Source organism: Schistocerca piceifrons, chromosome 9, assembly GCF_021461385.2.
Source record: "Schistocerca piceifrons isolate TAMUIC-IGC-003096 chromosome 9, iqSchPice1.1, whole genome shotgun sequence".
In the NCBI taxonomy this organism is placed as follows: domain Eukaryota; kingdom Metazoa; phylum Arthropoda; class Insecta; order Orthoptera; family Acrididae; genus Schistocerca; species Schistocerca piceifrons.
In genome coordinates this window covers 192,982,216-193,054,304 of record NC_060146.1, presented here as the reverse complement: position 1 = coordinate 193,054,304, position 72,089 = coordinate 192,982,216, and positions in this window count along the sequence as shown.

Sequence of the window (72,089 nt, the reverse complement as noted above, 5' to 3'; positions counted from 1 at the left end):
TTTCTTGCCGGTTGCTTCAACTTAGAAGGCTCTGTTTTGTTGCTTGTAGTGCCATCGAATATCACAGCACCCGCCGTAAGTTTCCAAACGATAAATGTTAACGTTTATGAGAGAAGGGCGACAAATGTGACGATCAGTCATTACGTCATTACGAAAAAAAAGACGAAAAGGGAGATTATCTTCCGTTTTTAATACATATTATCACTTTTCACACTTTCTCAAGCTCTGTGGCGGCGAGACCTCACTTCATGCAATACCTCGAGGTCCTCGTTCAACTGCAAGGCACTAACTCTGGCTAATAATTGAATATTCGAAAACCCAAACATTCATTTTACTATTTCTTTCTTGCCGATTGCATCAACTTAGAAGGCTCTGTTATGTTGCTTGTAGTGCCATCGAATTCTTCAGCACACAGCGTAAGTTTCCAAACGATAATTATAAACGTTTCTGAGAGAAGGGCGACAATTGTGATGATCAGTCATTACGTCATTACGAAACAAAAGACGAAACAGGAGATTTTCCTCCGTTTTTACTACACATTAACACTTTTCACACTTTCCCAAGCTCTGTGGAGGCGAGACCTCAATTCATGCAAAACCTCAACGTCCTCGGTCAACTGCAAGGCACTAACTCCGGCTAATGATTTAATATTCGATAACTAAAACATTAATTTTACTACTTCTTTCTTGCCGATTGCGTCAACTTAGAAGGCCTTGTTTTGTTGCTTGTAGGGCCATCGAATACCTCAGCACCCGCCATAAGTTTCCCAACGATAAATGTAAACGTATCTGAGAGAAGGGCGGCAATTGTGACGATCAGTCATTACGTCATTACGAAACAAAAGACGAAACGGGACATTTTCTTCCGTTTTTACTACATATTAACACTTTTAACACTTTCTCAAGCTCTGTGGCGGCGAGACCCCAGTTAATGAAAAACCTCAAGGTCCTCGGTCAACTGCAAGGCACTAAATCCGGCTAATAATTGAATTATCGAAAACGAAAACATTAATTTTACTACTTCTTTCTTGCCGATTGCTTCAACTTAGAAGGCTCTGTTTTGTTGCTTGTAGTGCCATCGAATACCTCAGCACCCGCCGTAAGTTTCCAAACGATAAATGTAAACGTTTCTGAGAAAAGGGTGACTATTGTGACGATCAGTCATTACGTCATTACGAAACAAAAGACGAAACGGGAGATTTTCTTACGTTTTTACTACATATTACCACTTTTCACACTTTCTCAAGCTCTGTGGCGGCAAGACCTCAGTTCATGCAAAAACTCAAGGTCCTCGGTCAACTGCAAGGCACTATATCCGGCTAATAATTGAATTATCGAAAACCAATACATAAATTTTACTACATCTTTCTTGCCGATTGCTTCAACTTAGAAGGCTCTGTTATGTTGCTTGTAGTGCCATCGAATACCTCAGCACCCGCCGAAAGTTTCCAAACGATAAATATAAACGTTTCTGAGAGAAGGGCGACAATTGTGACGATCCTTCATTACGTTATTACGAAGCGAAAGACGAAACGGGAGATTTTCTTCCGTTTTTACTACATATTAACACTTTTCACACATTCTCAAGCTATGTGGCGGCGAGGCCTCAGTTCATACAAAAACTCAAGGTCCTCGGTCAACTGCAAGCCACTAACTCCGGCTAATAATTGAATTTTACAAAACCAAAACATTAATTTTACTACTTCTTTCTTGGCAATTGCTTCAACTTAGAAGGCTCCGTTTTGTTGCTTGTAGTGCCATCGAATACGTCAGCACCCGCCGTAAGTTTCCAAACGATAAATGTTAACGTTTCTGAGAGAAGGGCGACAATTGTGACGATCAGTCATTACGTCATTACGAAACAAAAAACGAAACGGGAGATTTTCTTCCGTTTTTACTACATATTAACACTTTTCACACTTTCTCAAGCTCTGTGGCGGCGAGACCTCAGTTCATGCAAAACCTCAAGGTCCTCTGTCAACTGCAAGGCACTAACTCCGGTTAATAATTGAATTTTCGAAAACCAAAACATTAATTTTACTACTCCTTTCTTGCCGATTGCTTCAACTTAGACGGCTCTATTTCGTTGCTTGTAGTGCCATCAAATATGTCGGCACCCGCCGTAAGTTTCCAAACGATAAATGTAAACGTTTCTGAGAGATGGGCGACAATTCTAACGATCAGTCGTTACGTCATTACGAAACAAAAGACGAAACGGGAGATTTTCTTACGTTTTTACTACATATTACCACTTTTCACACGTTCTCAAGCTCTGTGGCGGCGAGACCTCAGTTCATGCAAAAACTCAAGGTCCTCGGTCAACTGCAAGGCACTAAATCCGGCTAATAATTGAATTATCGAAAACCAAAACATAAATTTTACTACATCTTTCTTGCCGATTGCTTCAACTTAGAAGGCTCTGTTTTATTGCTTGTAGTGCCGTCGAATACCTCAGCACCCGCCGAAAGTTTCCAAACGATAAATATAAACGTTTCTGAGAGAAGGGCGACAATTGTGACGATCCTTCATTACGTTATTACGAAACGAATGACGAAACGGGAGATTTTCTTCCGTTTTTACTACATATTAACACTTTTCACACATTCTCAAGCTATGTGGCGGCGAGGACTCAGTTCATACAAAAACTCAAGGTCCTCGGTCAACTGCAAGGCACTAACTCCGGCTAATAATTGAATTTTAGAAAACCAAAACATTAATTTTACTACTTCTTTCTTGGCAATTGCTTCAACTTAGAAGGCTCCGTTTTGTTGCTTGTAGTGCCATCGAATACGTCAGCACCCGCCGTGAGTTTCCAAACGATAAATGTTAACGTTTCTGAGAGAAGGGCGACAATTGTGACGATCAGTCATTACGTCATTACGAAACAAAAAACGAAACGGGAGATTTTCTTCCGTTTTTACTACATATTAACACTTTTCACACTTTCTCAAGCTCTGTGGCGGCGAGACCTCAGTTCATGCAAAACCTCGAGGTCCTCGGTCAACTGCAAGGCACTAACTCCGGCTAATAATTGAATTTTAGAAAACCAAAACATTAATTTTACTACTTCTTTCTTGCCGATTGCTTCAACTTAGAAGGCTCTGTTTTGTTGCTTGTAGTTCCATCGAATACCCCAGCACCCGCCGTAAGTTTCCAAACGATAAAAGTAAACGTTTCTGAGAGGAGGGCTACAATTGTGACGATCAGTCATTACGTCATTACGATACAAAAGACGAAACGGGAGATTTTCCTCCGTTTTTACTATATATTAACACTTTTCGCTCTTTCTCATGCCATGTGGCTACCAGACCTCAGTTCATGATAAACCTCAAGGTCCTCGGTCAACTGCAAGGCACTAACTCCGGTTAATAATTGAATTTTCGAAAACCAAAACAATAATTTTACTACTCCTTTCTTGCCGATTGCTTCAACTTAGAAGGCTCTGTTTTGTTGCTTGTAGTTCCATCGAATACCCCAGCACCCGCCGTAAGTTTCCAAACGATAAAAGTAAACGTTTCTGAGAGGAGGGCTACAATTGTGACGATCAGTCATTACGTCATTACGATACAAAAGACGAAACGGGAGATTTTCCTCCGTTTTTACTATATATTAACACTTTTCGCTCGTTCTCATGCCATGTGGCTACCAGACCTCAGTTCATGATAAACCTCAAGGTCCTCGGTCAACTGCAAGGCACTAACTCCGGTTAATAATTGAATTTTCGAAAACCAAAACAATAATTTTACTACTCCTTTCTTGCCGATTGCTTCAACTTAGAAGGCTCTATTTCGTTGCTTGTAGTGCCATCGAATATGTCAGCACCCGCCGTAAGTTTCCAAACGATAAATGTATACGTTTCTGAGAGAAGGGCGACAATTCTAACGATCAGTCGTTACGTCATTACGAAACAAAAGACGAAACGGGAGATTTTCTTCCGTTTTTACTACGTATTAACACTTTTCACACTTTCTCAACCTCTGTGGCGGCGAGAACTCAGTTCATGCAAAACCTCAAGGTCCTCGGTCAACTGCAAGGCACAAACCCACGGCTAATAACTGAATTTTCAAAACCGAAACATTAATTTTACTACTTCTTTTTTGCCGGTTGCTTCAACCTAGAAGGCTCTGTTTTGTTGCTTGTAGTGCCATCGAATACCTCAGCACACGGCGTAAGTTTCCAAACGATAAATAAAAACGTTTCTGAAAGAAGGGCGACAATTGTGACGATCAGTCATTACGTCATTACGAAACAAAAGACGAAACGGGAGATTTTCTTCCGTTTTTACTACATATTATCACTTTTCACAGTTTCTCAAGCTCTGTAGCGGCGAGACCTCAGTTCATGCAACACCTCAAGGTCCTCGGTCAACTGCAAGGCACTAACACCGGCTAATAATTGAATTTTCAAAACCGAAAGATTAATTTTACTACTTCTTTTTTGCCGATTGCTTCAACGTAGAAGGCTCTGTTTTGTTGCATGTACTGCCATCGAATACCTCAGCACACGGCGTAAGTTTCCAAACGATAAATGTAAACGTTTCTGAGAGAAGGGCAACTATTGTGACGATCAGCCATTACCTCATTGCGAAACAAAAGACGAAACGGGAGATTTTCTTCCGTTTTTACTACATATTAACACTTTTCACACTATCTCAAGCTCTGTGGCGGCGAGACCTCAGTTCATGCAAAACCTCAAGGTCCTCGGTCAACTGCAAGGCACTAAATCCGGCTAATAATTGAATATTCGAAAACCAAAACATTACTTTTACTACTACTTTCTTGCCGGTTGCTTCAACTTAGAAGGCTCTGTTTTGTTGCTTGTAGTGCCATCGAATATCACAGCACCCGCCGTAAGTTTCCAAACGATAAATGTTAACGTTTATGAGAGAAGGGCGACAAATGTGACGATCAGTCATTACGTCATTACGAAAAAAAAGACGAAAAGGGAGATTATCTTCCGTTTTTAATACATATTATCACTTTTCACACTTTCTCAAGCTCTGTGGCGGCGAGACCTCACTTCATGCAATACCTCGAGGTCCTCGTTCAACTGCAAGGCACTAACTCTGGCTAATAATTGAATATTCGAAAACCCAAACATTCATTTTACTATTTCTTTCTTGCCGATTGCATCAACTTAGAAAGCTCTGTTATGTTGCTTGTAGTGCCATCGAATTCTTCAGCACACGGCGTAAGTTTCCAAACGATAATTATAAACGTTTCTGAGAGAAGGGCGACAATTGTGATGATCAGTCATTACGTCATTACGAAACAAAAGACGAAACAGGAGATTTTCCTCCGTTTTTACTACACATTAACACTTTTCACACTTTCCCAAGCTCTGTGGAGGCGAGACCTCAATTCATGCAAAACCTCAACGTCCTCGGTCAACTGCAAGGCACTAACTCCGGCTAATGATTTAATATTCGATAACTAAAACATTAATTTTACTACTTCTTTCTTGCGATTGCTTCAACTTATAAGGCTCTGTTTTGTTGCTTGTAGTGCCATCGAATACCTCAGCGCACGGCGTAAGTTTCCAAACGATAAATGTAAACGTTTCTGAGAGAAGGGCGACAATTGTGACGATCAGTCGTTACGTCATTACGAAACATAAGACGAAACGGGAGATTTTCTTCCGTTTTTAGTATATATTAACACTTTTCGCTCTTTCTCATGCTATGTGGCTACCAGACCTCAGTTCATGCAAAACCTCAAGGACCTCGGTCAACTGCAAGGCACCAACTCTGGCTAATAATTGAATATTCGAAAACCAAAACATTACCTTTACTACTTCTTTCTTGCCGATTGCTTCAACTTAGAAGGCTCTGTTTTGTTGCTTGTAGTGCCATCGAATATCACAGCACCCGTCGTAAGTTTCCAAAAGATAAATGTTAATGTTTTTGAGAGAAGGGCGACAAATGTGACGATCAGTCATTACGTCATTTCGAAACAAAAGACGAAACGGGAGATTTTCTTCCGTTTTTACTACAAATTAACACTTTTCACACTTTCTCAAGCTCTGTGGCGGCGAGTCCTCAGGTCATGCAAAATCTCAACGTTCTCGGTCAACTGGAAGGCACCAACTCTGGCTAATAATTGAATATTCGAAAACCAAAACATTACTTTTACAACTTCTTTCTTGCCGATTGCTTCAACTTAGAAGGCTCTGTTTTGTTGCTTGTAGTGCCATCGAATACCTCAGCACACGGCGTAAGTTTCCAAACGATAAATGTAAACGTTTCTGAGAGAAGGGCGACAATTATGACGATCTGTCATTACGTCATTACGAAACAAGAGAAGAAACGGGAGATTTTCTTCTGTTTTTACTATATATTAACACTTTTCGCTCTTTCTCATGCTATGTGGCTACCAGACCTCACTTAATGCGAAACCTCGAGGTCCTCGGGCAACTCCAAGGCAACAACTCTGGCTAATAATTGAATATTCGAATACCAAAACATTACTTTTACTACTTCTTTCTTGCCGACTGCTTCAACTTAGAAGGCTCCGTTTTGTTGCTTGTAGTGTCATTGAATACGTCAGCACCCGCCGTAAGTTTCCAAACGATAAATGTAAACGTTTCTAAGAGAAGGGCGACTATTGTGACGATCAGTCATTACGTCATTACGAAACAACAGAAGAAACGGGAGATTTTCTTCCGTTTTTACTACATATTAACACTTTTCACACTTTCTCAAGCTCTGTGGCGACGAGACCTCAGTTCATGCAAAACCTCAAGGTCCTCGGTCAACTGCAAGGCACTAAATCCGGCTAATAATTGAATTATCGAAAACCAAAACATTATTTTTACTACTTCTTTCTTGCCGATTGCTTCAACTTAGAAGGCTCTGTTTTGTTGCTTGTAGTGCCATCAAATACCTCAGCACCCGCCGTAAGTTTCCAAACGATAAATGTAAACGTTTCTGAGAGAAGGGTGACTATTGTGACGATCAGTCACTACGTCATTACGAAACAAAAGACGAAACGGAAGATTTTCTTACGTTTTTACTACATATTAACACTTATCACACATTCTCAAGTTATGTGGCCGCGAGACCTCAGTTCATACAAAAACTCAAGGTCCTCGGTCAACTGCAAGGCACTAACTCCGGTTAATAATTGAATTTTCGAAAACCAAAACATTAATTTTACTACTCCTTTCTTGCCGATTGCTTCAACTTAGACGGCTCTATTTCGTTGCTTGTAGTGCCATCGAAAATGTCGGCACCCGCCGTAAGTTTCCAAACGATAAATGTAAACGTTTCTGAGAGAAGGGCGACAATTCTAACGATCAGTCGTTACGTCATTACGAAACAAAAGACGAAACGGGAGATTTTCTTCCGTTTTTACTACATATTAACACTTTTCACACATTCTCAAGCTCTGTGGCGGCGACACCTCAGTTCATTCAAAACCACGAGGTCCTCGGTCAACTGCAAGGCACTAAATCCGGCTAATGATTTAATATTCGAAAACTAAAACATTAATTTTACTACTTCTTTCTTGCCGATTGCGTCAACTTAGAAGGCCATGTTTGGTTGCTTGTAGGACCATCGAATACCTCAGCACCCGCCATAAGTTTCCTAACGATAAATGTAAACGTATCTGAGAGAAGGGCGACAATTGTGACGATCAGTCATTACGTCATTACGAAACAAAAGACGAAACGGGACATTTTCTTCCGTTTTTACTACATATTAACACTTTTAACACTTTCTCAAGCTCTGTGGCGGCGAGACCCCAGTTAATGAAAAACCTCAAGGTCCTCGGTCAACTGCAAGGCACTAAATCCGGCTAATAATTGAATTATCGAAAACGAAAACATTAATTTTACTACTTCTTTCTTGCCGATTGCTTCAACTTAGAAGGCTCTGTTTTGTTGCTTGTAGTGCCATCGAATACCTCAGCACCCGCCGTAAGTTTCCAAACGATAAATGTAAACGTTTCTGAGAAAAGGGTGACTATTGTGACGATCAGTCATTACGTCATTACGAAACAAAAGACGAAACGGGAGATTTTCTTACGTTTTTACTACATATTACCACTTTTCACACTTTCTCAAGCTCTGTGGCGGCGAGACCTCAGTTCATGCAAAAACTCAAGGTCCTCGGTCAACTGCAAGGCACTAAATCCGGCAAATAATTGAATTATCGAAAACCAATACATAAATTTTACTACATCTTTCTTGCCGATTGCTTCAACTTAGAAGGCTCTGTTATGTTGCTTGTAGTGCCATCGAATACCTCAGCACCCGCCGAAAGTTTCCAAACGATAAATATAAACGTTTCTGAGAGAAGGGCGAGAATTGTGACGATCCTTCATTACGTTATTACGAAGCGAAAGACGAAACGGGAGATTTTCTTCCGTTTTTACTACATATTAACACTTTTCACACATTCTCAAGCTATGTGGCGGCGAGGCCTCAGTTCATACAAAAACTCAAGGTCCTCGGTCAACTGCAAGCCACTAACTCCGGCTAATAATTGAATTTTACAAAACCAAAACATTAATTTTACTACTTCTTTCTTGGCAATTGCTTCAACTTAGAAGGCTCCGTTTTGTTGCTTGTAGTGCCATCGAATACGTCAGCACCCGCCGTAAGTTTCCAAACGATAAATGTTAACGTTTCTGAGAGAAGGGCGACAATTGTGACGATCAGTCATTACGTCATTACGAAACAAAAAACGAAACGGGAGATTTTCTTCCGTTTTTGCTACATATTAACACTTTTCACACTTTCTCAAGCTCTGTGGCGGCGAGACCTCAGTTCATGCAAAACCTCAAGGTCCTCTGTCAACTGCAAGGCACTAACTCCGGTTAATAATTGAATTTTCGAAAACCAAAACATTAATTTTACTACTCCTTTCTTGCCGATTGCTTCAACTTAGACGGCTCTATTTCGTTGCTTGTAGTGCCATCAAATATGTCGGCACCCGCCGTAAGTTTCCAAACGATAAATGTAAACGTTTCTGAGAGATGGGCGACAATTGTGACGATCCTTCATTACGTTATTACGAAACGAATGACGAAACGGGAGATTTTCTTCCGTTTTTACTACATATTAACACTTTTCACACATTCTCAAGCTATGTGGCGGCGAGGACTCAGTTCATACAAAAACTCAAGGTCCTCGGTCAACTGCAAGGCACTAACTCCGGCTAATAATTGAATTTTCGAAAACCAAAACATTAATTTTACTACTTCTTTCTTGGCAATTGCTTCAACTTAGAAGGCTCCGTTTTGTTGCTTGTAGTGCCATCGAATACGTCAGCACCCGCCGTGAGTTTCCAAACGATAAATGTTAACGTTTCTGAGAGAAGGGCGACAATTGTGAGGCTCAGTCATTACGTCATTACGAAACAAAAGACGAAACGGGAGATTTTCTTCCGTTTTTACTACATATTAACACTTTTCACACTTTCTCAAGCTCTGTGGCGGCGAGACCTCAGTTCATGGAAAACCTCAAGGTCCTCGGTCAACTGCAAGGCACTAACTCCGGCTAATAATTGAATTTTAGAAAACCAAAACATTAATTTTACTACTTCTTTCTTGCCGATTGCTTCAACTTAGAAGGCTCTGTTTTGTTGCTTGTAGTTCCATCGAATACCCCAGCACCCGCCGTAAGTTTCCAAACGATAAAAGTAAACGTTTCTGATGAGGAGGGCTACAATTGTGACGATCAGTCATTACGTCATTACGATACAAAAGACGAAACGGGAGATTTTCCTCCGTTTTTACTATATATTAACACTTTTCGCGCTTTCTCATGCCATGTGGCTACCAGACCTCAGTTCATGATAAACCTCAAGGTCCTCGGTCAACTGCAAGGCACTAACTCCGGTTAATAATTGAATTTTCGAAAACCAAAACAATAATTTTACTACTCCTTTCTTGCCGATTGCTTCAACTTAGAAGGCTCTGTTTTGTTGCTTGTAGTTCCATCGAATACCCCAGCACCCGCCGTAAGTTTCCAAACGATAAAAGTAAACGTTTCTGAGAGGAGGGCTACAATTGTGACGATCAGTCATTACGTCATTACGATACAAAAGACGAAACGGGAGATTTTCCTCCGTTTTTACTATATATTAACACTTTTCGCTCGTTCTCATGCCATGTGGCTACCAGACCTCAGTTCATGATAAACCTCAAGGTCCTCGGTCAACTGCAAGGCACAAACTCCGGTTAATAATTGAATTTTCGAAAACCAAAACAATAATTTTACTACTCCTTTCTTGCCGATTGCTTCAACTTAGAAGGCTCTATTTCGTTGCTTGTAGTGCCATCGAATATGTCAGCACCCGCCGTAAGTTTCCAAACGGTAAATGTATACGTTTCTGAGAGAAGGGCGACAATTGTGACGATCCTTCATTACGTTATTACGAAACGAATGACGAAACGGGAGATTTTCTTCCGTTTTTACTACATATTAACACTTTTCACACATTCTCAAGCTATGTGGCGGCGAGGACTCAGTTCATACAAAAACTCAAGGTCCTCGGTCAACTGCAAGGCACTAACTCCGGCTAATAATTGAATTTTAGAAAACCAAAACATTAATTTTACTACTTCTTTCTTGGCAATTGCTTCAACTTAGAAGGCTCCGTTTTGTTGCTTGTAGTGCCATCGAATACGTCAGCACCCGCCGTGAGTTTCCAAACGATAAATGTTAACGTTTCTGAGAGAAGGGCGACAATTGTGACGATCAGTCATTACGTCATTACGAAACAAAAAACGAAACGGGAGATTTTCTTCCGTTTTTACTACATATTAACACTTTTCACACTTTCTCAAGCTCTGTGGCGGCGAGACCTCAGTTCATGCAAAACCTCGAGGTCCTCGGTCAACTGCAAGGCACTAACTCCGGCTAATAATTGAATTTTCGAAAACCAAAACATTAATTTTTCTACTTCTTTCTTGCCGATTGCTTCAACTTAGAAGGCTCCGTTTTGTTGCTTTTAGTGCCATCGAATACCTCAGCACCCGCCGTAAGTTTCCAAACGACAAATGTAAACGTATCTGAGAGAAGGGCGACAATTGTGAGGCTCAGTCATTACGTCATTACGAAACAAAAGACGAAACGGGAGATTTTCTTCCGTTTTTACTACATATTAACACTTTTCACACTTTCTCAAGCTCTGTGGCGGCGAGACCTCAGTTCATGGAAAACCTCAAGGTCCTCGGTCAACTGCAAGGCACTAACTCCGGCTAATAATTGAATTTTAGAAAACCAAAACATTAATTTTACTACTTCTTTCTTGCCGATTGCTTCAACTTAGAAGGCTCTGTTTTGTTGCTTGTAGTTCCATCGAATACCCCAGCACCCGCCGTAAGTTTCCAAACGATAAAAGTAAACGTTTCTGATGAGGAGGGCTACAATTGTGACGATCAGTCATTACGTCATTACGATACAAAAGACGAAACGGGAGATTTTCCTCCGTTTTTACTATATATTAACACTTTTCGCTCTTTCTCATGCCATGTGGCTACCAGACCTCAGTTCATGATAAACCTCAAGGTCCTCGGTCAACTGCAAGGCACTAACTCCGGTTAATAATTGAATTTTCGAAAACCAAAACAATAATTTTACTACTCCTTTCTTGCCGATTGCTTCAACTTAGAAGGCTCTGTTTTGTTGCTTGTAGTTCCATCGAATACCCCAGCACCCGCCGTAAGTTTCCAAACGATAAAAGTAAACGTTTCTGAGAGGAGGGCTACAATTGTGACGATCAGTCATTACGTCATTACGATACAAAAGACGAAACGGGAGATTTTCCTCCGTTTTTACTATATATTAACACTTTTCGCTCGTTCTCATGCCATGTGGCTACCAGACCTCAGTTCATGATAAACCTCAAGGTCCTCGGTCAACTGCAAGGCACTAACTCCGGTTAATAATTGAATTTTCGAAAACCAAAACAATAATTTTACTACTCCTTTCTTGCCGATTGCTTCAACTTAGAAGGCTCTATTTCGTTGCTTGTAGTGCCATCGAATATGTCAGCACCCGCCGTAAGTTTCCAAACGATAAATGTATACGTTTCTGAGAGAAGGGCGACAATTCTAACGATCAGTCGTTACGTCATTACGAAACAAAAGACGAAACGGGAGATTTTCTTCCGTTTTTACTACGTATTAACACTTTTCACACTTTCTCAACCTCTGTGGCGGCGAGAACTCAGTTCATGCAAAACCTCAAGGTCCTCGGTTAACTGCAAGGCACAAACCCACGGCTAATAACTGAATTTTCAAAACCGAAACATTAATTTTACTACTTCTTTTTTGCCGGTTGCTTCAACCTAGAAGGCTCTGTTTTGTTGCTTGTAGTGCCATCGAATACCTCAGCACACGGCGTAAGTTTCCAAACGATAAATAAAAACGTTTCTGAAAGAAGGGCGACAATTGTGACGATCAGTCATTACGTCATTACGAAACAAAAGCCGAAATGGGAGATTTTCTTCCGTTTTTACTACATATTATCACTTTTCACAGTTTCTCAAGCTCTGTGGCGGCGAGACCTCAGTTCATGCAAAACCTCAAGGTCCTCTGTCAACTGCAAGGCACTAACACCGGCTAATAATTGAATTTTCAAAACCGAAACATTAATTTTACTACTTCTTTTTGGACGATTGCTTCAACGTAGAAGGCTCTGTTTTGTTGCTTGTACTGCCATCAAATACCTCAGCACACGGCGTAAGTTTCCAAACGATAAATGTAAACGTTTCTGAGAGAAGGGCGACAATTGTGACGATCAGCCATTACCTCATTGCGAAACAAAAGACGAAACGGGAGATTTTCTTCCGTTTTTACTACATATTAACACTTCTCACACTTTCTCAAGCTCTGTGGCGGCGAGACCTCAGTTCATGCAAAACCTCAAGGTCCTCGGTCAACTTCAAGGCACTAACTCCGGCTAATAATTGAATTTTCGAAAGGCAAAACATTAATTTTACTACTTCTTTCTTGCCGATTGCTTCAACTTAGAAGGCTCTGTTTTGTTGCTTGTAGTGCCATCGAATACCTCAGCACACGGCGTAAGTTTCCAAACGATAAATGCAAACGTTTCTGAGAGAAGGGCGACAAGTGTGACGATCAGTCGTTACGTCATTACGAAACAAAAGACGAAACGGGAGATTTTCTTCCGATTTTACTATATATTAACACTTTTAGCTCTTTCTCATGCTATGTGACTACCAGACCTCAGTTCATGCTAAACCTCAAGGTCCTCGGTCAATTGCAAGGCACCAACTCAGGCTAATAAATGAATTTTCGAAAACCAAAACATTAATTTTACTACTTCTTTCTTGCCGATTGCTTCAACTTAGAAGGCTCTGTTTTGTTGCTTGTATTGCCATCGAATACCTGAGCACACGGCGTAAGTTTCCAAACGATAAATGTAAACGTTTCTGCGAGAAGGGCCACAATTGTGACGATCAGTCATTACGTCATTACGAAACAAAAGACGAAACGGGCGATTTTCTTCCGCTTTTAATACATATTAACACTTTTCACACTTTCTCAAGCTCTGTGGCGGCGAGACCTCAGTTCATGCAAAACCTCAAGGTTCACGGTCAACTGCAAGGCACTAACTCCGGCTAATAATTGAATTTTCGAAAACCAATACCTTAATTTTACTACTTCTTTCTTGCCGATTGCTTCAACTTAGAACGCTCTGTTTAGTTGCTTGTAGTGCCATCGAATACCTCAGCACACGGCGTCAGTTTCCAAACGATAAATGTAAACGTTTCTGAGAGAAGGGCGACAATTGTGACGATCAGTCATTACGGCATTACGAAACAAAAGACGAAACGGGAGATTTTCTTCCGTTTTTACTACATATTAACACTTTTCACTCTTTCTCATGCTATGTGTCTACCACACCTCACTTCATGCAAAACCTCAAGGTCCTCGGTCAACTGCAAGCCACGAACTCCGCCTAATAATTGAATTTTCGAAAACCAAAACATTAATTTTACTACTTCTTTTTTGCCGATTGCTTCAACTTAAAGGCTCTGTTTTATTGCTTGCAATGCCATCGAATACCTCAGCACACGGTGTAGGTTTCCAAACGATAAATGTAATCGTTTCTGAGAGAAGGGCGACAATTGTGACGATCAGTTATTACGTCATTACGAAACAAAAGACGAAACGGGAGTTTTTCTTCCGTTTTTACTATATATTAACACTTTTCGCTCTTTCTCATGCTATGTGGCTACCAGACCTCAGTTCATGCAAAACCTCAAGGACCTCGGTCAACTGCAAGGCACCAACTCTGGCTAATAATTGAATATTCGAAAACCCAAACATTACTTTTACTACTTCTTTCTTGCCGATTGCTTCAACTTAGAAGGCTCTGTTTTCTTGCTTGTAGTGCCATCGAATGCCTCAGCACACGGCGTAAGTTTCCAAACCATAAATGTAAACTTTTCTGAGAGAAGGGCGACAATTGTGACGATCAGTCATTACGTCATTACGAAACAAAAGACGAAACGGGAGATTTTCTCCCGTTCTTTCTATATATTAACACTTTTCGCTCTTTCTCATGCTATGTGGCTACCAGACCACTGTTCATGCAAAACCTCAAGGTCCTCGGTCAACTGCAAGGCACCAACTCAGGATAATAATTGAATATTCGAAAACAAAAACAATACTTTTACTACTTCTTTCTTGCCGATTGCTTCAACTTAGAAGGCTCTGTTTTATTGCTTGTAGTGCCATCGAACACCTCAGCACACGGCGTAAGTTTCCAAACGATAAATGTAAACGTTTCTGAGAGAAGGGCGACAATTGTGACGATCAGTCATTACGTCATTACGAAACAAAAGACGAAACGGGAGATTTTCTTCCGTGTTTACTATATATTAACACTTTTCACACTTTCTCATTCTCTGTGGCGGTGAGACCTCACTTCATGCAAAACCTCAAGGTCCTCGGTCAAATGCAAGGCACTACCTCTGGTTAATAATTGAATTTTCGAAAACCAAATTATTAATTTTACTACTACTTTCTTGCCGATTGCTGCAACTTAGAAGGCTCTGTTTTGTTGCTTGTAGTGCCATCGAATACCTCAGCACACGGCGTATGTTTCCAAACGAAAAAAGTAAACGTTCCTGAGAGAAGGGCTACATTTGTGACGATCAGTCATTACGTCATTACGAAACAAAAGACGAAACGGGAGAATTTCTTCCGTTTTTTCTACATATTAATACTTTTCACACTTTCTCAACCTCTGTGGCGGCGACACCTCAGTTCATGCAAATCCTCAAGGTCCTTGGTCAACTTCAAGGCACTAACACCGGCTAATAATTGAATTTTCAAAACCGAAAGATTAATTTTACTACTTCTTTTTTGCCGATTGCTTCAACGTAGAAGGCTCTGTTTTGTTGCATGTACTGCCATCGAATTCCTCAGCACACGGCGTAAGTTTCCAAACGATAAATGTAAACGTTTCTGAGAGAAGGGCGACAATTGTGACGATCAGCCATTACCTCATTGTGAAACAAAAGACGAAACGGGAGATTTTCTTCCGTTTTTACTACATATTAACACTTTTCACACTATCTCAAGCTCTGTGGCGGCGAGACCTCAGTTCATGCAAAACCTCAAGGTCCTCGGTCAACTTTAAGGCACTAACTCCGGCTAATAATTGAATTTTCGAAAACCAAAACATTAATTTTACTACATCTTTCTTGCCGATTGCTTCAACTTAGAAGGCTCTGTTTTCTTGCTTGTAGTGCCATCGAATACCTCAGCACACGGCGTAAGTTTCCAAACGATAAATGTTAACGTTTCTGAGCGAAGGGTGACAATTGTGACTTTCAGTCATTACGTCATTACGAAACAAAAGACGAAACGGGAGATTTTCTTCCGTTTTTACTACATATTAACACTTTTCACACTTTCTCAACCTCTGTGGCGGCGACACCTCAGTTCATGCAAAACCTCAAGGTCCTCGGTCAACTGCATGGCACTAACACTGGCTAATAATTGAATTTTCAAAACCGAAACATTAATTTTACTACTTCTTTTTTGCCGATTGCTTCAACGTAGAAGGCTCTGTTTTGTTGCTTGTACTGCCATCAAATACCTCAGCACACGGCGTAAGTTTCCAAACGATAAATGTAAACGGTTCTGAGAGAAGGGCGACAATTGTGACGATCAGCCATTACCTCATTGCGAAACAAAAGACGAAACGGGAAATTTTCTTCCGTTTTTATTACATATTACCACTTTTCTCACTTTCTCAAGCTCTGTGGCGGCGAGACCTCATTTCATGCAAAACCTCAAGGTCCTCGGTCAACTTCAAGGCACTAACTATGGTTAATAATTGAATTTTCGAAAGGAAAAGCATTAATTTTACTACTTCTTTCTTGCCGATTGCTTCAACTTAGAAGGCTCTGTTTTCTTGCTTGTAGTGCCATCGAATACCTCAGCACACGGCGTAAGTTTCCAAACGATAAATGTTAACGTTTCTGAGCGAAGGGTGACAATTGTGGCGATCAGTCATTACGTCATTACGAAACAAAAGACGAAACGGGAGATTTTCTTCCGTTTTTACTATATATTAACACTTTTCGCTCTTTCTCATGCTATGTGACTACCAGACCTCAGTTCATGCTAAACCTCAAGGTCCTCGGTCAATTGCAAGGCACCAACTCAGGCTAATAATTGAATTTTCGAAAACCAAAACATTACATTTACTACTTCTTTCTTGCCGATTGCTTCAACTTAGAAGGCTCTGTTTTGATGCTTGTAGTGCCATCGAATACCTCAGCACTCGGCGTAAGTTTCCAAACGATAAATGTAAACGTTTCTGAGAGAAGGGCGACAATTGTGACGATTAGTCATTACGTCATTACGAAACAAAAGACGAAACGGGAGATTTTCATCCTTTTTTACAACATATTAACAGTTTTCACACTTTCTCTAGCTCTGTGGCGGCGAGACCTCAGTTTATGCAAAACCTCAAGGTTCTCGGTCAACTGCAAGGCACTAACTCCGGCTAATAATTGAATTTTCGAAAACCAATACCTTAATTTTACTACTTTTTTCTTGCCGATTGCTTCAACTTAAAGGCTCTGTTTTATTGCTTGCAGTGCCACCGAATACCTCAGCACACGGTGTAGGTTTCCAAACGATAAATGTAATCGTTTCTGAGAGAAGGGCGACAATTGTGACGATCAGTCATTACGTCATTAGGAAACAAAAGACGAAACGGGAGTTTTTCTTCCGTTTTTACTATATATTAACTCTTTTCGCTCTTTCTCATGCTATGTGGCTACCAGACCTCAGTTCATGCAAAACCTCAAGGTCCTCGGTCAACTGCAAGGCACCAACTCTGGCTAATAATTGAATATTCGAAAACCAAAAAATTACTTTTACTACTTCTTTCTTGCCGATTGCTTAACTTAGAAGGCTCTGTTTTCTTGCTTGTAGTGCCATCGAATACCTCAGCACACGGCGTAAGTTTCCAAACCATAAATGTAAACGTTTCTGAGAGAAGGGCGACAATTGTGACGATCAGTCATTACGTCATTACGAAACAAAAGACGAAACTGGAGATTTTCTTCCGTTCTTTCTATATATTAACACTTTTCGCTCTTTCTCATGCTATGTGGCTACCAGACCACTGTTCATGCAAAACCTCAAGGTCCTCGGTCAACTGCAAGGCACGAACTCCGGTTAATAATTGCATTTTCGAATACCAAAACGTTAATTTTGCTACTTCTTTCTTGGCGATTGCTTCAACTTAGAAGGCTCTGTTTTGTTGCTTGTAGTGCCATCGAATGCCTCAGCACCCGCCGTAAGTTTCCAAACGATAAATGTAAACGTTTCTGAGAGAAGGGCGACAATTGTGACGATCAGTCATTACGTCATTACGAACAAAAGACGAAACGGGAGATTTTCTTCCGTTTTCACTGCATATTAACACTTTTCGCTCTTTCTCATGCTATGTCGCTACCAGACCTCAGTTCATGCAAAACCTCAAGGTCCTCAGTCAACTGCAAGGCACCAAATCTGGTTAATAATTGAATTTTCGATAACCAAACCATTACTTTTACTACTTCTTTCTTGCCGATTGCTTCAACTTAGAAGGCTCTGTCTTGTTGCTTGTAGTGCCATCGAATACCTCAGCACACGGCGTAAGTTTCCAAACGATAAATGTAAACGTTTCAGAGAGAAGGGCGAAAATTGTATCGATCAGTCACTACGTCATTACGAAACAAAAGACGAAACGGGAGATTTTCTTCCGTTTTTACTATATATTAACACATTTCACACTTTCTCAAGCTCTGTGGCTTCGAGACCTCAGTTCATGCAAAACCTCAAGGTCCTCGGTTACTGCAAGGCACTAACTCTGGCTAATAATTGAATATTCGAAAACCAAAACGTTAATTTTACTACTTCTTTCTTTCCGATTACTTCAACTTAGAAGGCTCTGTTTTGTTGCTTGTAGTGCCATCGAACACCTCAGCACACGTCGTAAGATTCCAAACGATAAATGTATACGTTTCTGAGAGAAGGGCGACAATTGCGACGATCAGTCATTACGTCATTACGAAACAAGAGACGAAACGGGAGATTTTCTTCCGTTTTTACTATATATCAACACTTTTCATACTTTCTCAAGCTCTGTGGCAGCGCGACCTCAGTTCATGCAAAACCTCAAGGTCCTCGGTCAACTGCAAGGCACTAACTCTGGCTAATAATTGAATATTCGAAAACCAAAACGTTAATTTTACTACTTCTTTCTTTCCGATTGCTTCAACTTAGAAGGCTAAGCTTTGTTGCTTGTAGTGCCATTGAATATCTCGGCACACGGCGTAAGTTTCCAAACGATAATTGTAAACGTTTCTGAGAGAAGGGCGACAATTGTGACGATCACTCATTACGTCATTACGAAACAATAGACGAAACGTGAGATTTTCTTCCGTTTTTACTAAATATTAACACTTTTCGCTCTTTCTCATGCTATGTGGCTACCAGACCTCAGTTCATGCAAAACCTCAAGCTCCTCGGTCAACTGCAAGGCACCAACTCTGGCTGATAATTGAATATTCGAAAACAAAAAACATTACTTTTACTACTCATTTCTTGCCGATTGCTTCAACTTAGAAGGCTCTGTTTTGTTGCTTGTAGTGCCATCGAATACCTCAGCACACGGCGTAAGTTTCCAAACCATAAATGTAAACGTTTCTGAGAGAAGGGCGACAATTGTGACGATCAGTCAATACGTCATTACGAAGCAGAAGACGAAACGGGAGATTTTCTTCCGTTTTTACTATATATTAACATTTTTCGCTCTTTCTCATGCTATGTGGCTACCAGACCTCAGCTCATGCAAATCCTCAAGTTCCTCGGTCAACTGCAAGGCACCAACTCAGGCTAATAATTGAATATTCGAAAACCAAAACATTACTTTTACTACTTCTTTCTTGCCGATTGCTTCAACTTAGAGGCTCTATTTTGTTGCATGTAGTGCCATCGAATACCTCAGCACACGCGCGTAAGTTTCCAAACGATAAATGTAAACGTTTCTGAGAGAAGGGCGACAATTGTGACGATCAGTCATTACGTCATTACGAAACAAAAGACGAAACGGGAGGTTTTCTTTCGTTTTTACCACATATTAACACTTTTCACACTTTCTCAAGCACTGTGCTGGCGAGGCCTCAGTTCATGCAAAACCTCAAGGTCCTCGGTCAACTGCAAGGCACAAACTGTGGCTAATAATTTAATACACGAAAAACAATACATTACTATTACTACTTTTTTCATGCCGAATGCTTCAACTTAGAGTGCTCTGTTTTGTTGCTTGTAGTGCCATCGAATACCTCAGCACACGGCGTAAGTTTCCAAACGATAAATGTAAACGTTTCTGAGAGAAGGGCGACAATTGTGACGATCAGCCATTACGTCATTACGAAACAAAAGACGAAACGGGAGATTTTCTTCCGTTTTTTGCTACGTATTAACACTTTTCACACTTTCTCAACCACTGTGGCGGCGAGACCTCAGCTCATGCAAAACCTCAAGGTCCTCGGTCGACTGCAAGGCACTAACACCGGCTAATAATTGAATTTTCAAAACCGAAACATTAATTTTACTACTTCTTTTTTGCCGATTGCTTCAACGTAGAAGGCTCTGTTTTGTTGCCTGTACTGCCATCGAATACCTCAGCACACGGCGTAAGTTTCCAAACGATAAATGTAAACGTTTCTGGGAGAAGGGCGACAATTGTGACGATCAGCCATTACCTCATTGCGAAACAAAAGACGAAACGGGAGATTTTATTCCGTTTTTACTACATATTTACACTTTTCACACTTTCTCAAGCTCTGTGGCGGCGAGACCTCAGTTCATGCAAAACCTCAAGGTCCTCGGTCAACTTCAAGGCACTAACTCCGGCTAATAATTGAATTTTCGAAAACCAAAACATTAATTTTACTACTTCTTTCTTGCCGATTGCTTCAACTTAGAAAACTCTGTTTTGTTGCTTGTAGTGCCATCGAATACCTCAGCACACGGCGTAAGTTTACAAACGATAAATGTTAACATTTCTGAACGAAGGGCGACAATTGTGACGATCAGTCATTACGTCATTACGAAACAAAAAGACAAAACGGGAATTTTTCTTCCGTTTTTACTATATATTAACACTTTTCGCTCTTTCTCATGCTATGTGGCTACCAGACGTCAGTTCATGCAAAACCTCAAGGTCCTCGGTCAACTGCAAGGCACCAACTCTGGCTAATAATTGAATTTTCGAAAACCAAAACATTACTTTTACTACTTCTTTATTGCCGATTGCTTCAACTTAGAAGGCTCTGTTTTGTTGCTTGTAGTGCCATCGAATACCTCAGCACACGGCGTAAGTTTCCAAACGATAAATGTAAACGTTTCTGAGAGAAGGGCGACAAGTGTGACGATCAGTCATTACGTCATTACGAAACAAAAGACGAAACGGGAGATTTTCTTCCGTTTTTTACTATATATTAACACTTTTCATACTTTCTCAAGCTCTGTGGCTTCGAGACCTCAGTTCATGCAAAACCTCAAGGTCCACGGTCAACTGCAAGGCACTAACTCTGGCTAATAATTGAATATTCGAAAACCAAAACGTTAATTTTACTACTTCTTTCTTTCCGATTGCTTCAACTTAGAAGGCTCTGTTTTGTTGCTTGTAGTGCCATCGAATATCTCGGCACACGGCGTAAGCTTCCAAACGATAATTGTAAACGTTTCTGAGAGAAGGGCGACAATTGTGACGATCAGTCATTACGTCTTTACGAAACAAAAGACGAAACGGGAGATTTTCCTTAGTTTTTAATAAATATTAACACTTTTCGCTCTTTCTCATGCTATGTGGCTACCAGACCTCAGTTCATGCAAAACCTCAAGGTCCTCGGTCAACTGCAAGGCACCAACTCAGGCCAATAATTGAATATTCTAAAACCAAAACATTACTTTTACTACCTCTTTCTTGCCGATTGCTTCAACTTAGAACGCTCTGTTTTTGTTGCTTTTAGTTCCATCGAATACCTCAGCCCCCACCGTATGTTTCCAAACGATAAATGTAAACGTTTCTGAGAGAAGGGCGACAATTGTGAAGATCAGTCATTACGTCATTACGAAACAAAAGACGAAACGGCAGATTTTCTTTCGTTTTTACCACATATTAACACTTTTCACACTTTCTCAAGCACTGTGCTGGCGAGACCTCAGTTCATGCAAAACCTCATGGTCCTCGGTCAACTGCAAGGCACTAACTCCGGCTAATAATTGAATTTTCGAAAACCAAAACATTTATTTTACTACTTCTTTCTTGCCGATTGCTTCAACTTAGATGGCTCTGTTTTGTTGCTTGTAGTGCCATCGAATACCTCAGCACACGGCGTAAGTTTCCAAACGATAAATGTAAGCGTTTCTGAGAAAAGGGCGACAATTGTGACGATCAGTCATTACGTCATCACGAAACAAAAGACGAAACGGGAGATTTTCTTCCGTTTTCGCTGTATATTAACACTTTTTCGCTCTTTCTCATGCTATGTGGCAACCAGACCCGAGTCAATCAAAACTTCAAGGTCGTCAGTCAACTGCAAGGCACCAACTCAGGCTAATAATTGAATATTCGAAAACCAAAACATTACTTTTACTACTTCTTTCTTGCCGGTTGCTTCAACTTAGATGGCTCTGTTTTGTTGCTTGTAGTGCCATCGAACACCTCAGCACACGGCGTAAGTTTCCAAACAATAAATGTAATCGCTTCTGAGAGAAGGGCGACAATTTTGATGATCAGTAATTACGTCATTACGAAACATAAGACGAAACGGGAGATTTTATTCCGTTTTTACTATATATTAACACTTTTCGCTCTTTCTCATGCTATGTGGCGGCGAGACCTCAGTTCATGCAAAACCTCAAGGTCTTCGGTCAACTGCAAGGCACTAACTCCGGCTAATAATTGAATTTTCGGAAACCAAAACATTAATTTTACTACTTCTTTCTTGCCGATTCCTTCAACTTAGAAGGCTCTGTTTTGTTTCTTGTAGTGCCATCGAATACCTTAGCACACGGCGTAAGTTTACAAACGATAAATGTAATCGCTTCTGAGAGAAGGGCGACAATTTTGATGATCAGTAATTACGTCATTACGAAACAAAAGACGAAACGGGAGATTTTCTTCCGTTTTTACTATATATTAGCACTTTTGGCTCATTCTCATGCTATATTGCTACCAGACCTCAGTTCAAGCAAAACCTCAAGGTCCTCGGTCATCTGCAAGGCACCAACTCTGGCTAATAATTGAATATTCGAACACCAAAACATTCCTTTTACTGCTTCTTCCTTGCCGATCGCTTCAACTTAGATGGCTCTGTTTTGTTGCTTGTAGTGCCATCGAATACCTCAGCACCCGCCGTAAGTTTCCAAACGATAAATGTAAAAGTTTCTGAGAGAAGGGCGAAAATTGTGACGATCAGTCATTACGTCATTACGAACAAAAGACGAAACGGGAGATTTTCTTCTGTTTTCACTGTACATTAACACTTTTCGCTCTTTCTCATCCTATGTGGCTATCAGACCCCAGTTCATGCAAAACTTCAAGGTCCTCGGTCAACTGCAAGGCACCAACTCAGGCTAATAATTGAATTTTCGAAAACCAAAACATTACTTTTACTACTTCTTTCTTGCCGATTGCTTCAACTTAGAAGGCTCTGTTTTGTTGCTTGTAGTGCCATCGAACACCTCAGCACACGTCGTAAGTTTCCAAACGATAAATGTATACGTTTCTGAGAGAAGGGCGACAATTGTGACGATCAGTCATTACGTCATTACGAAACAAGAGACGAAACGGGAGATTTTCTTCCGTTTTTACTATATATTAACACCTTTCATACTTTCTCAAGCTCTGTGGCGGCGAGACCTCAGTTCATGCAAAACCTCAAGGTCCTCGGTCAACTGCAGGGCACTAACTCTGGCTAATAATTGAATATTCGAAAACCAAAACGTTAATTTTACTACTTCTTTCTTTCCGATTGCTTCAACTTAGAAGGCTAAGCTTTGTTGCTTGTAGTGCCATCGAATAACTCGGCACACGGCGTAAGTTTCCAAACGATAATTGTAAACGTTTCTGAGAGAAGGGCGACAATTGTGACGATCAGTCATTACGTCATTACGAAACAAGAGACGAAACGGGAGATTTTCTTCCGTTTTTACTATATATTAACACCTTTCATACTTTCTCAAGCTGTGTGGCGGCGAGACCTCAGTTCATGCAAAACCTCAAGGTCCTCAGTCAACTTCAAGGCACTAACTCCGGCTAATAATTGAATTTTCGAAAACCAAAACATTAATTTTACTACTTCTTTCTTGCCGATTGCTTCAACTTAGAAGGCTCTGTTTTCTTGCTTGTAGTGCCATCGATCAGCACACGGCGTAAGTTTACAAACGATAAATGTTAACATTTCTGAACGAAGGGCGACAATTTTGACGATCAGTCATTACGTCATTACGAAACAAAAGACAAAACGGGAATTTTTCTTCCGTTTTTACTATATATTAACACTTTTCGCTCTTTCTCATGCTATGTGGCTACCAGACCTCAGTTCATGCAAAACCTCAAGGTCCTCGGTCAACTGCAAGGCACCAACTCTGGCTAATAATTGAATTTTCGAAAACCAAAACATTACATCTACTACTTCTTTCTTGCCGATTGCTTCAACTTAGAAGGCTCTGTTTTGTTGCTTGTAGTGCCATCGAATACCTCAGCACACGGCGTAAGTTTCCAAACGATAAATGTAAACGTTTCTGAGAGAAGGGGCGACAAGTGTGACGATCAGTCATTACGTCATTACGAAACAAAAGACGAAACGGGAGATTTTCTTCCGTTTTTACTATATATTAACACTTTTCACACTTTCTCAAGCTCTGTGGCTTCGAGACCTCAGTTCATGCAAAACCTCAAGGTCCACGGTCAACTGCAAGGCACTAACTCTGGCTAATAATTGAATATTCGAAAACCAAAACGTTAATTTTACTACTTCTTTCTTTCCGATTGCTTCAACTTAGAAGGCTCTGTTTTGTTGCTTGTAGTGCCATCGAATATCTCGGCACACGTCGTAAGCTTCCAAACGATAATTGTAAACGTTTCTGAGAGAAGGGCGACAATTGTGACGATCAGTCATTACGTCATTACGAAACAAAAGACGAAACGGGAGATTTTCCTTAGTTTTTAATAAATATTAACACTTTTCGCTCTTTCTCATGCTATGTGGCTACCAGACCTCAGTTCATGCAAAACCTCAAGGTCCTCGGTCAACTGCAAGGCACCAACTCTGGCTAATAATTGAATACTCGAAAACAAAAACATTACTTTTACTACTCATTTCTTGCCGATTGCTTCAACTTAGAAGGCTCTGTTCTGTTGCTTGTAGTGCCATCGAATACCTCAGCACACGGCGTAAGTTTCCAAACGATAAATGTAAACGTTTCTGAGAGAAGGGCGACAATTCTGACGATCAGTCATTACGTCATTACGAAACAAAAGACGAAACGGGAGATTTTCTTCCGTTTTTACTATATATTAACACTTTTCGCTCTTTTTCATGCTATGTGGCTACCATACCTCAGTTAATGCAAAACATCAAGGTCCTCGGTCAACTGCAAGGCACCAACCCGGCTAATAATTGAATATTCGAAAACAAAAACATTACTTTTACTACTTCTTTCTTGCCGATTGCTTCAACTTAGAAGGCTCTGTTTTGTTGCATGTAGAGCCATCGAATACCTCAGCAGACGGCGTAAGTTTCCAAACGATAAATGTAAACGTTTCTGAGAGAAAGGCGACAATTGTGACGATCAGTCATTACGTCATTACGAGACAGAAGAAGAAACGGGAGATTTTCTTCCGTTTTTACTATATATTAACATTTTTCGCTCTTTCTCATGCTATGTGGCTACCAGACCTCAGTTCATGCAAATCCACAAGTTCCTCGGGCAACTGCAAGGCACCAACTCAGGCCAATAATTGAATATTCTAAAACCAAAACATTACTTTTACTACCTCTTTCTTGCCGATTGCTTCAACTTAGAACTCTCTGTTTTGTTGCTTTTAGTTCCATCGAATACCTCAGCCCCCACCGTATGTTTCCAAACGATAAATGTAAACGTTTCTGAGAGAAGGGCGACAATTGTGAAGATCAGTCATTACGTCATTACGAAACAAAAGACGAAACGGGAGATTTTCTTTCGTTTTTACCACATATTAACACTTTTCACACTTACTCAAGCACTGTGCTGGCGAGACCTCAGTTCATGCAAAACCTCATGGTCCTCGGTCAACTGCAAGGCACTAACTTCGGCTAATAATTTTATTTTCGAAAACCAAAACATTTATTTTACTACTTCTTTCTTGCCGATTGCTTCAACTTAGATGGCTCTGTTTTGTTGCTTGTAGTGCCATCGAATACCTCAGCACACGGCGTAAGTTTCCAAACGATAAATGTAAGCGTTTCTGAGAAAAGGGCGACAATTGTGACGATCAGTCATTACGTCATTACGAAACATAAGACGAAACGGGAGATTTTCTTCCGTTTTTACTACATATTAACACTTTTTACACTATCTCAAACTCTGTGGCGGCGAGACCTCAGTTCATGCAAACCCTCAAGGTCCTCGGCCCACTGCAAGGCACTAACTCTGGCTAATAATTGAATTTTCGAAATCCAAAACATTAATTTTACTACTTCTTTCTTGCCAATTGCTTCAACTTAGAACGCTCTGTCTTGTTGCTTGTAGTGCCATCGAATACCTCAGCACACGGCGTAAGTTTCCAAACGACAAATGTAAACGTTTCAGAGAGAAGGGCGAAAATTGTATCGATCAGTCACTACGTCATTACGAAACAAAAGACGAAACGGGAGATTTTCTTCCGTTTTTACTATATATTAACACTTTTCACACTTTCTCAAGCTCTGTGGCTTCGAGACCTCAGTTCATGCAAAACCTCAAGGTCCTCGGTCAACTGCAAGGCACTAACTCTGGCTAATAATTGAATATTCGAAAACCAAAACGTTAATTTTACTACTTCTTTCTTTCCGATTGCTTCAACTTAGTAGGCTCTGTTTTGTTGCTTGTAGTGCCATCGAATATCTCGGCACACGGCGTAAGCTTCCAAACGATAATTGTAAACGTTTCTCAGAGAAGGGCGACAATTGTGACGATCAGTCATTACGTCATTACGAAACAAAAGACGAAACGGGAGATTTTTATCCGTTTTTACAATATATTAGCACTTTTGGCTCATTCACATGCTATGTTGCTACCAGACCTCAGTTCATGCAAAACCTCAAGGTCCTCGGTCAACTGCAAGGCACCAACTCTGGCTAATAATTGAATATTCGAACACCAAAACATTCCTGTTACTGCTTCTTCCTTGCCGATCGCTTCAACTTAGATGGCTCTGTTTTGTTGCTTGTAGTGCCATCGAATACCTCAGCACCCGCCGTAAGTTTCCAAACGATAAATGTATACGTTTCTGAGAGAAGGGCGACAATTGTGACGATCAGTCATTACGTCATTACGAAACAAGAGACGAAACGGGAGATTTTCTTTCGTTTTTACTATATATTAACACTTTTCATACTTTCTCAAGCTCTGTGGCGGCGCGACCTCAGTTCATGCAAAACCTCAAGGTCCTCGGTCAACTGCAAGGCACTAACTCTGGCTAATAATTGAATATTCGAAAACGAAAACGTTAATTTTACTACTTCTTTCTTTCCGATTGCTTCAACTTAGAAGGCTAAGCTTTGTTGCTTGTAGTGCCATCGAATATCTCGGCACACGGCGTAAGTTTCCAAACGATAATTGTAAACGTTTCTGAGAGAAGGGCGACAATTGTGACGATCACTCATTACGTCATTACGAAACAATAGACGAAACGTGAGATTTTCTTCCGTTTTTACTAAATATTAACACTTTTCGCTCTTTCTCATGCTATGTGGCTACCAGACCTCAGTTCATGCAAAACCTCAAGCTCCTCGGTCAACTGCAAGGCACCAACTCTGGCTGATAATTGAATATTCGAAAACAAAAACATTACTTTTACTACTCATTTCTTGCCGATTGCTTCAACTTAGAAGGCTCTGTTTTGTTGCTTGTAGTGCCATCGAATACCTCAGCACACGGCGTAAGTTTCCAAACGATAAATGTAAACGTTTCTGAGAGAAGGGCGACAATTGTGACGATCAGTCAATACGTCATTACGAAGCAGAAGACGAAACGGGAGATTTTCTTCCGTTTCTACTATATATTAACATTTTTCGCTCTTTCTCATGCTATGTGGCTACCAGACCTCAGTTCATGCAAATCCTCAAGTTCCTCGGTCAACTGCAAGGCACCAACTCAGGCTAATAATTGAATATTCGAAAACCAAAACATTACTTTTACTACTTCTTTCTTGCCGATTGCTTCAACTTAGAAGGCTCTATTTTGTTGCATGTCGTGCCATCGAATACCTAAGCACACGGCGTAAGTTTCCAAACGATAAATGTAAACGTTTCTGAGAAAAGGGCGACAATTGTGACGATCAGTCATTACGTCATTACGAAACAAAAGACGAAACGGGAGGTTTTCTTTGGTTTTTACCACATATTAACACTTTTCACACTTTCTCAAGCACTGTGCTGGCGAGGCCTGAGTTCATGCAAAACCTCAAGGTCCTCGGTCAACTGCAAGGCACAAACTGTGGCTAATAATTGAATACACGAAAAACAATACATTACTATTACTACTTCTTTCATGCCGAATGCTTCAACTTAGAGTGCTCTGTTTTGTTGCTTGTAGTGCCATCGAATACCTCAGCACACGGCGTAAGTTTCCAAACGATAAATGTAAACGTTTCTGAGAGAAGGGCGACAATTGTGACGATCAGCCATTACGTCATTACGAAACAAAAGACGAAACGGGAGATTTTCTTCCGTTTTTGCTACGTATTAACACTTTTCACACTTTCTCAACCACTGTGGCGGCGAGACCTCAGCTCATGCAAAACCTCAAGGTCCTCGGTCGACTGCAAGGCACTAACACCGGCTAATAATTGAATTTTCAAAACCGAAACATTAATTTTACTACTTCTTTTTTGCCGATTGCTTCAACGTAGAAGGCTCTGTTTTGTTGCCTGTACTGCCATCGAATACCTCAGCACACGGCGTAAGTTTCCAAACGATAAATGTAAACGTTTCTGGGAGAAGGGCGACAATTGTGACGATCAGCCATTACCTCATTGCGAAACAAAAGACGAAACGGGAGATTTTATTCCGTTTTTACTACATATTTACACTTTTCACACTTTCTCAAGCTCTGTGGCGGCGAGACCTCAGTTCATGCAAAACCTCAAGGTTCTCGGTCAACTTCAAGGCACTAACTCCGGCTAATAATTGAATTTTCGAAAACCAAAACATTAATTTTACTACTTCTTTCTTGCCGATTGCTTCAACTAAGAAGGCTCTGTTTTCTTGCTTGTAGTGCCATCGAATACCTCAGCACACGGCGTAAGTTTACAAACGATAAATGTTAACATTTCTGAACGAAGGGCGACAATTGTGACGATCAGTCATTACGTCATTACGAAACAAAAGACAAAACGGGAATTTTTCTTCCGTTTTTACTATATATTAACACTTTTCGCTCTTTCTCATGCTATGTGGCTACCAGACCTCAGTTCATGCAAAACCTCAAGGTCCTCGGTCAACTGCAAGGCACCAACTCTGGCTAATAATTGAATTTTCGAAAACCAAGACATTACTTTTACTACTTCTTTCTTGCCGATTGCTTCAACTTAGAAGGCTCTGTTTTGTTGCTTGTAGTGCCATCGAATACCTCAGCACACGGCGTAAGTTTCCAAACGATAAATGTAAACGTTTCTGAGAGAAGGGCGACAAGTGTGACGATCAGTCATTACGTCATTACGAAACAAAAGACGAAACGGGAGATTTTCTTCCGTTTTTACTATATATTAACACTTTTCATACTTTCTCAAGCTCTGTGGCTTCGAGACCTCAGTTCATGCAAAACCTCAAGGTCCACGGTCAACTGCAAGGCACTAACTCTGGCTAATAATTGAATATTCGAAAACCAAAACGTTAATTTTACTACTTCTTTCTATCCGATTGCTTCAACTTAGAAGGCTCTGTTTTGTTGCTTGTAGTGCCATCGAATATCTCGGCACACGGCGTAAGCTTCCAAACGATAATTGTAAAAGTTTCTGAGAGAAGGGCGACAATTGTGACGATCAGTCATTACGTCATTACGAAACAAAAGACGAAACGGGAGATTTTCCTTAGTTTTTAATAAATATTAACACTTTTCGCTCTTTCTCATGCTATGTGGCTACCAGACCTCAGTTCATGCAAAACCTCAAGGTCCTCGGTCAACTGCAAGGCACCAACTCAGGCCAATAATTGAATATTCTAAAACCAAAACATTACTTTTACTACCTCTTTCTTGCCGATTGCTTCAACTTAGAACGCTCTGTTTTGTTGCTTTTAGTTCCATCGAATACCTCAGCCCCCACCGTATGTTTCCAAACGATACATGTAAACGTTTCTGAGAGAAGGACGACAATTGTGAAGATCAGTCATTACGTCATTACGAAACAAAAGACGAAACGGGAGATTTTCTTTCGTTTTTACCACATATTAACACTTTTCACACTTTCTCAAGCACTGTGCTGGCGAGACCTCAGTTCATGCAAAACCTCATGGCCCTCGGTCAACTGCAAGGCACTAACTCCGGCTAATAATTGAATTTTCGAAAACCAAAACATTTATTTTACTACTTCTTTCTTGCCGATTGCTTCAACTTAGATGGCTCTGTTTTGTTGCTTGTAGTGCCATCGAATACCTCAGCACACGGCGTAAGTTTCCAAACGATAACTGTAAGCGTTTCTGAGAAAAGGGCGACAATTGTGACGATCAGTCATTACGTCATTACGAAACATAAGACGAAACGGGAGATTTTCTTCCGTTTTTACTACATATTAACACTTTTTACACTATCTCAAACTATGTGGCGGCGAGACCTCAGTTCATGCAAACCCTCAAGGTCCTCGGCCCACTGCAAGGCACTAACTCTGGCTAATAATTGAATTTTCGAAATCCAAAACATTAATTTTACTACTTCTTTCTTGCCGATTGCTTCAACTTAGAACGCTCTGTTTTGTTGCTTTTAGTTCCATCGAATACCTCAGCCCCCACCGTATGTTTCCAAACGATAAATGTAAACGTTTCTGAGAGAAGGGCGACAATTGTGAAGATCAGTCATTACGTCATTACGAAACAAAAGACGAAACGGGAGATTTTCTTTCGTTTTTACCACATATTAACCCTTTTCACACTTTCTCAAGCACTGTGCTGGCGAGACCTCAGTTCATGCAAAACCTCATGGACCTCCGTCATCTGCAAGGCACCAACTCTGGCTAATAATTGATATTCGAAAACCAAAACATTCCTTTTACTGCTTCTTTCTTGCCGATTGCTTCAACTTAGATGGCTCTGTTTTGTTGCTTGTAGTGCCATCGAATACCTCAGCACCCGCCGTAAGTTTCCAAACGATAAATGTAAACGTTTCTGAGAGAAGGGCGACAATTGTGACGATCAGTCATTACGTCATTACGAACAAAAGACGAAACGGGAGATTTTCTTCCGTTTTCGCTGTATATTAACACTTTTCGCTCTTTCTCATGCTATGTGGCAACCAGACCCGAGTTCAATCAAAACTTCAAGGTCGTCGGTCAACTGCAACGCACCAACTCAGGGTAATAATTGAATATTCGAAAACCAAAACATTACTTTTACCACTCCTTTCTTGCCGGTTGCTTCAACTTAGAAGGCTCTGTTTTGTTGCTTGTAGTGCCATCGAACACCTCAGCTCACGGCGTATGTTTCCAAACGATAAATGTAATCGCTTCTGAGAGAAGGGCGACAATTTTGATGATCAGTAATTACGTCATTACGAAACAAAAGACGAAACGGGAGATTTTATTCCGTTTTTACTATATATTAACACTTTTCGCTCTTTCTCATGCTATGTGGCGGCGAGACCTCAGTTCATGCAAAACCTCAAGGTCTTCGGTCAACTGCAAGGCACTAACTCCGGCTAATAATTGAATTTTCGGAAACCAAAACATTAATTTTACTACTTCTTTCTTGCCGATTCCTTCAACTTAGAAGGCTCTGTTTTGTTTCTTGTAGTGCCATCGAATACCTTAGCACACGGCGTAAGTTTACAAACGATAAATGTAATCGCTTCTGAGAGAAGGGCGACAATTTTGATGATCAGTAATTACGTCATTACGAAACAAAAGACGAAACGGGAGATTTTCTTCCGTTTTTACTATATATTAGCACTTTTGGCTCATTCTCATGCTATGTTGCTACCAGACCTCAGTTCATGCAAAACCTCAAGGTCCTCGGTCAACTGCAAGGCACCAACTCTGGCTAATAATTGAATATTCGAACACCAAAACATTCCTTTTACTGCTTCTTCCTTGCCGATCGCTTCAACTTAGATGGCTCTGTTTTGTTGCTTGTAGTGCCATCGAATACCTCAGCAACCGCCGTAAGTTTCCAAACGATAAATGTAAAAGTTTCTGAGAGAAGGGCGACAATTGTGACGATCAGTCATTACGTCATTACGAACAAAAGACGAAACGGGAGATTTTCTTCTGTTTTCACTGTATATTAACACTTTTCGCTCTTTCTCATCCTATGTGGCTATCAGACCCCAGTTGATGCAAAACTTCAAGGTCCTCGGTCAACTGCAAGGCACCAACTCAGGCTAATAATTGAATATTCGAAAACCACAACATTACTTTTACTACTTCTTTCTTGCCGATTGCTTCAACTTAGAAGGCTCAGTTTTGTTGCTTGTAGTGCCATCGAATACCTCAGCACACGTCGTAAGTTTCCAAACGATAAATGTATACGTTTCTGAGAGAAGGGCGACAATTGTGACGATCAGTCATTACGTCATTACGAAACAAGAGACGAAACGGGAGATTTTCTTCCGTTTTTACTATATATTAACACCTTTCATACTTTCTCAAGCTCTGTGGCGGCGAGACCTCAGTTCATGCAAAACCTCAAGGTCCTCGGTCAACTGCAAGGCACTAACTCTGGCTAATAATTGAATATTCGAAAACCAAAACGTTAATTTTACTACTTCTTTCTTTCCGATTGCTTCAACTTAGAAGGCTAAGCTTTGTTGCTTGTAGTGCCATCGAATAACTCGGCACACGGCGTAAGTTTCCAAACGATAATTGTAAACGTTTCTGAGAGAAGGGCGACAATTGTGACGATCACCCATTACGTCATTACGAAACAATAGACGAAACGTGAGATTTTCTTCCGTTTTTACTAAATATTAACACTTTTCGCTCTTTCTCATGCTATGTGGCTACCAGACCTCAGTTCATGCAAAACCTCAAGCTCCTCGGTCAACTGCAAGGCACCAACTCTGGCTGCTAATTGAATATTCGAAAACAAAAACATAATTTTTACTACTCATTTCCTGCCGATTGCTTCAACTTAGAAGGCTCTGTTTTCTTGCTTGTAGTGCCATCGAATACCTCAGCACACGGCGTAAGTTTACAAACGATAAATAATAACGTTTCTGAACGAAGGGCGACAATTGTGACGATCAGTCATTACGTCATTACGAAACAAAAGACAAAACGGGAATTTTTCTTCCGGTTTTACTATATATTAACACTTTTCGCTCTTTCTCATACTATGTGGCTACCAGACCTCAGTTCATGCAAAACCTCAAGGTCCTCGGTCAACTGTAAGGCACCAACTCTGGCTAATAATTCAATTTTCGAAAACCAAAACATTACTTTTACTACTTCTTTCTTGCCGATTGCTTCAACTTAGAAGGCTCTGTTTTGTTGCTTGTAGTGCCATCGAATACCTCAGCACACGGCGTAAGTTTCCAAACGATAAATGTAAACGTTTCTGAGAGAAGGGCGACAAGTGTGACGATCAGTCATTACGTCATTACGAAACAAAAGACGAAACGGGAGATTTTCTTCCGTTTTTACTATATATTAACACTTTTCACACTTTCACAAGCTCTGTGGCTTCGAGACCTCAGTTCATGCAAAACCTCAAGGTCCACGGTCAACTGCAAGGCACTAACTCTGGCTAATAATTGAATATTCGAAAACCAAAACGTTAATTTTACTACTTCTTTCTTTCCGATTGCTTCAACTTAGAAGGCTCTGTTTTGTTGCTTGTAGTGCCATCGAATATCTCGGCACACGGCGTAAGCTTCCAAACGATAATTGTAATCGTTTCTGAGAGAAGGGCGACAATTGTGACGATCAGTCATTACGTCATTACGAAACAAAAGACGAAACGGGAGATTTTCTTCCGTTTTTACTAAATATTAACACTTTTCGCTCTTTCTCATGCTATGTGGCTACCAGACCTCAGTTCATGCAAATCCTCAAGTTCCTCGGTCAACTGCAAGGCACCAACTCTGGCTAATAATTGAATACTCGAAAACAAAACATTACTTTTACTACTCATTTCTTGCCGATTGCTTCAACTTAGAAGGCTCTGTTTTGTTGCATGTAGAGCCACCGAATACCTCAGCAGACGGCGTAAGTTTCCAAACGATAAATGTAAACGTTTCTGAGAGAAAGGCGACAATTGTGACGATCAGTCATTACGTCATTACGAAACAAAAGACGAAACGGGAGATTTTCTTCCGTTTTTACTATATATTAACACTTTTGGCCCATTCTCATGCTATGTGGCTACCAGACCTCAGTTCATGCAAAACCTCAAGGTCCTCGGTCAACTGCAAGGCACCAACTCTGGCTAATAATTGAATATTCGAAAACCAAAACATTCCTTTTACTACTCATTTCTTGCCGATAGCTTCAACTTAGAAGGCTCTGTTTTGTTGCTTGTAGTGCCATCGAATACCTCAGCACACGGCGTAAGTTTCCAAACGATAAATGTAAACGTTTCTGAGAGAAGGGCGACAATTGTGACGATCAGTCATTACGTCATTACGAAACAGAAGGCGAAACGGGAGATTTTCTTCCGTTTGTACTATATATTAACATTTTTCGCTCTTTCTCATGCTATGTGGCTACCAGACCTCAGTTCATGCAAATCCTCAAGTTCCTCGGTCAACTGCAAGGCACCAACTCAGGCTAATAATTGAATATTCGAAAACGAAAAACATTACTTTTACTACTTCTTTCTTGCCGATTGCTTCAACTTAGAAGGCTCTATTTTGTTGCATGTAGTGCCATCGAATACCTCAGCACACGGCGTAAGTTTCCAATCGATAAATGTAAACGTTTCTGAGAGAAGGGCGACAATTGTTACGATCAGTCATTACGTCATTACGAAACAAAAGACGAAACGGGAGGTTTTCTTTCGTTTTTACCACATATTAACACTTTTCACACTTTCTCAAGAACTGTGCTGGCGAGGCCTCAGTTCATGCAAAACCTCAAGGTCCTCGGTCAACTGCAAGACACAAACTGTGGCTAATAATTGAATACACGAAAAACAATACATTACTATTACTACTTCTTTCATGCCGAATGCTTCAACTTAGAGTGCTCTGTTTTGTTGCTTGTAGTGCCATCGAATACCTCAGCACACGGCGTAAGTTTCCAAACGATAAATGTAAACGTTTCTGAGAGAAGGGCGACAATTGTGACGATCAGCCATTACGTCATTACGAAACAAAAGACGAAACGGGAGATTTTCTTCCGTTTTTACTACGTATTGACACTTTTCACACTTTCTCAACCACTGTGGCGGCGAGACCTCAGCTCATGCAAAACCTCAAGGTCCTCGGTCAACTGCAAGGCACTAACACCGGCTAATAATTGAATTTTCAAAACCGAAACATTAATTTTACTACTTCTTTTTTGCCGATTGCTTCAACGTAGAAGGCTCTGTTTTGGGCTTGTACTGCCATCGAATACCTTAGCACACGGCGTAAGTTTCCAAACGATAAATGTAAACGTTTCTGGGAGAAGGGCGACAATTGTGACGATCAGCCATTACCTCATTGCGATACAAAAGACGAAACGGGAGATTTTCTTCCGTTTTTACTACATTTTTACACTTTTCACACTTTCTCAAGCTCTGTGGCGGCGAGACCTCAGTTCATGCAAAACCTCAAGGTCCTCGGTCAACTTCAAGGCACTAACTCCGGCTAATAATTGAATTTTCGGAAACCAAAACATTAATTTTACTACTTCTTTCTTGCCGATTGCTTCAACTTAGAAGGCTCTGTTTTCTTGCTTGTAGTGCCATCGAATACCTCAGCACACGGCGTAAGTTTCCAAACGATAAATGTTAACGTTTCTGAACGAAGGGCGACAATTGTGACGATAAGTCATTACGTCATTACGAAACAAAAGACAAAACGGGAATTTTTCTTCCGTTTTTACTATATATTAACACTTTTCGCTCTTTCTCATGCTATGTGGCTACCAGACCTCAGTTCATGCAAAACCTCAAGGTCCTCGGTCAACTGCAAGGCAGCAACTCTGGCTAATAATTGAATTTTCGAAAACCAAAACATTACTTTTACTACTTCTTTCTTGCCGATTGCTTCAACTTAGAAGGCTCTGTTTTGTTGCTTGTAGTGCCATCGAATACCTCTGCACACGGCGTAAGTTTCCAAACGATAAATGTAAACGTTTCTGAGAAAAAAGCGACAATTGTGACGATCAGTCATTACGTCATTACGAAACATAAGACGAAACGGGAGATATTCTTCCGTTTTTACTACATATTAACACTTTTTACACTATCTCAAACTCTGTGGCGGCGAGACCTCAGTTCATGCAAACCCTCTAGGTCCTCGGCCCACTGCAAGGCACTAACTCTAACTAATAATTGAATTTTCTAAATCCAAAACATTAATTTTACTACTTCTTTCTTGCCGATTGCTTCAACTTAGAACGCTCTGTTTTGTTGCTTTTAGTTCCATCGAATACCTCAGCCCCCACCGTATGTTTCCAAACGATAAATTTAAACGTTTCTGAGAGAAGGGCGACAATTGAGACGATCACTCATTACGTCATTACGAAACAAAAGACGAAACGGGAGATTTTCTTCCGTTTTTACTATATATTAACACTTTTCGCTCTTTCTCGTGCTATGTGGCTACCAGACCTCAGTTCATGCAAAACCTCAAGGTCCTGGGTCAACTGCAAGGCACCAACTCTGGCTAATAATTGAATATTCGAAAACCAAATTATTACTTTTACTACTTCTTTCCTGCCGATTGCTTCAACTTAAAAGTCTCTGTTTTGCTGCTTGTGGTGCCATCGAATACCTCAGCACACGGCGTAAGTTTCCAAACGATAAATGTAAACGTTTCTGAGAGAAGGGCGACAATTGTGACGATCAGTCATTACGTCATTAGGAAGCAAAGGACGAAACGGGAGATTTTCTTCCGTTTTTACTATATTTTAACACTTTTCGCACTTTCTCGTGCTATGTGGCTACCACACCTCAGTTCATGCAAAACCTCAAGGTCCTCGGTCAATTGCAAGGCACCAACTCTGGCTAATAATTGAATATTCGAAAACCAAATTATTACTTTTACTACTCCTTTCTTGCCGAATGCTTCAACTTAAAAGTCTCTGTTTTGTTACTTGTAGTGCCATCGAATACCTCAGCACACGGCGTAAGTTTCCAAACGATAAATGTAAACGTTTCTGAGAGAAGGGCGACAATTGTGAGGATCAGTCATTACGTCATTACGAAACAAAAGACGAAACGGGAGCTTTTCTACCGTTTTTACTATATATTAACACTTTTCGCTCTTTCTCATGCTATGTGGCTACCAGACCTCAGTTCATGCAAAACCTCATGGACATCCGTCATCTGCAAGACACCAACTCTGGTTAATAATTGATATTCGAAAACCAAAACATTCCTTTTACTGCTTCTTTCTTGCCGATTGCTTCAACTTAGATGGCTCTGTTTTGTTGCTTGTAGTGCCATCGAATACCTCAGCACCCGCCGTAAGTTTCCAAACGATAAATGTAAACGTTTCTGAGAGAAGGGCGACAATTGTGACGATCAGTCATTACGTCATTACGAACAAAAGACGAAACGGGAGATTTTCTTCCGTTTTCGCTGTATATTAACACTTTTCGCTCTTTCTCATGCTATGTGGCAACCAGACCCGAGTTCAATCAAAACTTCAAGGTCGTCGGTCAACTGCAAGGCACCAACTCAGGCTAATAATTGAATATTCGAAAACCAAAACATTACTTTTAATACTCCTTTCTTGCCGGTTGCTTCAACTTACAAGGCTCTGTTTTCTTGCTTGTAGTGCCATCGAACACCTCAGCACACGGCGTAAGTTTCCAAACGATAAATGTAATCGCTTCTGAGAGAAGGGCGACGATTTTGATGATCAGTAATTACGTCATTACGAAAAAAAAGACGAAACGGGAGATTTTATTCCGTTTTTACTGTATATTAACACTTTTCGCTCTTTCTCATGCTATGTGGCGGCGAGACCTCAGTTCATGCAAAGCCTCAAGGTCTTCGGTCAACTGCAAGGCACTAACTCCGGCTAATAATTGAATTTTCGGAAACCAAAACATTAATTTACTACTTCTTTCTTGCCGATTCCTTCAACTTAGAAGGCTCTGTTTTGTTGCTTGTAGTGCCATCGAATACCTTACCACACAGCGTAAGGTTACAAACGATAAATGTAATCGCTTCTGAGAGAAGGGCGACAATTTTGATGATCAGTAATTACGTCATTACGAAACAAAAGACGAAACGGGAGATTTTCTTCCGTTTTTACTATATATTAACACCTTTCGCTCTTTCTTATGCTATGTGGCTACTAGACCTCAGTTCATGCAAATCCTCAACGTCCTCGGTCAACTGCAAGGCACCAACTCAGGCTAATAATTGAATATTCGAAATCCAAAACGTTAATATTACTACTTCTTTCTTGCCGATTGCTTCAACTTAGAAAGCTCTGTTTTGTTGCTTTTAGTTCCATCGAATACCTCAGCCCCCACCGTATGTTTCCAAACGATAAATGTAAACGTTTCTGAGAGAAGGACGACAATTGCGAAGATCAGTCATTACGTCATTACGAAACAAAAGACGAAACGGGAGATTTTCTTTCGTTTTTACCACATATTAACACTTTTCGCTCTTTCTCATGCTATGTGGCAACCAGACCCGAGTTCAATCAGAACTTCAAGGTCGCCGGTCAACTGCAAGGCACCAACTCAGGCTAATAATTGAATATTCGAAAACCAAAACATTACTTTTACTACTCCTTTCTTGCCGGTTGCTTCAACTTAGAAGGCTCTGTTTTGTTGCTTGTAGTGCCATCGAACACCTCAGCACACGGCGTAAGTTTCCAAACGATAAATGTAAACGTTTCTGAGAAAAGGGCGACAATTGTGACGATCAGTCATTACGTCATTACGAAACATAAGACGAAACGGGAGATTTTCTTCCGTTTTTACTACATATTAACACTTTTTACACTATCTCAAACTCTGTGGCGGCGAGACCTCAGTTCATGCAAACCCTCAAGGTCCTCGGCCCACTGCAAGGCACTAACTCTGGCTAATAATTGAATTTTCGAAATCCAAAACATTAATTTTACTACTTCTTTCTTGCCGATTGCTTCAACTTAGAACGCTCTGTTTTGTTGCTTTTAGTTCCATCGAATACCTCAGCCCCCACCGTATGTTTGCAAACGATAAATTTAAACGTTTCTGAGAGAAGGGCGACAATTGTGACGATCACTCATTACGTTCTTACGAAACAAAAGACGAAACGGGAGATTTTCTTCCGTTTTTACTATATATTAACACTTTTCGCTCTTTCTCGTGCTATGTGGCTACCAGACCTCACTTCATGCAAAACCTCAAGGTCCTCGGTCAACTGCAAAGCACCAACTCTGGCTAATATTTGAATATTCGAAAACCAAATTATTCCTTTACTACTTCTTTCCTGCCGATTGCTTCAACTTAAAAGTCTCTGTTTTTTTGCTTGTGGTGCCATCGAATACCTCAGCACACGGCGTAAGTTTCCAAACGATAAATGTAAACGTTTCTGTGACAAGGGAGACAATTGTGAGGATCAGTCATTACGTCATTACGGAACAAAAGACGAAACGGGAGATTTTCTTTCGTTTTTACTATATATTAACACTTTTCGCTCTTTCTCATGCTATGTGGCTACCAGACCTCAGTTCATGCAAATCCTCAAGGTCCTCGGTCAACTGCAAGGCACCAACTCTGGCTAATAATTGAATTTGCGAAAACCAAGGCATTACATTTACTACTTCTTTCTTGCAGATTGCTTCAACTTAGAAGGCTCTGTTTTGTTGCTTGTAGTGCCATCCAATATCACAGCACCCGCGGTAAGTTTCCAAACGATAAACGTGAACGTTACTGAGAGAAGGGCGACAATTGTGACGATCAGTCTTTACATCATTACGAAGCAAAGTATGAAGCGGGAGATTTTCTTCCGTTTTTACAATATATTAACACTTTTCGCTTTTTCTCAAGCAATGTGGCTACCAGACCTCAGTTCATGCAAAACCTAAAGTTCCACGGTCAACTGCAAGGCACCAACTCTGGCTATTAATTGAATTTTCGAAAACCAAAACATTACTTTTTCTACTTCCTTCTTGCCCATTACTTCAACTTAGATGGCTCTCTTTTGTTGCTTGTAGTGCCATCGAATATCACAGCACCCGGGGTAAGTTTCCAAACGATAAATGTAAACGTTACTGGGAGTAGGTCGACAATTGTGACGATCAGTCATTACGTCATTACGAAACAAAAGACGAAACGGGACATTTTCTTCAAATTTTACTATATATTAACACTTTTCCCTCTTTCTCATGCTATGTGGCTACCAGACCTCACTTCATGCAAAACCTCAAGGTCCTCGGTCAACGGCAAGGCACCAACTCAGCCTAATAATTGAATTTTCGAAAACAAAAACATTACTTTTACTACTTCTTTCTTGCCGATTGCTTCAACTTAGAAGGCTCTGTTTTGTTGCTTGTAGTGATATCGAATATCACAGCAGCCGCGGTAAGTTCCCAAACGATAAATGTAAACGTCTCTGAGAGAAGGGCGACAATTGTGACGATCAGTCATTACGTCATTACGAAGCAAAAGACGAAACGGGAGACTTTCTTCAGTTTTTACTATATATTAACACTTTTCGCTCTTTCTCATGCCATGTGGCTACCAGACCTCAGTTCATGCAAAACCTCAAGGTTCTCGGTCAACTGCAAGGCACCAACTCTGGCTAATAATTCAATTTTCGAAAACCAAAACATTACTTTTACTACTTCCTTCTTGCCGATTACTTCAACATAGAAGGCTCTGTCTTATTGCTTGTAGTGCCATCGAATATCGCAGCACCCGCAGTAAGTTCCCAAATGATAAATGTAAACGATTCTGAGAGAAGGGCGACAATTGTGACGATCAGTCATTACGTCATTACGAAACAAAAGACGAAACGGGAGATTATTTTCCGTTCTTACTACATATTTTTTCACATTTTCTCAAACTCTGTGGCGGCGAGACCTCAGTTCATGCAAAACATCAAGGCCCTCGGTCGACTGCAAGGCACTAACTCTGGCTAATAATTGAATTTTCGAATCCAAAACATTACATTTACTACTTCTTTCTTGTCGATTGCTTCAACTTAGAAGGCTCTGTTTTGTTGCTTGTAATGCCATCGAATATCACAGCACCCGCTGTAAGTTTCCAAACAATAAATGTAAACGATTCTGAGAGAAGGGCGACAATTGTGACGATCAGTCATTACGTCATTACGAAACAAAAGACGAAACGGGAGATTATCTTCCGTTTTTACTATATATTAACGCTTTTCGCTCTTTCTCATGCTATGTGGCTACCATACCTCTGTTTATGCATAACATCAAGGTCCTCGGTCTACTGCAAGGCACCAACTCTGGATAATAATTGAATTTTCGGAAACTAAAACATTACTTTTACTACTTCTTTCTTGCAATTTGCTTCAACTTAGAAGGCTCTGTTTTGTTGCTTGTAGTGCCATCGTATACCTCAGCACCCACCGTAAGTTTCCAAACGATAATTGTAAACGTTTCTGGGACAAGGGCGACAATTGTGATGATCAGTCATTACGTCATTACGAAACAAAAGACGAAACGGGAGATTTTTTCCATTTTCACTACATATTAACACTTTTCACATTTTCTCAAGCTCTGTAGCGGCGAGACCTCAGTTCATGCAAAACCTCAAGGTCCTTGGTCAACTGGAAGGCACTAACTCCCGCTAATAATTGAATATTCGAAAACCAATACATTAATTTCACTTCTTCTTTCTTGCCGATTGCTTCAACTTAGAAGGCTCTCTTTTGTTGCTTGTAATGCCATCGAATACCTCAGCACACGGCGTAAGTTTCCAAACGTTAAATGTAAACGTTTCTGAGAGAAGGGCGACAATTGTGACGATCAGTCATTACGTCATTACGAAACAAAAGACGAAACGGGAGATTTTCTTCCGTTTTTACTATATATTAACACTTTTCGCTCTTTCTCATGCAATGTGGCTACCAGACTTCAGTTCACGCAAAACCTCAAAGGTCCTCGGTCAACTGCAATGCACTAACTCCGGCTAATAATTGAATAATCGAAAACCAAAACATTAATTTTACTACTCCTTTCATGCCGATTGCTTCAACTTAGAAGGCTCTGTATTGTTGCTTGTAGTGCCATCGAATACCTCAGCACACGGCATAAGTTTCCAAACGATAAATGTAAACGTTTCTGAGAGAAGGTCGACAATTGTGACGATCAGTCATTACGTCATTACGAAACAAAAGACGAAACGGGAGATTTTCTTCCGTTTTTACTATATATTAACACTTTTCGCTCTTTCTCATGCTATGTGGCTAGCAGACATCAGTTCATGCAAAACCTCAAGGTCCTCGGTCAACTGCAAGGCACTAACTCTGGCTAATAATTGAATATTCGAAAACAAAAACATTAATTTTACTACTTATTTCTTGCCGATTGCTTCAACTTAGATGGCTGTGTTTTGTTGCTTGTAGTGCCATCGAATACATCAGCACACGGCGTAAGTTTCCAAAAGATAAATGTAAACGATTCTGAGCGAAGGGCGACAATTGTGACGATCAGTCATTACGTCAATACGAAACAAAAGACGAAACGGGAGATTTTCTTCCGTTTTACTACATACTAACACTTTTCACACTTTCTCAAGCTCTGTGGCGGCGAGACCTCAGTTCATGCAAAACCTCAAGGTCCTCGGTCAACTGCAAGGCACTAACTCCGGCTAATAATTGAATTTTCGAAAACCAAAACATTACTTTTGCTACTTCTTTCTTGCCGATTGCTTCAACTTAGAAGGCTCTGTTTTGTTGCTTGCAGTGCCATCGTATACGTCAGCACACGGCGTAAGTTTCCAAACGATAAAAGTAAACGTTTCTGAGAGTAGGGAGACAATTGTGACGATATGTCATTACGACATTTCGAAACAAAAGACGAAACGAGAGATTTCCTTCCGTTTTTACTACATATTAACACTTTTCACACTTTCTCAATCTCTGTGGCTACCAGACCTCAGTTCATGCATAACCTGAAGGTCCACGGTCAACTGCAAGGCACCAACTCTGACTAATAATTGAATTTTCGGTAACCTAAACATCAATTTTACTGCTTCTTTCTTGCCGATTGCTTCAACATCGAAGGCTCTGTTTTGTTGCTTGTAGTGCCACCGAATACCTCAGCACAGGGCGTAAGTTTCCAAACGATAAATGTAAACGTTTCTGAGAGAAGGGCGACAATTGTGACGATCAGTCATTACGTCATTACGAAACAAAAGACGAAACGGGAGATTTTTTCCGTTTTCACTACATATTAACACTTTTCACACTTTCTCAAGTTCTGTAGCGGCGAGACCTCAGTTCATGCAAAACCTCAAGGTCCTTGGTCAACTGGAAGGCACTAACTCCCGCTAATAATTGAATATTCGAAAACCAATACATTAATTTTTTTTCTTCTTTCTTGCCGATTGCTTCAACTTAGAAGGCTCTCTTTTGTTGCTTGTAATGCCATCAAATACCTCAGCACACGGCGTAAGTTTCCAAACGTTAAATGTAAACGTTTCTGACAGAAGGGCGGCAATTGTGACGATCAGTCATTACGTCATTACGAAACAAAAGACGATCCGGGAGATTTTCTTCCGTTTTTACTACATATTAACACTTTTCTCACTTTCTCAAGCTCTGTGGCGGCGAGACCTCAGTTCATGCAAAACCTCAAGGTCCTCGGTCAACTTCAAGGCACTAACTCCGGCTAATAATTCAATATTCGAAAACCAAAACGTTAATTTTACTACTTCTTTCTTGCCGATTGCTTCAACTTGGAAGACTCTGTTTTGTTGCTTGTAGTGCCATCGAATACCTCAGCACCCGTCGTAAGTTTCCAAACGATAAATGTAAACGTTTCTGAGTGAAGGGCGACAATTGTGACGATCAGTCATTACGTCATTACGAAACAAAAGACGAAGCGGGAGATTTTCTTCCGTTTTTACAATATATTAACACTTTTCGCTCTTTCTCATGCCATGTGGCTACCAGACCTCAGTTCATTCAAAACCTCAAGGGCCTCAGTCAACTGCAACGCACCAACTCTGGATAATAATTGAATTTTCGAATCCAAAACATTACATTTACTACTTCTTTCTTGTCGATTGCTTCAACTTAGAAGGCTCTGTTTTGTTGCTTGTAATGCCATCGAATATCACAGCACCCGCTGTAAGTTTCCAAACAATAAATGTAAACGATTCTGAGAGAAGGGCGTTAATTGTGACGATCAGTCATTACGTCATTACGAAACAAAAGACGAAACGGGAGATTATCTTCCGTTTTTACTATATATTAACGCTTTTCGCTCTTTCTCATGCTATGTGGCTACCAGACCTCTGTTTATGCATAACTTCAAGGTCCTCGGTCTACTGCAAGGCACCAACTCTGGATAATAATTGAATTTTCGGAAACTAAAACATTACTTTTACTACTTCTTTCTTGCAATTTGCTTCAACTTAGAAGGCTCTGTTTTGTTGCTTGTAGTGCCATCGAATACCTCAGCACCCACCGTAAGTTTCCAAACGATAATTGTAAACGTTTCTGGGACAAGGGCGACAATTGTGACGATCAGTCATTACGTCATTACGAAGCAAAAGACGAAACGGGAGATTATCTTCCGTTTTTACTATATATTAACGCTTTTCGCTCTTTCTCATGCTATGTGGCTACCAGACCTTTGTTTATGCATAACCTCAAGGTCCACAATCAACTGCAAGGCACCAACTCTGGATAATAATTGAATTTTCGGAAACTAAAACATTACTTTTACTACTTCTTTCTTGCCGATTGCTTCAACATCGAAGGCTCTGTTATGTTGCTTGTAGTGCCACCGAATACCTCAGCACAGGGCGTAAGTTTCCAAACGATAAATGTAAACGTTTCTGAGAGAAGAGCGGCAATTGTGATGATCAGTCATTACGTCATTACGAAACAAAAGACGAAACGGGAGATTTTTTCCATTTTCACTACATATTAACACTTTTCACATTTTCTCAAGCTCTGTAGCGGCGAGACCTCAGTTCATGCAAAACCTCAAGGTCCTTGGTCAACTGGAAGGCACTAACTCCCGCTAATAATTGAATATTCGAAAACCAATACATTAATTTCACTTCTTCTTTCTTGCCGATTGCTTCAACTTAGAAGGCTCTCTTTTGTTGCTTGTAATGCCATCGAATACCTCAGCACACGGCGTAAGTTTCCAAACGTTAAATGTAAACGTTTCTGAGAGAAGGGCGACAATTGTGACGATCAGTCATTACGTCATTACGAAACAAAAGACGAAACGGGAGATTTTCTTCCGTTTTTACTATATATTAACACTTTTCGCTCTTTCTCATGCAATGTGGCTACCAGACTTCAGTTCACGCAAAACCTCAAAGGTCCTCGGTCAACTGCAATGCACTAACTCCGGCTAATAATTGAATAATCGAAAACCAAAACATTAATTTTACTACTCCTTTCATGCCGATTGCTTCAACATAGAAGGCTCTGTATTGTTGCTTGTAGTGCCATCGAATACCTCAGCACACGGCATAAGTTTCCAAACGATAAATGTAAACGTTTCTGAGAGAAGGTCGACAATTGTGACGATCAGTCATTACGTCATTACGAAACAAAAGACGAAACGGGAGATTTTCTTCCGTTTTTACTATATATTAACACTTTTCGCTCTTTCTCATGCTATGTGGCTAGCAGACATCAGTTCATGCAAAACCTCAAGGTCCTCGGTCAACTGCAAGGCACTAACTCTGGCTAATAATTGAATATTCGAAAACTAAAACATTAATTTTACTACTTATTTCTTGCCGATTGCTTCAACTTAGATGGCTGTGTTTTGTTGCTTGTAGTGCCATCGAATACGTCAGCACACGGCGTAAGTTTCCAAAAGATAAATGTAAACGATTCTGAGCGAAGGGCGACAATTGTGACGATCAGTCATTACGTCAATACGAAACAAAAGACGAAACGGGAGATTTTCTTCCGTTTTACTACATACTAACACTTTTCACACTTTCTCAAGCTCTGTGGCGGCGAGACCTCAGTTCATGCAAAACCTCAAGGTCCTCGGTCAACTGCAAGGCACTAACTCCGGCTAATAATTGAATTTTCGAAAACCAAAACATTACTTTTGCCACTTCTTTCTTGCCGATTGCTTCAACTTAGAAGGCTCTGTTTTGTTGCTTGCAGTGCCATCGTATACGTCAGCACACGGCGTAAGTTTCCAAACGATAAAAGTAAACGTTTCTGAGAGTAGGGAGACAATTGTGACGATATGTCATTACGACATTTCGAAACAAAAGACGAAACGAGAGATTTCCTTCCGTTTTTACTACATATTAACACTTTTCACACTTTCTCAATCTCTGTGGCTACCAGACCTCAGTTCATGCATAACCTGAAGGTCCACGGTCAACTGCAAGGCACCAACTCTGACTAATAATTGAATTTTCGGTAACCTAAACATCAATTTTACTGCTTCTTTCTTGCCGATTGCTTCAACATCGAAGGCTCTGTTTTGTTGCTTGTAGTGCCACCGAATACCTCAGCATAGGGCGTAAGTTTCCAAACGATAAATGTAAACGTTTCTGAGAGAAGGGCGACAATTGTGACGATCAGTCATTACGTCATTACGAAACAAAAGACGAAACGGGAGATTTTTTCCGTTTTCACTACATATTAACACTTTTCACACTTTCTCAAGCTCTGTAGCGGCGAGACCTCAGTTCATGCAAAACCTCAAGGTCCTTGGTCAACTGGAAGGCACTAACTCCCGCTAATAATTGAATATTCGAAAACCAATACATTAATTTTACTTCTTCTTTCTTGCCGATTGCTTCAACTTAGAAGGCTCTCTTTTGTTGCTTGTAATGCCATCAAATACCTCAGCACACGGCGTAAGTTTCCAAACGTTAAATGTAAACGTTTCTGACAGAAGGGCGACAATTGTGACGATCAGTCATTACGTCATTACGAAACAAAAGACGATCCGGGAGATTTTCTTCCGTTTTTACTACATATTAACACTTTTCTCACTTTCTCAAGCTCTGTGGCGGCGAGACCTCAGTTCATGCAAAACCTCAAGGTCCTCGGTCAACTTCAAGGCACTAACTCCGGCTAATAATTCAATATTCGAAAACCAAAACGTTAATTTTACTACTTCTTTCTTGCCGATTGCTTCAACTTGGAAGACTCTGTTTTGTTGCTTGTAGTGCCATCGAATACCTCAGCACCCGTCGTAAGTTTCCAAACGATAAATGTAAACGTTTCTGAGTGAAGGGCGACAATTGTGACGATCAGTCATTACGTCATTACGAAACAAAAGACGAAGCGGGAGATTTTCTTCCGTTTTTACAATATATTAACACCTTTCGCTCTTTCTCATGCCATGTGGCTACCAGACCTCAGTTCATTCAAAACCTCAAGGGCCTCAGTCAACTGCAACGCACCAACTCCGGCTAATAATTGAATATTCGAAAACCAAAACATTAATTTTACTACTTTTTTCTTGCCGATTGCTTCAACTTAGAAGGCTCTGTCTTGTTGCTTGTAGTGCCATCGAATACCTCAGCACACGGTGTAAGGTTCCAAACCATAAATGTAAACGTCTCTGAGAGAAGGACAACAATTGTGACGATCAGTCATTACATCATTACGAAACAATAGACGAAACAAAAGATTTCCTACCGTTTTTACTACGTATTAACACTTTTCACACTTTCTCAAGCTCTGTGGCGGGGAGACGTCAGTTCATGCAAAACCTCAAGGTCCTAGGTCAACTGCAAGGCACTAACTCCGGCAAATAATTGAATATTCGAAAACCAAAGCATTAATTTTACTACTTCTTTCTTGCCGATTGCTTCAACTTAGAAGGCTCTGTTTTGTTGCTTGCAGTGCCATCGAATACCTCATCACACGCCGTAAGTTTCCAAACGATAAATGTGAACGTTTCTGAGAGAAGGGCTTCAATAGTGACGATCAGTCATTTCGTCGTTACGAAACAAAACACGAAGCGGGAGATTTTCTTCCGTTTTTACTATATATTAACACTTTTCGCTCTTTTTCAAGCTCTTTGGCGGCGAGATCTCAGTTCATGCAAAACCTCAAGGTCCCCGGTCAACTGCAAGGCACCAACTCTGGCTAATAATTGAATATTCGAAAACCAAATCATTAATTTTACCATTCCTTTCATGGCGATTGCTTAAACTTAGAAGGCTCTGTTTTGTTGCTTGTAGTGCCATCGAATACCTCAGCACCGGCCGTTAGTTTCCAAACGATAAATGTGTACATTTCTGAGAGAAGGGCGACAATTGTGACGATCATTCATTACGTCATTACGAAACAAAAGACGAAACGGGAGATTTTCTTCCGTTTTTACTACATATTAACACTTTTCACACTTTCTCAAGCTCTGTGGCGGCGAGACGTCAGTTCATGCAAAACCACAAGGTTTTCAGTCAACTGCAAGGCACTAACTCTGTCTAATAATTGAATATTGGAAAACCAAAACATTAATTTTACTACTTCTTTCTTGCCGATTGATTCAACTTAGAAGACTCTGTTTTGTTGCTTGTAGTTCCATCAAATACCTTAGCAACCGCCGTAAGTTTCCAAACGACAAATGTGAACGTTTCTGAGAGAAGGCCGACAATTGTGACGATCACTCATGACGTCATTACGAATTAAAAGACGAAACCGGAGAGTTCCTACCGTTTTTACTACATATTAACACTTTCCACACTTTCTCAAGCTCTGTGGCGGCGAGACGTCAGTTCGTGCAAAACCTCAAGGTCTTTGGTCAACTGCAAGGCACTAACTCCGGCTAATAATTGAATATTCGAAAACAAAAACATTAATTTTACTACTTCTTTCTTGCCGTTTGCTTCAACTTAGAAGGCTCTGTTTTGTTGCTTGTAGTGCCATCGAATACCTCAGCACCCGCTGTAAGTTTCCAAACGATGAATGTGAACGTTTCTGAGAGAAGGGCGACAATTGTGACGATCAGTCATTACGTCATTACGAAACAAAAGACGAAACGGGAGATTTTCTTCCGTTTTTACTATATATTAACACTTTTCGCTCTTTCTCATGCTATGTGGCTACCAGAGCTCAGTTCATGCAAAACCTCATGGTCCTCGGTCAAATGCAAGGCACCAACTCTGGCTAATAATTGAATTTTCGAAAACCAAAACATTACTTTTACTACTTCTTTCTTGCCGATTGCTTCAACTTAGAAGGCTCTGTTTTGTTGCTTATAGTGCCATCGAATACCTCAGCACATGGCGTATGTTTCCAAACGATAAATGTAAACGTTTCTGAGAGAAGGGCGACAATTGTGACGATCAGTCATTACGTCATTACGAAACAAAATACGAAACGGGAGATTTTCTTCCGTTTTTACTATATATTAACACTTTTCGCTCTTTCGCATCCTATGTGGCTACAAGACCACAGTTCATGTCGAACCTCAAGGTCCTCAGTCAACTGCAAGGCACTAACTCCGGGTAATAATTGAATTTTCGAAAACCAATACATTACTTTTACTCCTTCTTTCTTGCCGATTGCTTCAACTTAGACGGCTCTGTTTTGGTGCTTGTGGTGCCATCGAATACCTTGGCACACGGCGTAAGTTTCCAAACGATAAATGTAATCGTTTCTGAGAGAAGGGCGACAATTGTGACGATCAGTCCTTACGTCATTACCAAACAAAAGACGAAAGAAGTAATTTTCTTCCGTTTTTTCTATATATTAACACTTTTCGCTCTTTCTCATGCTATGTGGCTACCAGACCTCAGTTCATGCAAATCCTCAAGGCCCTCGGTCAACTGCAAGGCACCAACTCTGGCTAATAATTGAATTTTCGAAAACCAAAACATTACTTTTACTACTTCTTTCTTGCCGATTGTTTCAACTTAGAAGGCTCTGTTCTGTTGCTTATAGTGCCATCGAATACCTCAGCACACGGCGTATGTTTCCAAACTATAAATGTAAACGTTTCTGATAGAAGGGCGACAATTGTGACGATCAGTCATTACGTCATTACGAAACAAAAGACGAAACGGGAGATTTTCTTCCGTTTTTGCTATATATTAACACTTTTCGCTCTTTCGCATCCTATGTGGCTACCAGACCACAGTTCATGTCGAACCTCAAGGTCCTCGGTCAACTGCAAGGTACTAACTCCGGCTATTAATTGAATATTCGAAAACCAATACATTAATTTTACTACATCTTTCTTGCCAATTGCTTCAACTTAGAGGGCTCTGTTTTGTTGCTTGTAGTGCCATCGAATACCTCAGCACACGGCGTAAGTTTCCAAACGATAAATGAAAACGTTTCTGAGAGAAGGGTGACAATTGTGACGATCAGACATTACGTCATTACGAAACAAAAGGCGAGACGGGAGATTTTCTTCCGTTTTTGCTATATATTAACACTTTTCGCTCTTTCTCATGCTATGTGGCTACCAGACCTCAGTTCATGTAAAACTTCAAGGTCCACGGTCAACTGCACGGCACTAACTCTGGCTAACAATTGAATATTCGAAAACCATAACATTACTTTTACTACTTCTTTCTTGCCCATTGCTTGCACTTAGAAGGCTCTGTTTTGTTGCTTGTAGTGCCATCGAATACCTCAGCACATGGCGTAAGTTTCCAAACGATTAATGTAAACGTTTCTGAGAGAAGGGCGACAATTGTGACGATCAGTCATTACGTCATTACGAGACAAAAGACGAAACGGGAGATTTTCTTCCGTTTTTACTATATATTAACACTTTTCGTTCTTTCTCATGCTATGTGGCTACCAGACCTCAGTTCATGCAAAGCCTCAAGGTCCTCAGTCAACTGCAAGGCACCAACTCTGGCTAATAATTGAATTTTCGATAACCAAACCATTACTTTTACTACTTCTTTCTTGCCGATTGCTTCAACTTACAAGGCTCTGTTTTGTTGCTTGTTGTGCCACCGAATACCTCAGCACACGGCGTAAGTTTCCAAACGTTAAATGTAAATGTTTCTGAGAGAAGGGCGACAATTGTGACGATGAGTCATTACGTCTTCACGAAACAAAAGACGAAACGGGAGATTTTCTTCCGTTTTTACTATATATTAACACTTTTCGCTCTTTCTCAAGCTATGTGGCTACCAGACCTCAGTTCATGCAAAACCTCAAGGTCCTCGGTCAACTGTAAGGCACTAACTCCGGCTAATAATTGAATTTTCGAAAACCAAAACATTACTTTTACTACTTCTTTCTTGCCGATTGCTTCAACTTAGAAGGCTCTGTTTTGGTGCTTGTGGTGCCATCGAATACCTTAGCACACGGCGTAAGTTTCCAAACGATAAATGTAATCGTTTCTGAAAGAAGGGCGACAATTGTGACGATCAGTCATTACGTCATTACGAAACAAAAGACGAAACAAGTAATTTTCTTCCGTTTTTACTATATATTAACACTTTTCGCTCTTTCTCATGCTATGTGGCGGCGAGACCTCAGTTCATGCAAATCCTCAAGGTCCTCGGTCAAATGCAAGGCACTAACTTTGGCTAATAATTCAATTTTCGAAAACTAAAACATTACTTTTTCTACTTCTTTCTTGCCGATTGCTTCAACTTAGAAGGCCTGCTTTGTTGCTTGTAGTGCCATCGAATACCTCAGCACACGGCGTATGTTTCCAAACCATAAATGTAAACGTTTCTGAGAGAAGGGCGACAATTGTGACGATCAGTCATTACGTCCTTACGAACCAAAAGACGAAACGGGAGATTTTCTTCTGTTTTTACTATATAATAACACTTTTCGCTCTTTCTCATGCTATGTGGCTATCAGACCTCAGTTCATGCAAAACCTAGAGGTCCTCGGTCAACTTCGAGGCACCAACTCTGGCTAATAATTGAATATTCGAAAACCAAAACATTACTTTTACTACTTCTTTCTTGCCGATTGCTTTAACTTAGAAGGCTCTGTTTTGTTGCTTGTAGTGCCATCGAATACCTCAGCACACGGCGTAAGTTTCCAAATGATAAATGAAAACGTTTCTGAGAGAAGGGCGCGAATTGTGACGATCGGTCATTATGTCATTACGAAACAAAAGACGAAACGGGAGATTTTCTTCCGTTTTTACTACATATTAACACTTTTCACACTCTCTCAAGCTCTGTGGCGGCGAGACCTCAGTTCATGCAAATCCTCAAGGTCCTCGGTCAACTGCAAGGCACTAACTCCGGCTAATAATTGAATATTCGAAACCCGTAACATTACTTTTACTACTTCTCTCTTGCCAATTGCTTCAACTTAGAAGGCTCTGTTTTGTTGCTTGTAGTGCCACCGAATACGTCAGAACACGTCGCAAGTTTCCAAACGATACATGTAAACGTTTCTGAGAGAAGGGCGACAATTGTGACGATCAGTCATTACGTCATTACGAAACAAAAGACGAAACGGGAGATTTTCTTCCGTTTTTACTACATATTAAAACTTTTCACACTTTCTCAAGCTCTGTGGCGGCGAGACCTCAGTTCATGCAAAACCTCAAGGTCCTCGGTCAACTGCAACGCACTAACTCTGGCTAATAATTGAATTTTTGAAAACCAAAACATAAATTTTACTACTTCTTTCTTGCCGATTGCTTCAACTTAGAAGGCTCTGTTTTGTTGCATGTAGTGCCATCGAATACGTCAGCACACGGCGTAAGTTTCCAAACGATAAATGTAAACGTTTCTGAGAGAAGGGCGACAACTGAGACGATCAGTCATTACGTCATTACGAAACAAAAGACGAAACGGGAGATTTTCTTCCGTTTTTACTACATATTAACACTTGGCACACTTTCTAAAGCTCTGTGGCGGGGAGACCTCAGTTCATGCAAAACCTCAAGGTCCTCGGACAACTGCAAGGCACCATCTCTGGCTAATAATTGAATTTTCGAAAACCAAAACATTAATTTTACTACTTCTTTCTTGCCGATTGCTTCAACTTAGAAGGCTCTGTTTTGTTGCTTTTAGTGCCATCGAATATCTCAGCACCCGCCGTAAGTTTCCAAACGATAAATGTAAACGTTTCTGAGAGAAGATCGACAATTGTGACGATCAGTCATTACGTCATTTCGAAACAAAAGACGAAACGGGAGATTTTCTTCCGTTTTCACTACATATTACCACTTTTCACACTTTCTCAAGCTGTGTGGCGGCGAGGCCTCAGTTCATGCAAAACCTCAAGGTCCTCAGTCAACTGCAAGTCACTAACTCCGGCTAGTAATTGAATATTCGAAAACCAAAACATTAATTTTACTACTTCTTTCTTGGCGATTGCTTCAACTTAGAAGGCTCTGTTTTGTTGCTTCTTGTCCCATCGAATACGTCATCACTTGGCGTAAGTTTCCAAACGATAAATGTAAACGTTTCTGAGAGAAGGGCGACAATTGTGACGATCAGTCATTACGTCATTACGAAACAAAAGACGAAACGGGAGATTTTCTTCCGTTTTTACTATATATTAACACTTTTCGCTCTTTCTCATGCTATGTGGCTACCAGACCTCAGTTCATGCAAACCTCCAAGGTCCTCGGTCAACAGCAAGGCACTAACTCCGGCTAATAATTGAATTTTTGAAAACCAAAACATAAATTTTACTACTCCTTTCTTGCCGATTGCTTCAACTTAGAAGGCTCTGTTTTGTTGCTTGTAGTGCCATCGCATACCTCAGCACACGGCGTAAGTTTCCAAACGATAAATGTAAACGTTTCTGAGAGAAGGGCGACAATTGTGACGATCAGTCATTACGTCATTACGAAACAAAAGACGAAACGGGAGATTTTCTTCCGTTTTTACTATATATTAACACTTTTCGCTCTTTCTCATGCTATGTGGCTACCAGACCTCAGTTCATGCAAAACCTCAAGGTCCTCGGTCAACTGCAAGGCACCAACTCTGGCTAATAATTGAATTTTCGAAAACCAAAACATTACTTTTACTACTTCTTTCTTGCCGATTGCTTCAACTCAGAAGGCTCTGTTTTGTTGCTTATAGTGCCATCGAATACCTCAGCACACGGCGTATGTTTCCAAACGATAAATGTAAACGTTTCTGAGAGAAGGGCGACAATTGTGACGATCAGTCATTACGTCATTACGAAACAAAATATGAAACGGGAGATTTTCTTCCGTTTTTACTATATATTAACACTTTTCGCTCTTTCGCATCCTATGTGGCTACCAGACCACAGTTCATGTCGAACCTCAAGGTCCTCAGTCAACTGCAAGGCACTAACTCCGGCTAATAATTGAATTTTCGAAAACCAATACATTACTTTTACTCCTTCTTTCTTGCCGATTGCTACAACTTAGAAGGCTCTGTTTTGGTGCTTGTGGTGCCATCGAATACCTTGGCACACGGCGTAAGTTCCCAAACGATAAATGTAGTCGTTTCTGAGAGAAGGGCGACAATTGTGACTATCAGTCCTTACGTCATTACCAAACAAAAGACGAAAGAAGTAATTTTCTTCCGTTTTTACTATATATTAACACTTTTCGCTCTTTCTCATGCTATGTGGCTACCAGACCTCAGTTCATGCAAATCCTCAAGGCCCTCAGTCAACTGCAAGGCACCAACTCTGGCTAATAATTGAATTTTCGAAAACCAAAACATTACTTTTACTACTTCTTTCTTGCCGATTGTTTCAACTTAGAAGGCTCTGTTTTGTTGCTTATAGTGCCATCGAATACCTCAGCACACGGCGTATGTTTCCAAACTATAAATGTAAACGTTTCTGAGAGAAGGGCGACAATTGTGACGATCAGTCATTACGTCATTACGAAACAAAAGACGAAACGGGAGATTTTCTTCTGTTTTTGCTATATATTAACACTTTTCGCTCTTTCGCATCCTATGTGGCTACCAGACCACAGTTCATGTCGAACCTCAAGGTCCTCGGTCAACTGCAAGGCGCTAACTCCGGCTAATAATTGAATTTTCGAAAACCAAAACATTACTTTTACTACTTCTTTCTTGCCGATTGCTTCAACTTGGAAGGCTCTGTTTTGTTGCTTGTAGTGCCATCGAGTACTTCAGCACACGGCGTAAGTTTCCAAACGATAAATGTAAACGTTTCTGAGAGAAGGGCGACAATTGTGACGATCAGTCATTACGTCATTACGAAACAAAAAACGAAACGGGAGATTTTATTCCGTTTTTACTACATATTAGCACTTTTCACACTTTCTCAAGCTCTGTGGCGGCGAGACCTCAGTTCATGCAAATCCTCAAGGTCCTCGGTCATCTGCAAGGCACTAACTCCGGCTAATAATTGTATATTCGAAACCCGAAACATTACTTTTACTACTTCTCTCTTGCCAATTGCTTCAACTTAGAAGGCTCTGTTTTGTTGCTTGTAGTGCCACCGAATACGTCAGCACACGTCGCAAGTTTCCAAACGATACATGTAAACGTTTCTGAGAGAAGGGCGACAATTGTGACGATCAGTCATTACGTCATTACGAAACAAAAGACGAAACGGGAGATTTTCTTCCGTTTTTACTACATATTAAAACTTTTCACACTTTCTCAAGCTCTGTGGCGGCGAGACCTCAGTTCATGCAAAACCTCAAGGTCCTCGTTCAACTGCAAGGCGCTAACTCCGGCTAATAATTGAATATTCGAAAACCAAAACATTAATCTTACTACTTCTTTCTTGCCGATTGCTTCAACTTAGAAGACTCTGTTTTGTTGCTTGTAGTGCCATCGAATACCTCAGCACACGGCGTAAGTTTCCAAACGATAAATGTAAACGTTTCTGAGAGAAGGGCGACAATTGTGACGATCAGTCATTAGGTCATTACGAAATAAAAGACGAAACGGGAGATTTTCTTTCGTTTTTACTACATATTAACACTTTGCACACTTTCTAAAGCTCTGTGGCGGCGAGACCTCGGTTCATGCAAAACCTCAAGGTCCTCGGACAACTGCAAGGCACCATCTCTGGCTAATAATTGAATTTTCGAAAACCAAAACATTAATTTTACTACTTCTTTCTTGCCGATTGCTTCAACTTAGAAGGCTCTGTTTTGTTGCTTTTAGTGCCATCGAATATCTCAGCACCCGCCGTAAGTTTCCAAACGATAAATGTAAACGTTTCTGAGAGAAGATCGACAATTGTGACGATCAGTCATTACGTCATTTCGAAACAAAAGACGAAACGGGAGATTTTCTTCCGTTTTTACTACATATTACCACTTTTCACACTTTCTCAAGCTGTGTGGCGGCGAGGCCTCAGTTCATGCAAAACCTCAAGGTCCTCAGTCAACTGCAAGTCACTAACTCCGGCTAGTAATTGAATATTCGAAAACCAAAACATTAATTTTACTACTTCTTTCTTGGCGATTGCTTCAACTTAGAAGGCTCTGTTTTGTTGCTTCTTGTCCCATCGAATACGTCATCACTTGGCGTAAGTTTAAAAACGATAAATGTAAACGTTTCTGAGAGAAGGGCGACAATTGTGACGATCAGTCATTACGTCATTACGAAACAAAAGACGAAACGGGAGATTTTCTTCCGTTTTTACTATATATTAACACTTTTCGCTCTTTCTCATGCTATGTGGCTACCAGACCTCAGTTCATGCAAACCTCCAAGGTCCTCGGTCAACAGCAAGGCAGTAACTAGGGCTAATAATTGAATTTTTGAAAACCAAAACATAAATTTTACTACTCCTTTCTTGCCGATTGCTTCAACTTAGAAGGCTCTGTTTTGTTGCTTGTAGTGCCATCGCATACCTCAGCACACGGCGTAAGTTTCCGAACGATAAATGTAAACGTTTCTGAGAGAAGGGCGACAACTGTGACGATCAGTCATTACGTCATTACGAAACAAAAGACGAAACGTTAGATTTTCTTCCGTTTTTACTATCTATTAACACTTTTCGCTCTTTCTCATGCTATGTAACTACCAGACCTCAGTTCATGCAAAACCTCAAGGACCTCGGTCAACTGCAAGGCACCGACTCTGGCTAATAATTGAATTTTCGAAAACCAAAACATTACTTTTACTACTTCTTTCTTGCCGATTGCTTCAACTTAGAAGGCTCTGTTTTGTTGCTTATAGTGCCATCGAATACCTCAGAACACGGCGTATGTTTCCAAACGATAAATGTAAACGTTTCTGAGAGAAGGGCGACAATTGTGACGATCAGTCATTACGTCATTACGAAACAAAATACGAAACGGGAGATTTTCTTCCGTTTTTACTATATATTAACACTTTTCGCTCTTTCGCATCCTATGTGGCTACCAGACCACAGTTCATGTCGATCCTCTAGGTCCTCAGTCAACTGCAAGGCACTAACTCCGGCTAATAATTGAATTTTCGAAAACCAATACATTACTTTTACTCCTTCTTTCTTGCCAATTGCTTCAACTTAGAAGGCTCTGTTTTGGTGCTTGTGGTGCCATCGAATACCTTGGCACACGGCGTAAGTTTCCAAACGATAAATGTAATCGTTTCTGAGAGAAGGGCGACAATTGTGACGATCAGTCCTTACGTCATTACCAAACAAAAGACGAAAGAAGTAATTTTCTTCCGTTTTTACTATATATTAACACTTTTCGCTCTTTCTCATGCTATGTGGCTACCAGACCTCAGTTCATGCAAATCCTCAAGGCCCTCGGTCAACTGCAAGGCACCAACTCTGGCTAATAATTGAATTTTCGAAAACCAAAACATTACTTTTACTACTTCTTTCTTGCCGATTGCTTCAACTTGGAAGGCTCTGTTTTGTTGCTTGTAGTGCCATCGAGTACTTCAGCACACGGCGTAAGTTTCCAAACGATAAATGTAAACGTTTCTGAGAGAAGGGCGACAATTGTGACGATCAGTCATTACGTCATTACGAAACAAAAAACGAAACGGGAGATTTTATTCCGTTTTTACTACATATTAGCACTTTTCACACTTTCTCAAGCTCTGTGGCGGCGAGACCTCAGTTCATGCAAATCCTCAAGGTCCTCGGTCAACTGCAAGGCACTAACTCCGGCTAATAATTGTATATTCGAAACCCGAAACATTACTTTTACTACTTCTCTCTTGCCAATTGCTTCAACTTAGAAGGCTCTGTTTTGTTGCTTGTAGTGCCACCGAATACGTCAGCACACGTCGCAAGTTTCCAAACGATACATGTAAACGTTTCTGAGAGAAGGGCGACAATTGTGACGATCAGTCATTACGTCATTACGAAACAAAAGACGAAACGGGAGATTTTCTTCCGTTTTTACTACATATTAAAACTTTTCACACTTTCTCAAGCTCTGTGGCGGCGAGACCTCAGTTCATGCAAAACCTCAAGGTCCTCGTTCAACTGCAAGGCGCTAACTCCGGCTAATAATTGAATATTCGAAAACCAAAACATTAATCTTACTACTTCTTTCTTGCCGATTGCTTCAACTTAGAAGACTCTGTTTTGTTGCTTGTAGTGCCATCGAATACCTCAGCACACGGCGTAAGTTTCCAAACGATAAATGTAAACGTTTCTGAGAGAAGGGCGACAATTGTGACGATCAGTCATTAGGTCATTACGAAATAAAAGACGAAACGGGAGATTTTCTTTCGTTTTTACTACATATTAACACTTTGCACACTTTCTAAAGCTCTGTGGCGGCGAGACCTCGGTTCATGCAAAACCTCAAGGTCCTCGGACAACTGCAAGGCACCATCTCTGGCTAATAATTGAATTTTCGAAAACCAAAACATTAATTTTACTACTTCTTTCTTGCCGATTGCTTCAACTTAGAAGGCTCTGTTTTGTTGCTTTTAGTGCCATCGAATATCTCAGCACCCGCCGTAAGTTTCCAAACGATAAATGTAAACGTTTCTGAGAGAAGATCGACAATTGTGACGATCAGTCATTACGTCATTTCGAAACAAAAGACGAAACGGGAGATTTTCTTCCGTTTTTACTACATATTACCACTTTTCACACTTTCTCAAGCTGTGTGGCGGCGAGGCCTCAGTTCATGCAAAACCTCAAGGTCCTCAGTCAACTGCAAGTCACTAACTCCGGCTAGTAATTGAATATTCGAAAACCAAAACATTAATTTTACTACTTCTTTCTTGGCGATTGCTTCAACTTAGAAGGCTCTGTTTTGTTGCTTCTTGTCCCATCGAATACGTCATCACTTGGCGTAAGTTTAAAAACGATAAATGTAAACGTTTCTGAGAGAAGGGCGACAATTGTGACGATCAGTCATTACGTCATTACGAAACAAAAGACGAAACGGGAGATTTTCTTCCGTTTTTACTATATATTAACACTTTTCGCTCTTTCTCATGCTATGTGGCTACCAGACCTCAGTTCATGCAAACCTCCAGGGTCCTCGGTCAACAGCAAGGCAGTAACTAGGGCTAATAATTGAATTTTTGAAAACCAAAACATAAATTTTACTACTCCTTTCTTGCCGATTGCTTCAACTTAGAAGGCTCTGTTTTGTTGCTTATAGTGCCATCGAATACCTCAGAACACGGCGTATGTTTCCAAACGATAAATGTAAACGTTTCTGAGAGAAGGGCGACAATTGTGACGATCAGTCATTACGTCATTACGAAACAAAATACGAAACGGGAGATTTTCTTCCGTTTTTACTATATATTAACACTTTTCGCTCTTTCGCATCCTATGTGGCTACCAGACCACAGTTCATGTCGATCCTCAAGGTCCTCAGTCAACTGCAAGGCACTAACTCCGGCTAATAATTGAATTTTCGAAAACCAATACATTACTTTTACTCCTTCTTTCTTGCCGATTGCTTCAACTTAGAAGGCTCTGTTTTGGTGCTTGTGGTGCCATCGAATACCTTGGCACACGGCGTAAGTTTCCAAACGATAAATGTAATCGTTTCTGAGAGAAGGGCGACAATTGTGACGATCAGTCCTTACGTCATTACCAAACAAAAGACGAAAGAAGTAATTTTCTTCCGTTTTTACTATATATTAACACTTTTCGCTCTTTCTCATGCTATGTGGCTACCAGACCTCAGTACATGCAAATCCTCAAGGCCCTCGGTCAACTGCAAGGCACCAACTCTGGCTAATAATTGAATTTTCGAAAACCAAAACATTACTTTTACTACTTCTTTCTTGCCGATTGTTTCAACTTAGAAGGCTCTGTTTTGTTGCTTATAGTGCCATCGAATACCTCAGCACACGGCGTATGTTTCCAAACTATAAATGTAAATGTTTCTGAGAGAAGGGCGACAATTATGACGATCAGTCATTACGTCATTACGAAACAAAAGACGAAACGGGAGATTTTCTTCCGTTTTTGCTATATATTAACACTTTTCGCTCTTTCGCATCCTATGTGGCTACCAGACCACAGTTCATGTCGAACCTCAAGGTCCTCGGTCAGCTGCAAGGCGCTAACTCCGGCTAATAATTGAATTTTCGAAAACCAAAACATTACTTTTACTACTTCTTTCTTGCCGATTGCTTCAACTTGGAAGGCTCTGTTTTGTTGCTTGTAGTGCCATCGAGTACTTCAGCACACGTCGTAAGTTTCCAAACGATAAATGTAAACGTTTCTGAGAGAAGGGCGACAATTGTGACGATCAGTCATTACGTCATTACGAAACAAAAGACGAAACGGGAGATTTTCTTCCGTTTTTACTACATATTACCACTTTTCACACTTTCTCAAGCTCTGTGGGTTGAGACCTCAGTTCATGCAAAACCTTAAGGTCCTCGGTCAACTGCAAGGCACTAACTCCGGCTAATAATTCAATTTTCGAAAACCAAAACATTACTTTTACTACTTCTTTCTTGCCGATTGCTTCAACTTAGAAGGCTCTGCTTTGTTGCTTGTTGTGCCATCGAATACCTCAGCACACGGCGTATGTTTCCAAACGATAAATGTAAACGTTTCTGAGAGAATGGCGACAATTGTGACGATCAGTCATTACGTCCTTACGAAACAAAAGACGAAACGGGAGATTTTCTTCAGTTTTTACTATATAATAACACTTTTCGCTCTTTCTCATGCTATGTGGCTATCAGACCTCAGTTCATGCAAAACCTAGAGGTCCTCGGTCAACTTCGAGGCACCAACTCTTGCTAATAATTGAATATTCGAAAACCAAAACATTACTTTTACTACTTCTTTCTTGCCGATTGCTTTAACTTAGAAGGTTCAGTTTTGTTGCTTGTAGTGCCATCGAATACCTCAGCACACGGCGTAAGTTTCCAAACGATCAATGTAAACGTTTCTGAGAGAAGGACACCAATTGTGACGATCGGTCATTATGTCATTACGAAACAGAAGACGAAACGGGAGATTTTCTTCCGTTTTTACTACATATTAACACTTTTCACACTTTCTCAAGCTCTGTGGCGGCGAGACCTCAGTTCATGCAAATCCTCAAGGTCCTCGGTCAACTGCAAGGCACTAACTCCGGCTAATAATTGTATACTCGAAACCCGAAACATTACTTTTACTACTTCTCTCTTGCCAATTGCTTCAACTTAGAAGGCTCTGTTTTGTTGCTTGTAGTGCCACCGAATACGTCAGCGCACGTCGCAAGTTTCCAAACGATACATGTAAACGTTTCTGAGAGAAGGGCGACAATTGTGACGATCAGTCATTACGTCATTTCGAAACAAAAGACGAAACGGGGGATTTTCTTCCGTTTTTACTACATATTACCACTTTTCACACTTTCTCAAGCTGTGTGGCGACGAGGCCTCAGTTCATGCAAAACCTCTAGGTCCTCAGCCAACTGCAAGTCACTAACTCCGGCTAGTAATTGAATATTCGAAAACCAAAACATTAATTTTACTACTTCTTTCTTGGCGATTGCTTCAACTTAGAAGGCTCTGTTTTGTTGCTTGTTGTCCCATCGAATACGTCATCACTTGGCGTAAGTTTCCAAACGATAAATGTAAACGTTTCTGAGACAAGGGCGACAATTGTGACGATCAGTCATTACGTCATTACGAAACAAAAGACGAAACGGGAGATTTTCTTCCGTTTTTACTATATATTAACACTTTTCGATCTTTCTCATGCTATGTGGCTACCAGACCTCAGTTCATGCAAACCTCCAAGGTCCTCGGTCAACAGCAAGGCATTAACTCCGGCTAATAATTGAATTTTTGAAAACCAAAACATAAATTTTACTACTCCTTTCTTGCCGATTGCTTCAACTTAGAAGGCTCTCTTCTGTTGCTTGTAGTTCCATCGCATACCTCAGCACACGGCGTAAGTTTCCAAACGATAAATGTAAACGTTTCTGAGAGAAGGGCGACAATTGTGACGATCAGTCATTACGTCATTACGAAACAAAAGACGAAACGGGAGATTTTCTTCCGTTTTTACTATATATTAACACTTTTCGCTCTTTCTCATGCTATGTGGCTACCAGACCTCAGTTCATGCAAAACCTCAAGGTCCTCGGTCAACTGCAAGGCGCTAACCCCGGCTAATAATTGAATTTTCGAAAACCAAAACATTACTTTTACTACTTCTTTCTTGCCGATTGCTTCAACTTGGAAGGCTCTGTTTTCGTTGCTTGTAGTGCCATCGAGTACTTCGGCACACGGCGTAAGTTTCCAAACGATAAATGTAAACGTTTCTGTGATAAGGGCGACAATTGTGACGATCAGTCATTACCTCATTACGAAACAAAAGACGAAACGGGAGATTTTCTTCCGTTTTTACTACATATTAACACTTTTCACACTTTCTCAAGCTCTGTGGCGGCGAGACCTCAGTTCATGCAAAACCTCAAGGTCCTCGGTCAACTGCTAGGCACTAACTCCGGCTAATAATTCTATTTTCGAAAACCAAAACATTACTTTTACTACTTCTTTCTTGCCGATTGCTTCAACTTAGAAGGATCTGCTTTGTTGCTTGTAGTGCCATCGAATACCTCAGCATACGGCGTATGTTTCCAAACGATAAATGTAAACGTTTCTGAGAGAAGGGCGACAATTGTGACGATCAGTCATTACGTCCTTACGAAACAAAAGACGAAACGGGAGATTTTCTTCCGTTTTTACTATATATTAACACTTTTCGCTCTTTCTCATGCTATATGGCTATCAGACCTCAGTTCATGCAATACCTAGAGGTCCTCGGTCAACTTCAAGGCACCAACTCCGGCTAATAATTGAATATTCGAAAACCAAAACTTTACTTTTACTACTTCGTTCTTGCCGATTGCTTCAACTTAGAAGGCTCTGTTTTGTTGCTTGCAGTGCCATCGAATACCTCAGCACACGCCGTAAGTTTCCAAACGATAAATGTAAACGTTTCTGAGAGAAGGGCGCCAATTGTGACGATCAGTCATTATGTCATTACAAAACAAATGACGAAACGGGAGATTTTCTTCCGTTTTTTCTACATATTAACACTTTTCACACTTTCTCAAGCTCTGTGGCGGCGAGACCTCAGTTCATGCAAAACCTCCAGGTTCTCGGTCAACTGCAAGGCACTAACTCCGGCTAACAATTGAATTTTCGAAAACCAAAACATTACTTTTACTACTTCTTTCTTGCCGATTGCTTCAACTTAGAAGGCTCTGTTTTTTGCTTGTAGTGCCACCGAATACGTCAGGACATGGCGCAAGTTTCCAAACGGTTCATGTAAACGTTTCTGAGAGAAGGGGGACAATTGTGACGATCAGTCATTACGTCATTACGAAACAAAAGACGAAAAGGGAGATTTTCTTCCGTTTTTACTACATATTACCACTTTTCACACTTTCTCAAGCTCTGTGGCGGCGAGACCTCAGTTCATGCAAAACGTCGAGGTCCTCGGTCAACTGGAAGTCACAAACTCCGGCTAGTAATTGAATATTCGAAAACCAAAACATTAATTTTACTACTTCTTTCTTGGCGATTGCTTCAACTTAGAAGGCTCTGTTTTGTTGCTTGTTGTCCCATCGAATACGTCATCACTCGGCGTAAGTTTCCAAACGATAAATGTAAACGTTTCTGAGAGAAGGGCGACAATTGTGACGATCAGTCATTACGTCATTACGAAACTAAAGACGAAACGGGAGCTTTTCTTCCGTTTTTGCTATATATTAACACTTTTCGCTCTTTCTCATGCTATGTGGCTACCAGACCTCAGTTCATGCAAAACCTCAAGGTCCTCGGTCAACTGCAAAGCACCAACTCTGGCTAGTAATTGAATTTTCGAAAACCAAAACATTACTTTTACTACTTCTTTCTTGCCGATTGCTTCAACTTAGAAAGCTCTGTTTTGTTGCTTATAGTGCCATCGAATACCTCAGCACACGGCGTAAGTTTCCAAACGATAAATGTAAACGTTTCTGAGAGAAGGGCGACAATTGAGACGATCAGTCCTTACGTCATTTCGAAACAAAAGACAAAACGGGAGATTTTCTTCCGTTTTTACTATATATTAACACTTTTTGCACTTTCTCATGCTATGTGGCTACCAGACCTCAGTTCATGCAAAACCTCAAGGTCCTCGGTCAACTGCAAAGCACCAACTCTGGCTAGTAATTGAATTTTCGAAAACCAAAACATTACTTTTACTACTTCTTTCTTGCCGATTGCTTCAACTTAGAAAGCTCTGTTTTGTTGCTTATAGTGCCATCGAATACCTCAGCACACGGCGTAAGTTTCCAAACGATAAATGTAAACGTTTCTGAGAGAAGGGCGACAATTGAGACGATCAGTCCTTACGTCATTTCGAAACAAAAGACAAAACGGGAGATTTTCTTCCGTTTTTACTACATATTACCACTTTTCACACTTTCTGAAGCTCTGTGGCGGCGAGACCTCAGTTCGTGCAAAACCTCAAGGTCCTCAGTCAACTGCAAGTCACTAACTCCGGCTAGTAATTGAATATTCGAAAACCAAAACATTAATTTTACGACTTCTTTCTTGGCGATTGCTTCAACTTAGAAGGCTCTGTTTTGTTGCTTGTTGTCCCATCGAATACGTCATCACTTGGCGTAAGTTTCCAAACGATAAATGTAAACGTTTCTGAGAGAAGGGCGACAATTGTGACGATCAGTCTTTACGTCATTACGAAACAAAATACGAAACGGGAGATTTTCTTCCGTTTTTACTATATATTAACACTTTTCGCTCTTTCTCATGCTATCTGGCTACCAGACCTCAGTTCATGCAAAACCTCAAGGTCCTCGGTCGACTGCAAGGCACCAACTCTGGCTAATAATTGAATTTTAGAAAACCAAAACATTACTTTTACTACTTCTTTCTTGCCGATTGCTTCAACTTAGTAGGCTCTGTTTTGTTGCTTATAGTGCCATCGAATACCTCAGCACATGGCGTATGTTTCCAAACGATATATGTAAACGTTTCTGAGAGAAGAGCGACAATTGTGACGATCAGTCATTACGTCATTACGAAACAAAAGACGAAACGGGAGATTTTCTTCCGTTTTTACTATATATTAACACTTTTCGCTCTTTCTCATGCTATGTGGCTACCAGACCTCAGTTCATGCAAAACCTCAAAGTCCTCGGTCAACTGCAAGGCACCAACTCTGGCTAATAATTGAATTTTCGAAAACCAAAACATTACTTTTACTACTTCTTTCTTGCCGATTGCTTCAACTTAGAAGGCTCTGTTATGTTGCTTGTAGTGCCATCGAATACCTCAGCACACGGCGTATGTTTCCAAACGATAAATGTAAACGTTTCTGAGAGAAGGGCGACAATTGTGACGATCAGTCATTACGTCATTACGAAACAAAAGACGAAACGGGAGATTTTCTTCCGTTTTTACTACATATTAACACTTTTCACACTTTCTCAAGCTCTGTGGCGGTGAGACCTCAGTTCATGCAAAACCTCAAGGTCCTCGGTCAACTGCAAGGCACTAACTCCGGCTAATAATTCAATTTTCGAAAACCAAAACATTACTTTTACTACTTCTTTCTTTTAGATTGCTTCAACTTAGAAGGATCTGCTTTGTTGCTTGTAGTGCCATCGAATACCTCAGCACACGGCGTATGTTTCCAAACGATAAATGTAAACGTTTCTGAGAGAAGGGCGACAATTGTGACGATCAGTCATTACGTCCTTACGAAACAAAAGACGAAACGGGAGATTATCTTCCGTTTTTACTATATATTAACACTTTTCGCTCTTTCTCATGCTATTTGGCTATCAGACCTCAGTTCATGCAAACCTAGAGGTCCTCGGTCAACTTCAAGGCACCAACTCTAGCTAATAATTGAATATTCGAAAACCAAAACATTACTTTTACTACTGCTTTCTTGCCGATTGCTTTAACTTAGAAGGCTCTGTTTTGTTGCTTGTAGTGCCATCGAATACCTCAGCACACGGCGTAAGTTTCCAAACGATAAATGTAAACGATTCTGAGAGAAGGGCGCCAATTGTGACGATCGGTCATTATGTCATTACGAAACAAAAGACGAAACGGGAGATTTTCTTCCGTTTTTACTACATATTAACACTTTTCACACTCTCTCAAGCTCTGTGGCGGCGAGACCTCAGTTCATGCAAATCCACAAGGTCCTCGGTCAACTGCAAGGCACTAACTCCGGCTAATAATTGAATTCTCGAAAACTGAAACATCAATTATACTACTTCTTTCTTGCCGTTTGCTTCAACTTAGAAAGCTCTGTTTTGTTGCTTGTAGTGCCATCGAATACCTCAGCACACGGCGTAAGTTTCCAAACGATGAATGTAAACGTTTCTGAGAGAAGGGCGACAAATGTGACGATCAGTCATTACGTCGTTACGAAACAAAAGACGAAACGGGAGATTTTCTTCCGTTTTTACTATATATTAACACTTTTCGCTCTTTCTCATGCTATGTGGCTATCAGACCTCAGTTCATGCAAAACCTAGAGGTCCTCGGTCAACTTCAAGGCACCAACTCTGGCTAATAATTGAATATTCGAAAACCAAAACATTACTTTTACTACTTCTTTCTTGCCGATTGCTTCAACTTAGATTTCTCTGTTTTGTTGCTTGCAGTGCCATCGAATTCCTCAGCACACGGCGTAAGTTTCCAAACGATAAATGTAAACGTTTCTGAGAGAAGAGCGCCAATTGTGACGATCAGTCATTATGTCATTACAAAACAAAAGACGAAACGGGAGATTTTCTTCCGTTTTTTCTACATATTAACTCTTTTCACACTTTCTCAAGCTCTGTGGCGGCGAGACCTCAGTTCATGCAAAACCTCAAGGTCCTCGGTCAACTGCAAGGCACTAACTCCGGCTAATAATTGAATTTTCGAAAACCAAAACGTTACTTTTACTACTCCTTTCTTGCCGATTGCTCCAACTTAGAAGGCTCTGTTTGTTGCTTGTAGTGCCATCGAATACCTCAGCATACGGCGTATGTTTCCAAACGATAAATGTAAACGTGTCTGAGAGAAGGGCGACAATTTTGACGATCAGTCATTACGTCATTACGAAACAAAAAACGAAACGGGAGATTTTCTTCCGTTTTTACTATATATTAACACTTTTCGCTCTTTCTCATTCTATGTGGCTATCAGACCTCAGTTCATGCAAAACCTAGAGGTCCTCGGTCAACTTCAAGGCACCAACACTGGCTAATAATTGAATATTCGAAAACCAAAACATTACTTTTACTACTTCTTTGTTGCCGATTGCTTCTACTTAGAAGGCTCTGTTTTGTTGCTTGTAGTGCCATACAATACCTCAGCACACGGCGTAAGTTTCCAAACGATAAATGTAAACGTTTCTAAGAGAAGGGCGCCAATTGTGACGATCAGTCATTATGTCATTACGAATCAAAAGACGAAACGGGAGATTTTCTTCCGTTTTTACTACATATTAACACTTTTCACACTTTCTCAAGCTCTTTGGCGGCAAGACCTCAGATCATGCAAATCCTTAATGTCCTCGGTCAACTGCAAGGCATAACTCCAGCTAATAATTGAATATTCGAAAACCGAAACATTACTTTTACTACTTTTCTCTTGCCGATTGCTTCAACTTAGAAGGCTCTGTTTTGTTGCTTGTAGTGCCACCGAATACGTCAGCACACGGCGCAAGTTTCCAAACGATACGTGTAAACGTTTCTGAGAGAAGGGCGAAAATTGTGACGATCAGTCATTACGTCATTACGAAACAAAAGGCGAAACGGGCGATTTTCTACCGTTTTTACTACATATTAAAACTTTTCACACTTTCTCAAGCTCTGTGGCGGCGAGACCTCAGTTCATGCAAAACCTCAAGGTCCTCGGTCAACTGCAAGGCACTAACTCCGGCTAATAATTGAATTTTCGAAAACCATAACATTAATTTTACTACCTCTTTCTTCCCGATTGCTTCAACTTAGAAGGCTCTGTTTTGGTGCTTGTGGTGCCATCGAATACCTTACCACACGGCGTAAGTTTCCAAACGATAAATGTAATCGTTTCTGAGAGATGGGAGACAATTGTGACGATCAGTCCTTACGTCATTACCAAACAAAACACGAAACAAGTAATTTTCTTCCGTTTTTACTATATATTAACACTTTTCGTTCTTTCTCATGCTATGTGGCTACCAGACCTCAGTTCATGCAAAACCTCAAGGTCCTCGGTCAACTGCAAGGCGCTAACTCCGGCTAATAATTGAATTTTCGAAAACAATAACATTAATTTTACTGCCTCTTTCTTCCCGATTGCTTCAACTTAGAAGGCTATGCTTTGTTGCTTGTAGTGCCGTCGAATACGTCAGCACACGGCGTAAGTCTCCTAACGATAAATGTAAACGTTTCTGAGAGAAGGGCGACAATTGTGACGATCAGTCATTACGTCATTACGAAACAAAAGACGAACCGGGGGATTTTCTTCCGTTTTTACTACATATTAACACTTTTCACACTTTCTCAAGCTCTGTGGCGGCGAGACCTCAGATCATGCAAACCTCCAAGGTCCTCGGTCAACAGCAAGGCACTAACTCCGGCTAATAATTGAATTTTTGAAAACCAAAACATAAATTTTACTACTCCTTCCTTGCCGATTGCTTCAACTTAGAAGGCTCTGTTTTGTTGCTTGTAGTGCCATTGCATACCTCAGCACACGGCGTAAGTTTCCAAACGATAAATGTAAACGTTTCTGAGAGAAAGGCGACAATTGTGACGATCAGTCATTACGTCATTACGAAACAAAAGACGAAACGGGAGATTTTCTTCCGTTTTTACTATATATTAACACTTTTCGCTCTTTCTCATACTATGTGGCTACCAGACCTCAGTTCATGCAAAACCTCAAGGTCCTCGGTCAACTGCAAGGCACCAACTCTGGCTAATAATTGAATTTTCGAAAACCAAAACATTACTTTTACTACTTCTTTCTTGCCGATTGCTTCAACTTAGAAGGCTCTGTTTTGTTGCTTATAGTGCCATCGAATACCTCAGCACACGGCGTATGTTTCCAAACGATAAAGGTAAACGTTTCTGAGAGAAGGGCGACAATTGTGACGATCAGTCATTACGTCATTACGAAACAAAAGACGAAACGGGAGATTTTCTTCCGTTTTTACTATATATTAACGCTCTCCGCTCTTTCGCATCCTATGTGGCTACCAGACCACAGTTCATGTCGAACCTCAAGGTCCTCGGTCAACTGCAAGGCACTAACTCCGGCTAATAATTGAATTTTCGAAAACCAAAACATTACTTTTACTACTTCTTTCTTGCCGATTGCTTCAACTTAGAAGGCTCTGTTTTGTTTCTTGTAGTGCCATCGAATACCTTAGCACCCGACGTAAGTTTCTAAACGATAAATGTAAACGTTTCTGAGAGAAGGGCGACAAATCTGACGATCAGTCATTACGTCATTACGAAACAAAAGACGAAACGGGAGATTTTCTTTTGTTTTTACTACATATTAACACTTTTCACACTTTCTCAAGCTCTGTGGCGGCGAGACCTCAGTTCATGCAAAACCTCAAGGTCCTCGGTCAACTGCAAGGCACTAACTCCGGCTAATAATTCAATTTTCGAAAACCAAAACATTACTTTTACTACTTCTTTCTTGCCGATTGCTTCAACTTAGAAGGATCTGCTTTGTTGCTTGTAGTGCCATCGAATACCTTAGCACACGGCGTATGTTTCCGAACGATAAATGTAAATGTTTCTGAGAGAAGGGCGACAATTGTGACGATCAGTCATTACGCCCTTACGAAACAAAAGACGAAACGGGAGATTTTCTTCCGTTTTTACTATACATTAACACTTTTCGCTCTTTCTCATGCTATATGGCTATCAGACCTCAGTTCATGCAAACCTCCAAGGTCCTCGGTCAACAGCAAGGCACTAACTCCGGCTAGTAATTGAATATTCGAAAACCAAAACATTAATTTTACTACTTCTTTCTTGGCGATTGCTTCAACTTAGAAGGCTCTGTTTTGTTGCTTGTTTTCCCATCGAATACGTCATCACTCGGCGTAAGTTTCCAAACGATAAATGTAGCGTTTCTGAGAGAAGGGCGACAATTGTGACGATCAGTCATTACGTCATAACGAAACAAAAGACGAAACGGGAGATTTTCTTCCGTTTTTACTATATATTAACACTTTTAGCACTTTCTCATGCTATGTGGCTACCAGACCTCAGTCCATGCAAAACCTCAAGGTCGTCGGTCAACTGCAAGGCACCAACTCTGGCTAATAATTGAATATTCGAAAATCAAAACATTACTTTTACTACTTCTTTCTTGCCGATTGCTTCAACTTAGAAGGCTCTGTTTTGTTGCTTGTAGTGCCATCGAATACCTCTGCACACGGCGGAAGTTTCCAAACGATAAATGTAAAGGTTTCTGAGAGAAGGGCGACAGTTGTGACGATCAGTCATTACGTCATTACGAAACAAAAGACGAAACGGGAAAATTTCTTCCGTTTTTACTACATATTAACACTTTTCACACTTTCTCAAGTTCTGTGGCGACGAGACCTCAGTTAATGCAAAACCTCAAGGTCCTTGGTCAACTGCAAGGCATTAACTCCGGCTAATAATTGAATATTCGAAAACCAAAACATTAATTTTACTTCTTCTTTCTTGCCGATTGCTTCAACTTAGAAGGCTCTGTTTTGTTGCTTGTAGTGCCATCGAATACCTCAGCACAGGGCGTAAGTATCCAAACGATAAATGTAAACGTTTCTGAGAGAAGGGCGACAATTGTGACGATCAATCATTTCGTCATTTCGAAACAAAAGACGAAACGGGAGATTTTCTTCCGTTTTTACTACATATTAACACTTTTCACACTTTCTCAAGCCCTGTGGCGGCGAGAACTCAGTTCATGCAAAACCTCAAGGTCCTCGGTAAACTCCAAGGCACTAACTCCGGCTAATAATTCAATTTTCGAGAACCAAAACATTAATTTTACTAATTCTTTCTTGCCGATTGCTTCAACTTAGAAGGCTCTGTTTTGTTGCTTGTAGTGCCATCGAATACCTCAGCACCCGCCGTAAGTTTCCAAACGATAAATGTTAACGTTTCTGAGTGAAGGGCGACAATTGTGACGATCAGTCATTACGTCATTACGAAACAAAAGACGAAACGTGAGATTTTCTTCCGTTTTTGCTACATTTTAACACTTTTCACACTTTCTCAAGCTATGTGGCGGCAATACCTCAGTTCATGCAAAACCTCAAGGTCCTCGGTCAACTGCAAGGCACTAACTCCAGCTAATAATTGAATTTTCGAAAACCAAAACATTAATTTTCCTACTCCTTTCTTGCCGATTGCTTCAACTTAGAAGGCTCTGTTTTTTTGCTTGTAGTGCCATCGAGTACCTCAGCACACGGCGTAAGTTTGCAAACGATAAATGTAAACGTTTCTGAGGGAAGGGCGACAATTGTGACGATCAGTCATTACGTCATTACGAAACAAAAGACGAAACGGGAGA